This window comes from Delphinus delphis, chromosome 6, assembly GCF_949987515.2.
Source record: "Delphinus delphis chromosome 6, mDelDel1.2, whole genome shotgun sequence".
Taxonomy (NCBI): domain Eukaryota; kingdom Metazoa; phylum Chordata; class Mammalia; order Artiodactyla; family Delphinidae; genus Delphinus; species Delphinus delphis.
Genome location: NC_082688.1, coordinates 71061590 through 71133678, shown reverse-complemented (window position 1 = coordinate 71133678; position 72089 = coordinate 71061590). Strand labels below are relative to the sequence as shown.

The window sequence follows — 72089 nt, the reverse complement described above, 5'->3', positions numbered from 1 at the left end:
GAATTCATAGAATTAAGCTGAGTTTTAGAAGACGAATATAGATAGATAGATAGATAGGTAGATAGATAGATAGATAGATAGACAGACAGATATTCTTAGAGAAAAAGGAGGACATTTTGAATGTAAGAAACAGAATGAAGAAAGACATCAGAGTACTTACTGAAAAATAATTTGGAAATGGATTTGGAAGCCCTAAATTATGGAGCTGGAAGTGAAACAAAATGAGTAAATCAAAGATGTAATTGGGACTTCCCTGGCGGTCCAGTGGTTAAGACTTCACGCTTTCACTGCAGGGGGCATGGGTTCGATCCCTGGTCTGGGAACTAAGATCCTGCATGCCACACGACGCGGCCAAAAAAAAAAACAAAGATGTAATTAATAGGAAAAAATACAATAGAACTTAGGAAAAGATTTGATAAATAAGGTGAAGACAAGATACAAAAACGGCTTGGAATATTCTCACTTGGAACATGAGAAGAAATTTCATGTACCAGAGACAAAAGTAGAGAAACTGAAAAACACTTCTGCTGTGGATGATATTTTCAGTTTGAAGCTTATAGTATTTGAGAAGCTGCTGGAATAATTTCTCGCTCATTCTGAAGATGGTTGTAAAACAAAGAACAACAGCATAAGTGATAGCCAAGACCTAGAAAAAATTTAATAATATGCATGTAATGATAATTAAAGAGATAATATAGTTTTCGTCACTTTGCAAGAAGATTGAATAATCTTGGGCGAATATAGTTGGTTGGTAGAGATATTAAAATAAAAGCAGTCAAAATCCAAGGTAAGCAAATTGCAGGCAGAAAGGAGGAAGATGACAAGAAAAGTATAGTTTTACACAAGCCAAAGAAATGCTACTAGGGTATCAAGGATGATTTAAATAGAGCTTTATCAAGACATTTCTCTTGTAATATCTGTACTCCCCATTTATTAATCTGAAAACAGATACTTAGAATAACTTCATACAGTTTGAATACAAGGGTTCAGGTTTCATAATTTATTGATAGTGTTTCTGTACTGTCTTCTGCAACCTTGATTAAACCTAGGTCTCTGCTATATGAACAAATTTTATTCCTTCATTTGGAGATCAAGGAAAATCATACAGTCCTCAAAAAAGTCGCAGCAAGCTACCCAGAAGATAGTAGGTGTTCAACAAGTTGTAGTAATATTCATCTCTTCTTTTATTTAAACAAAAATAAGAGCTGATTGGGATAGTTATTCTGGAAACAGGTACAAATGAGATATACATATCTGTTTCAGCCTAAAAGATTTTCAATTTTCTATGTCTAAATTTGGGCTGGTGAAGTCTCAGCAGATATTTTATATACCAAAAACAATCCCCATTGCAACGTTAAGGACATTTATATGTCACTGAATACATGAAGTGCTACAACATTATCTCATATTTATCCTTTATCGTCCATATGCAGAATTAGTTGTAATGCCCTTTCAATGTTTATGCCCTCAAATGTCCTCCTCATTCTTTAAGATTAATCTTTAACATTCCTGAGAAGACACTGTAGCCAAGGTGGAGGTTCAATTATTTTGTCCGTGAGAGCTTCTCACCCAAGCTAAGCAGTCTCTTGCCCTCTGCTTTGGTATTGCTTAGTATAGACAGCAATTTTAGCCCTGACCTTATGTTTAACATACAGTTAATTCACAATGTACATAACAACAACATATATATGTTTGTGTGCATGTGTGTGTAACAAGTTTCATAGAACAATACATTCCCATAAACTTTATTTTCCGTAAAAATGCTGAATTTACAAGAAGATATTGTGAGGATAAAGAGAATGTCCCTGTGAGGTACAAATTTCCCCCAAACTCTTCTCTATCACATATCTGCTTCAACTAGGCAAATAATAATTTTCTGTATCACAAAAGGGTTTTGAGAAGTATACTTATCCAAGTCCTCTAAAGATCAGAGTGCATCAGAACTATTTTCATCTGAGTATCTTTATTGTTCATGCAATGTACTTGGGTTTCTGGTCAAACAGAATACTTGAGCTTTTCTCCTTAGAATATGTACTGAATTCTAAAACTGTGCTCCTCTTTACACCAATGATGATCTGACTACTTTTAATTATGAAAAAAAGGATGCTTTTGTGTGTGACCATAATTTACTTAACTTAGCTAGCAGCCTTATAATGACCAATTATAGAATCATCAACTTTCACAAGACCATTTAGCAACAAAATCAATACCCTCTATATAAATGATTTTTTTCATTTCTTCTGTTTTTTTTAAATTCCCGAAGAATAAACTTCAAAAATTTGTGTTTATTCCCTTTGACACTTACGTTCAAGTTAACAGATATGGCCTGAGGCCAATTAAGGCCAACTAGAAGCATTAACATTTGGACATGTATGGTAGAACTTAGCATAAACCCCTACATGCACTACGTGCTCAGAAAATCTTTGAGAGAAGTAAAAGAAAGGGGTTTGTTTTTTATATATATAAAGTAATGTACAATAATGATTCTAGAAATGAATCCTTTTAGAAGATTGGTTTAAGTTTTGGTTTTTTGTTATGTTTTCTTCATACAATGTGCTAGTACCAGGATGTTAAATAGAACAGGTTTTACAGAAAAATTCACTTGATTTATCTATACATGTTCCCTCTCCCAAACAGAAGAGATAGAATATATGTATTTTGATTTCTGGGACTATTTTATTTTAAGACCAGCTAAAAGAGAAATCACATAAAATTCTAATTATTACTAAGGTTGAATCTAATTATTACTAAGGTTTGTAGATGCAGATTTTCTCAGCGTTGAAGAATTGAGTTCAGGTGCGTATCTGCACTTTCAAAGCCCCAGAGAGAATCAGTTTACCAAAAAAACCCTCAAGATAACATTCTCTCCTAGTTCTTAGGGCTAGAAATTATAAGTATGTATATATTTGATTTTATCAAAATTTCTTAAAATTTAGAAGAGCTCTGATTCTTGTTCTATTTCAAATGTCTCTTTAACCCCTTCCTCTCCCATCCACATGCTAAGAAATGATAAAATTCTAGATTTTCTCTAGAAAGGGAAGTATTTTGTCACCAAAAAAAAAAAAAAAAAAAAGGTAATCAAATCTTGGAAAAGTAATAAATTCTTGGATACAAAAATGTTTAAAATTAAGAAGTAATGCAAAAAATTTAGCATAATGCGTGATATGTAGTTGACTCAATATTTTCCTTCTCTTCTCATGAGTCTTTTAAAGATATTCTACAGTAATAAATGGAGCTAGAATTTTGTATCTGTGTGTTAACAGATAATTTTTAAAGAAATCAACAAATGTTAAAATCTCCCAAGGATGCCTTAGAAAATGTAAATCATATTTTTTGCACAACTCAAAAAAAGCATTTGGTAGAATCACTCTTTAACCTCTTAATGCCAAAAGAGCATCATCATAGAATCATTGTACTGGGAATAAAGAGGATGCATGAATGGGAAAAGATATCACTAATGGCACAACTGAGTACAAATGTATAAACAGTGATTGCCATAATGAACATTTGCCTAAGACAATCAGATAAACACCCACAACCTACAAAATGTGCTCTTCTATCTCCAAACTGTTGGATGCAGGCTTTCAAATTTCCTATTATCTTTAAAATCAGATATATACTATGCAATCTTCTCTGCATAGCATTTGACAGGTATCCACCTAACTCCCTCAAGCCAGAGAACATTGCCTGACAACACAGAATTCTGAAACACTAGTGAGTATTTAGAAAATAAATGCTTAACCCACCAGTATGGAAACCAAAACTATGGAAACAACTTACTCTATTGTACATTCCCACAAGTTTGTAGATTTGACTTTATATCACATGGCAACAAAATTCACTCTGTTCTTCCCAAAATAAATACAGTTAGAATTCTTAATCAGCATTTTTGAAAGCCTAAAACTAGCTTACATATTTAAAGATGCAGACATCCTAAAGTTACCATAAGCTAAACTGGGTAAGTCTTGTCCAGGGACTCTAGCTTTTGCTACATGCAGAACCAATAAGGATCTGCTAATGCTGTTATCAAATGCAGTCCTATCAGCACTAAACACTTGGCTTGGCATTTTGATAGTAACGTCTTAAAGGAAGTAGACAAGATGGGATTTTCCTTTATATAGTAATGAATAATAAAGAAGAAGCTTCTCTTATTGGGTTAGCAACTAAGAGAACTACATGAAGTTTGTGACCTAAGAAACATAAGAGATGGCATCCATGATAAATTCTCACACTGGGAAATAAACACACTAAATAGCTGTTTCTGAATTTGTGCTGTAATTCCAGCTGAAGGGCTGTTCATTCCTGTGACTATTTCACAAGTGATATTTACAGGCCCTGCAATGCTAATACAGAAAGACTCACCAGCAGTGTATTCTACTTAAACTCTAGGTTATTCCAAAAAGGAAATTGTAAGCAAAGCCTAATTCACAACTCACAGAATAAAATAGTAAAACTTCCCTCCCTCCCTCAGACAAGGAGCACTATGCAGATATGGTGGTAGAAATGGGACTAAAGGAAGAAGAAAACTGTGGCTATCTCTTGGCCACAGCAAACCTGTCTTCTTTCACCAGCCTGCTTTTCTGCATTTTGCTTAGCCTTTTACTGTGCCTTTCTAACGTATGGCTTTTCTTGCTTCTTGCTAAAATTTAAAAAGGAGGAAAAAGTGTTGTCTGCTGATTTTTAAATCTTTCTCTCACTGATATGTTTAAAAAAAGAAAAAAAGCTGATCACTCATCAAGAGTTGGCAGAAATTTTTCTGCTTTTACAACTACTGTATCTTCCAGCAGTTTAGTGAGTAGGTGTCCCTATAAGCATCATAACAGATAAGAAAACAAGTCCAGAGAGGCTAAAAGATTTGTCCAAGACACATGACGAGTGTGTGCAAAGGCATGTTTCCATTCATATTTTCTGAAATCATACCTCATATTCCTTCCACACCACTACCCTCTCCTCTCAAAAGAATGGTATTACACAAACAAGAGCAGTCAGTGTGGTTTTTCTAGTGACCAAAACTCCTAAAGAAACCAAACTTTGCAAAGCTACCCCTGCTTACTTTATCTAAAGTACCTCCCTCCCATCCCCACTGTTCTCAGTCTCAAAGCTTTACTTCCTTCTTGCCACTTACCACAATGTATAATCCTTTTTCTGGTCATTTGCTTGTCTATCTTATACATTAGATCATAATCTCTCTGAGGGTGGGACAAGGTCTTGTTCATTGCACTCATTGTGTTTAGTTTCTAGCGCAATGCCCAGTGGAGTTGTAATGTAGTGGAGTTGTAATAAATGTTTGTTAAATGTGTGAATAGTTAAAATTTCTTCCTAATTTACACAGAAAAATCAAGCAGGGTTCTTTATGATATTATTTAGAATCAAATCCTCCAAGTGCAAGAATTATTCAGTATGAATAAAAATCATGGATTTTAGAACCATAAAGAGCTTGAGAAGACCCTTAATTTAACCACTTTGTGTAAGTGATGAAGCACTAAATCCCAAAGAGGTTACTCAGCTTACCCAGTCACACCCTTAGCCACAGATCTGGGACTAGAACTGAGAGTTTATCACCTTTATTCATTTACATGTACCTTGCATTACTGAAGAAAGGGTCTAGGGAAATTGACTAATAATGTCCAAAAAAGGCAGAAATTAGTACTGAAACAAAGTTCAATAGCAATTTTTCTTGTCGCTGGAAACATTTGATTCGGCTTCCAAATAATAGTAATTTACATAAGAAAATACGGTACATTGCTGATGAAAACATGCATTTTGCCTCATAACTTACTATACTGTGTTTCAGGATAAAAGACATATTTTAACATGATTTAGTCCCTTCCTCACACACACACAAAAAAATCCAGCATTTCTGAAATAAAATCATTTGGAAAAGTAGAAGAGTATATCAAATAAAGCCACAGATAGGGTCTTTATACAACTTTCCAATTGCTGCATCAACTCAGAGAAAATACCCTCTAAAATAAATGAAAATAAATAAATAAATACATAAATTTTTAGAAGTGTCTTCTGACTAACCTATTAAATACCATCTTGGGTACTTACAAATAACATTTTCATCTTGCGATGCAAGCTGCTTATAAATATATACCAAGGATTATTAATATTATTTTAATTTTATATTACTGTGTAACAAAAGGAAAGAAAAAATGTCCGTACTGAAATCATCTGTAATTCACACGACAGCAAGTAGTTATTACAGCCCATATGGAGTGAAGATCACCCACTGCTGAAAGTTCCATGAGAATGTGACAAGGTGACATACTGGAGTTAAGTGTTGTATGCTGGGTGGCAGCTGATTTCATAGAGGCGCAGAACTCACTATATGAAAAGGATGTACAGAAGCCACCATGCCGACAGGGGTGAAAACTGAGGAATCAAACAAATGTTTCTGATTCAAAGTTGTTCTCCTACAATAACAACCAGCACCAAATGAGTTGCCATGGTGGAGAGCAAGCTGTGCTCTGAGACTAATTGCTGTACTTGTTAGAGTGTGCAAGAAGGTGTTTATTTGTTTTAAATGTGTTTGGTGCCAAGACATCCCCAGGATCTGGAGCTGAAGTGGAAACAGAATGACAGTGTTTAGAAAACTAAACACAAAAACAAAAGAGAAAGAGAATTTTTTTTCTGAAAGTGACTTGAGCGTTGTATCCTGTGTGATTAATTCTTAAGTCTCCTTCACATCAACCCATGGGAGCCCACGCTGGAATGGAGTGTATTAAGTCTGGGATGCTTTGAGGTTGTTATTTTATTTAGATGGTGAATTATTCAAAGAAGGGAAGATCAGTCTAAGAGCTACCAAATAAAAGGGAATGAACTCAGGAAAAGGAAGGAAGTGAAGTACAAAATGTGGGTGTTCAAACAGTTCCACCTGAACGACAAAGTTTAGAATATGTAATATGGGGAATTTGCCACACTGTATCTTTCCAGCTTCAGAAATAATAACTAGATTTTGACTGACATTTTTAAAGGTTTAACGATGGAAATACTTCTACTGAACAACCTTGTTTTTCTTCTCTCATACTTCATAGGCCTCCAGAGTCCTCCTTTGGACAGAAATTTGCTACTCCAAATCTAAGCCCAAAATATTTATGGAATATGATTTAAAAGTATGTTAATGCCTCCAACCAGTGAACATGGTAAATATTAAAACCAGTTATTGTTACTCATTAGTTTTCTTTTGATATAAAGATATTTGAGCACTAATAAACTCATCAAGGACAAATTTAATACGCTTATATTTTTCATGTTATGTGGATTGTCATTTAAAATTGAGGAATATGAATATTCATTGTGCATCATACATAATTTTTGAAATACCTGTTTTACATAAACTGTATTACCAAATATATATATATATATATCAAGCTAATTCAATTTTTTTAAGTTCTCTTTATATAACCTCAAAAATGTATACAAAAAAATTTTTGCTTGGTTCAATTCTATTTCTCTGTGTATCTCTCTTTCTTCCTCTTTCCTTCTCAGGTATTTGAAAATTTCTCAAAAAGGAGGAAGTGGTAACTTTCATTTCCCACCACAAGTACAATAATGCAAATCTATACCCACCATAGATAAAAAAATTCATTTTACTGTCATTTACTTTCTATATTTTACTGCTTCCTGCCACATATAATGTGACTGGTTCATTAATGTGTAGTGGACAACGTATGTCAAATTGAGAGTCATGCAAATCATCAATCCTACACAAAAAGCAAATTTCATATCCATGAAAATCTTACAACTTCTCCAAGATTAAATTTATATTTAACTTTGAAACTATATTCATTTGATCTTTGAAAAATATAGTCTTTATTCTCTCTAAAAGCATTAATTTCATGTTTTTATCTGGTCTTCTGTACAAATAAGAGAATACGTTTACAAAAACAGCCTCATGGCAAAGAAACGCCAGTTTACTTAACTGAGGCAATGAGCATTCGTCTCCGGTTTAATGCAAAATACACTAAGTAAGTCAGTCACATATTATTAGCCCAACTATTACGATTACATGGGAGATATTCTGCCTTACCAAAGTTCCTGAAACAAAGGAAAACTAGAAAAACCAACAAATGAACCAGTCTGTGTAGAGATCTGTGTGTATGCGTATACTTACAATGTTTACCCTGATATTTATAATTCTAATCCAATAACACAGGGTTCACCCCTTGCTTTCTATATTCTCTGTTTTTATCTCTATGCTGTCTTCACCCCCTCCACCAAGCACTCAACTGCAAGAGCAGTGGTGTCACTCAAAGGAATGCTGGTCACTGTCCCCACTGACAGCTCCAGAGTTCTGACTCAGAGATTTTGCCTGTGGGAAGAACAGACTGTAAAACAGATGGCTCCTAATCTCTCCTAAAGGAACTGGCTACATTTGCAACTGAACATGAAGTTTTAACCTGAGGGTGCTCTCAAGAATAGCGGAGATTGGAATGGGAGAATATATTCGCAAATCATATATCCAATAAAAGGTTAATATCCAAAATATATAATATATATATAAAAATATCCAAAATATATAATATCCAAAATATATAAAGAACTCATACAATTCAACAAAAAAGCAAACAACCTGATTAAAAAATGAGCAGAGGATCTGAATAGACGTTTTTCCAAAGAAGACAAAGAGCTGGCAATCAGGCACATGAAAAGATGCTCGACATAGCAAATTATTAGGGAAATGCAAATGAAAACCACAATGAAGTATCACCCCACATATTTTAGAATGGCTATTATCAGAAAGGCAAGAAATAACGAATGTTGGAGAGGATGTGGGAAAAAGGGAAACTTCATATACTGTTGGTGGTAGTGTAAAATGAAACAGCCACTATGGAAAACAGTATAAAGACCCCTCGAAAAGTAAAAAATAGAATTACCATATGATCCAGCTATACCACTCCTGGGAATTTATCCAAAGATTATAAAAATATTAATTTGAAAAGATATATGCACCCTTATGTTCGTTGTAGCATTATTTATAATGGCCAAGATATGGAAAAAACCCATGTATCGACAACAGATGAATAGATAAAGATGTGATGTATAGATATATATAATGGAATACTACTCAGCTGTAAAAATAGATGAAGTCTTGCCACTTGCAACAACACTGATGAACTTTGAGTGTATCTAAGTGAAGTAAGTCAGATAGCGAAAGACAAATACTGTATGATATGACTCATATGTGGAATATAAATAAATAACTTACACAAGACAAAACAAACAAAAACAAACACATAGATACAGAGATCAAAACCGTGGTTACCAGATGGAAAGAAGGGTAGGAGGAGGGCAAAATGGGTAAAGGGGATCAACTGTATACTGATGGATGGAAACTAAACTTTTGGTGATGAGCACAGTGTAGTATTTACAGAAGTCAACATATAATATTGTATATATGAAATTTACATAGTGCTATAATCCAATGTTACTCCAATAAATTTAACTGAAAAAAGAATGGTGGAGGTTGTGGTGAAAGGAGATTCAAGGGTGAGGAGATTCATGGATCTAATGAAGATACAGCCTAGACTATAGACTGGCTTGATCACAGGAGATAACTGAGCAATAAGACAGTTAGGAAGAATCCTCCTGGGGTCAGAACAAATATCAAACACTGACTTCAGAAACTATTCCATCCACTGAAGGAGACATAATTGGATTTGATTAGTCTATAGAAGAATATATGCCTAGGTTATTGTTGAAAATGAAGCAATCAACTGGAAATCAGTCAGGTTTAATAGCTAGGTGTGGTTAGGAAAAGAATGAAAAGAGTTCTACCCATATCATCGTTATCCCAGGGTGACTGTGGTCATATCCAAACCTGCACCTCCCTGAATAGCAACCCTGGAGAGTTAAAACTGGGAGGCTGGGGGGAAAAGATATCACTAAAATAATCCCACCAATTACTAAACAAACAAATGAACAATAACAAGCCAGCCTACAAAGTGGGGAGGAGAAAACCCATACTTGCTACAATGTATTATAAAATATATTACTATTATATATTTATATAATATAAATTATATACATACTTATATATATATAATACAGTAATATATAAAATATATTACTACTTGTTATTCAGTACAATATATTATAAAATATCAAGTTTCCTAAAACAAATTAGGAGGCATGCAAAGAAACAAGAAAATATGACCCGTACACTGTGGGTGGTGGGGGGGGAGTCAGGCAACAGAAGCTACCTGTGAGAGTAACCAGATGTTAGATTTAAAAGAAAAAGATTCCAAAATAGCCATTATAAATATGCTCACAGAATTACACTCAGAATCAAAAGAAAACATGATTAAAGAAATAGAAGAAGGTAAGATGACAATGTTGCATCAAATAAAGAATATCAATACAGATACTGAAATTATAAAAAATGAAAGAACCCAATGGAAATGACAGAGTTATAAAGTACAATACTAAAATTGTAAACATTCACTAGAGGGGCTCTATAATACATTTGCAATGGTAAAAGAAAGAATTAAAAACTTTAAAATATATTGATAGACATTATGCAAGGCTAAATAGAGAGAAAAAGAATAAACATAAATGGAGACTCAGAGAAATGTGAGACAACATTGAGCGTCAAGGTACATATAATGAGAATACCAACAGAGAAGAAAAAGACATGAGAAGAAAAAATATTCAAGAAGGTGTGGCCAAGATGGCAGAGTAGGAAGACCCCAGGCTCACCTCATTTGAAAGGCGTATCAAAATTACAACTACTCACAGAGCAACTATCTATGAGAGTGACCTGAAGACTAGCAAAAATGATTTACCACAACTAAAGATACACAGAACAAAGTATAATGAGATGGGTGGGAGGAGAAAGATGTGATACAATCAAGACCCACACCCTGAGAAGGTGACCCACACATAGGAGGATAATCACAATTGCAGAGGATCCTCCCAAGGAGCAAGGGGTCCAAGCCCCACATTAGGCTCCCTAGAAGAAGACAAGGCCACAGAATGTCTGGCTTTGAAGGCCAGCAGGGCTTCATACAGGAAAGCCAGAGGGCTGTTAAAGGGGTGAACAAAATCTCACATGCTCCAAATCCAGCACAGAGGCACTAATTTGAAAGGATCCTGGGTCAGCCCATTTGCTTAACTTGAAAAGCCTCCCAGAGAGGAAGGAGGCAACTAGGAAACCCCCTGGGGACACAGATGCTGGTGGCAGCCATTTATGGGAGATCATTCATCCAAAAGGACACTGGTGCTGGCAAATATTATTTTGGAGTCATCTCTCTAGCCTATTAGCGACAGGGGTTTACCACCCACCAGCAGGCCGGCACCAGTCCTGGGAACCCCCAGGCCGAGTAGCCAGCTGCAGGGGAAACCAGCCCTGCCCACCATCAAGCCAGAACCAGCCCAGGTCCTCCTGGGCCCTGCAGCAAGCCACACCAGCCAGGCCCTGCCCACCAGCAGACGGACACCATCCCCAGGAACCCCAGGCATGCAGGACCCCCCAGCTAGCCACCCTGGGACCAAACCCTACCAACCAGTGGGCCAGTAGCCACAGCCAGAGGCAGGGTCTGACAGCTAATTGGTCCAGGGCCAGCCCCACCTACTAATGTGCCCACAGTTGACAGCCCCACCAAAACAGAAGGGTCCTTACAGCCCATATGGGGGCACCTCTAGAGCATATAGCTCTGGTGACCAGAGGGGAGTGTGCTGCTGGGCCCCATAGGATGTCTCCCACATAATGTCACTTCTCCAGATCGGGACATGTAACCAACCTAATACATAGAAATAAACACAGAGAATTCAGCAAAATGAGGAAACTGAGAAATATGTTCCAAAGGAAGAAACAAAACAAAACCCAGAAGAACTAAGCCAAGTGGAGATAAGCAATCTACCTAATAGAAACATCAAGATAAATTATAAAAATGCTCAATGAAGTTGGGAGAAAAATAAATGAACACAATGAGAAGTTTAACGAAGAGTTAGAATATATAAAGAAGAATCAAAGGGAGCTGAAGAATAAAATAACTGACATTTTTTAAATGCACTAGAAGGACTGTAGTTTAGATGACTCAGAGGAAAGCATCAGCGACTAGGAAGAAAAATAACTGAAAATCACCCAAACTGAGCAGAAAAAAGGTAAAAAGAATTTTTTTTAATGAGAATATAGTTTAAGAAACCTCTGAGACAACATCAAGTATACTAACATTCACACTACAGGAGTCCAAGACGGAGAAGAGAGAGAGAAAGGAGAAAGAACTTATTTGAATAAATAATAGCTGAAAACTTCCGAACCTGAGAAAGGAAATAGACATTCAGGTCCAGGAAGCACAGAGTTCCAAACAAGATGAACCTAAAGATGTCCACACCAAGATACATTATAATTAAAATGGCAAAATTATTTAAAGATAAAGAGAGAATCTTAAGAGCAACAAGAGGAAAGCAACTGGTTATGTACAAGAAAACTCCCATAAGAAAATAAGCTATATTTTCAGCAGAATTTTGCAGGCCAGATGGAGTGGCACAATATATTTAAAATGATAAAAGGAAAAAACTTAAAACCAAGAACACAATACCCAGCAAGCTATCATTCAGATTTGAAGAGAGATAAAGAGTTCTACAGACAAGCAAAAGCTAAAAATGTTCAGCACCAGTAAACCAGCTTTACAAGAAATATTAACAGGGCTTGTTTAATTGGAAAAGAAAAACTGCAACTATTTATAAATCTAGTAGGAAGGCTAAATAACAAAAGTAGTAAAATCATCTATATCCACAATAAGTAGTTAAGGAATACATAAAACAAAAAGATGTAAAATAAGATGTTAAAAACATTAAAAGTGGGTGTTGGTTAACAAGGTAGGGTTTTTAGAATGCATTAGAAGGAAAGAGATCATCAACTTAAATAATCATGTATATGCATAAGTTATTATAAATGAACCTCATGGTAACCACAAACCAAAAACCCATAATAGATATCCCCTCCCAAAAAAAGAAAAAGGAATCCAAATAGAACACAAAAGATACTCATCAAATCACAAGGGAAAAGAGCAAAATAAAGACAACAAAAAAGAACTACAGAAACAACCTTAAAACAATTAACAAAATGGAAAAAAAGTGCATAATTATCAGTAATTACCTTAAATGTAAAAGAAATAAATGCTTTAATCAAAAGACCTAGAGTGGCTGAATGGATTAAAAAAAAGGACCCACATATCAATATATGCTACCTACAAGAGACTCACTTCAGAGCTAAAGACATAAACAGACTGAAAGTGAGAGATTAAATGATATTCCATGCAAATGGAAACAAAAAGAAACCTGGCATAGCAATATTCATATTAGACAAAATAGACTTCAAAATAAAGACTGTAATAAGAAACAAAGAATGACATTAAATAATGATAAATGGATCAATGCAACAAGAAGATATAAAAATTATAACTATATAAACACTCAATAAAGAAGTACCTAAATATAAAAAGCAAATATTAACAAATAAAAAGGGAGAAACTGACAGTAACACAATAATAAAGTTAGGGACTTTAACACCCCTAACATCAATGGACAGAGCATCCAGACAGAAAATCAATAAGGAAACACTTGCCTTAAACTACATATAAGATCAGATGAACTTAATGGATACCTTATAAGGAACACTTCATCCAAAAGCTGCAGAATACACATTCTTTTCAAGTGCACATGGAACATTCTCCATAGTAGATCACATACTAGGTCACAAAACCAGTCGCAATAAATTTAAGCTTGAAATCTTATCAAGCTTCTTCTCTGACCACAATAGCATGAGGCAAGAAATCAGCTACAGAAAAAAAATCTTCAAAAAACACAAACACCCAGAGGCTAAACATCATGCTACCAAACAACCAATTGGTCACTGAAGAAATCCAAGAGGAAATCAAAAAATAGCTAAAGACAAATGAAAATGGAAACACAATGATCCAAAATCTATGGGGCACAGAAAAAAGCAGTTCTAAGAGGGAAGTTTACAAAAATGCAAGACTACCCAGGAAACAAGAAAAATCTCAAACAATCTAACCCTACATCAAAGGAACTAGAAAAAGATGACCAAAGTCCAAGTTAATAAAAGGAAGAAAAAAATAAAGATCAGAGGAGAAACAAGTGAAATAAAGACTAAAAAAACAATAGAAATGATCAATGAAACTAAGAGCTAGATCTTTGAAAAGATAAGCAAAATTGATAAACCTTGGGCTTCCCTGGTGGTGCAGTGGTTGAGAGTCCACCTGCCAATGCAGGGGACATGGGTTCATGCGCTGCTCCGGGAAGATCCCACATGCCGCGGAGCGGCTAGGCCCGTGAGCCATGGCCACTGAGCCTGCACGTCCGGAGCCTCTGCTCCGCAATGGGAGAGGCCACAACAGTGAGAGGCCCGCGTACCGCAAAAAAAAAAAAAAAAAACAAAACTGATAAACCTTTAGATAGACTCATCAAGAAAAAGAGAGGGTGCAAATAAATAAAATTTAAAAATGAAAGAGAAGTTACAGTCAACAAAACAGAAATGCAAGGGATCATAAGAGATTACTATGAACAATTATACACCAATAAAGCGGACAACATAGAATAAATAGATAAATTCTGAGAAACATAAAATCACCCAAGACTGAATCAAGAAGAAGTAGAAAATACGAGCAGACCAATTACCAGTAATGAAACTGAATTAGTATTTTAAAAACTCCCAACAAACAAATGTCCAGGACCAAGTGGCATCACAGATAAATCCTACCAAACATTTAAAAAACACTTAACACCTATCTTTCTCAAACTATTTCAAAAATTGAAGAGAAAGGAACACATTCAAACTCATTCTACGAGACCAACATCACCCTGATACCAAAACCAAAGACACCACAAAAAAAAAAAAAAGAAAGAAAATTACAGGCCAATATCACTGATGAACATAGATGGGAAAATCTTCAACAAAATATTAGCAAAACAAATTCAACAGTACATTAAAAGGATCATACACCATGATCAAAAGAGATTTATCCCAGGCATGCAAGAATGGTTCAATATCCACAAATCAATCAACATAATACACCATATTAACAAATTAAAGAAAAAAAGTCATACTATCATCTCCCCAGATACAGAAAAAGCTTTTGACAAAATTTAACATCCATTTATGATAAAAACTCAACAAAGTGGATATAGAGGGACTATACCACAATGCAATAAAGACCATATATGACAAACCCACAGGGAATATCATACTCAATGGTGGAAAGATAAAAGCTCTTCCTCTAAGATCAGGAACAAGACATGGATACCCACTGTCACCACGTTTATTCAGCATAGTTTTGGAAGCCTTAGCCAAAGCAATCAGACAAGAAAAATAAATAAAAGGCATCCAGGTTGGAAGAAAATAACTAAAATTGTCACTGTTGACAGATGACAAAATACTATAGATGGAAAATCCTAAAGACACCACCAGAAAACTACTAGAACTCATCAATGAATTTGGTTAAGTTGAAGGATACAAAAATAATATACAGAAATTTGTTGCATTTCTATACACTAACAATGAACTAGCAGAAAGAGGTATTAAGAAAATAATCCCATTTACCATTGCAACAAAAAGATAAAATACCTAAGAATAAATCTAATCAAGGAGGTAAGAGGCTTGTACTTGAAAAATATAAGACATTGATGAAAGAAATTGAAGAATACACAAACAAATGAAAAGATATACTGTGCACATCAATTGGAAGAATTTGTATTGTTAAAATTACCATATTTCCCAAGTAACTGACAGATAGAAAGCAATCCCTATCAAAGTTATTTTTCACCGAACTAGAAAAAATAATCCTAAAATTTGTATGAAAACACAAAAGAAACTGAAGAGCCAAAACAAACTTCAGAAAGAACAAGAATGCTGGAGATATCATGAGCCCTGATTTCAAACTATACTACAAAGCTACAGTTATCAAGCAGAATAAAGAGCCAAGAAAGAAACTCACGGTTATATGCCCAATTAATCTACAACAAAGGAGGCAAAAACATACAATAGGGAAAAGACAGCCTCTTCAATAAATAGTGTTGGGAACACTAGACAGCTACAGGTAAAGGACTCAAGCTGAAGTACTTTGTCACACCATATACAAAAATAAACTCAAAATGGATTACAGAACTAAATGTAAAACCTAAAATCCTAAAATGTTAGAAGAAAACATAAGCAGTACACTATCTGACATTAATCTTAGCAATATTTTTATTTTGGATATGTCTCCTCAGGCAAGGGAAAAGAAGCAAAAATAAACAGGACTATATCAAACTAAAAAGCTTTTTTACAGTGAAGAAAACTATCAACAAAGCTAAAAGGCAACCTACTGAATGAGAGAAGATATTTGCAAATGATATGTCAGATAAGGGGTTAATATCTAAAATATACAAAGAACTCATACAACTCAAAATCAAAAAAAATACAAACAACCCAAATAAAAAATGGGCAGAGGGCCTGAATAGACATTTTTCAAAGAATACATACAGATGGCCAACAGACACATGAAAAGATGCTCAACATCACTAATCATCAGTGAAATGCAAAACAAAACCACAATGAGATATCACCTCAAAACTGTCAGAATGGTTTTTATCAAAAAGACAAATGACAAGTCTCGGCAAGGATATGGAGAAAAGGGGACCCAAGTACACTCTTGGTGGGATATAAATTGGCAGAGCCACTATGGAAAACAGTATGGAGGTTCCTCAAAAAAATAAAAGTAGGGCTTCCCTGGTGGCACAGTGGTTGAGAGTCTGCCTGCCAATGCAGGGGACGCGGGTTCGTGCCCCAGTTCGGGAGGATCCCACATGCCGTGGAGTGGCTGGGCCCGTGAGCCATGGCCGCTGAGCCTGCGTGTCCAGAGCCTGTGCTCCGCAACGGGAGAGGTCACAGCAGTGAGAGGCCCGTGTACCGCAAAAAAAATAATAATAAAATAAAATAAAATAAAAATAAAACTACCAAGTGATCCAGCAATTCCACTTCTGGGTATTTTCCTGAAGAAAACATAAACACAAATTTGAAGAGGTATATACACCCCATGTTCACCGCAGTATTATTTACAATAGCCAAGATATTGAAGCAACCTAAGCATCCATCAACAGATGAATAGATAAAGATATTGTGTATGCATATGTGTGTGTGTGTGTGTAATGTAATATTACTCATCGATTAAAAAAAAAATCTTGTCATTTGTGACAACATGGTTGGACCTAGAGGGTATTGTGCTAAGTGAAATAAGTCAGACAAAGAAAGACAAATACTGTATGATTTGACTTACATGTGGAATCTAAAAACCAAAACAAACAAACATAACAAAACAAAAACAGACTCATGGATACAGAGAACAAACTGGTTGTCGCCAGAGGCAAGGAAGATGGGGAGCTGAGTGAAATAAGTGAGGGAAATTAAGAGGTACAAACTTCTAGTTCTGAACAGAAATCTAATGTACAGCGTAGGGAATATAGTCAATAATATTGTAATAACTTTGTATGGTGATAGATGGTAACTAGTCTTATGGTGATCATTTTGAAATGTATAAAAATAATAAATCACTACGTTGTACACCTGAAACTAATGGAATACTGTAAGTCCATTATACTTCAATAGAAAAAAAGAACCTAATCAGAAAGATAAGATCAAGGTATCTCCTGCTGTCATAGAACAGGAATTGTAAACATTTACTAAAAAGGGTCATATAGTAAATATTTTCAGCTTGTAGGCCATACTGCCTTTGTCACAACCACTGAACACTGCCATGTATTGCAAAAACAGTTACAGAAAATACTAAAAGAAAAGATATAGGTAGCTGTGTTCTGATAAAATTTTACTTACCAAAAATAGGTGGGTTGGATTTGGTCCAAGGCCATATGGACTGTATAGTCCCCTGTATAGACTATGCAAATGTTATAATCTTGAAATTGTATTAAACATATTTAAATTGTTTTTAATTTTTAAAAAAGTATAGCAGATAAAATTAATTAAGCTAAAAAATAAATGTAAAACATAAAATAAAATGCAGAACACATGGTAAGTTATCTCTAATCTTTCTGACAGGCTTTAAAAAAATGTTACTAGAGATAAAGAGAGATATTTTATAATGATAAAAGGGTCAATCCATCAGGAATATATAAAAAATTATCAATGTATATGCACCTATTAACAGAGCACCAAAATATAAAAGGCAAAAACTGACAGAACGGAGAAACAGATGATTCAACAATAATAGCTGAAGATTCCAATATCCCATTTTCAATAATAGATAAAAACAATTAGAGAGGAAACAGAAGCTATGAACAACACTATAAGCCAACTAGGTCTAACAAACGTCTATAGAATACTCTATCCAACAACAGAATGTAAATCAGAAAATAGATGACTGAAAATAAAGTCACAACATATGAAAACATATTGGATTCAGTTAAAACAATATTTAGAGGAAAATTTATAATTTCAAATGTCAATATTTTAAAAAATAAATATCAAATATCTCAAATCAATAATCTTAACTTCTACCTTAAAATTTTGGAAAAGAAGAGCAAAGCAAGCAAAAATAAACTTAAATACTGGAGCAAAAATTAGTGAAATAGAGAACAGAAAATTAGGTTCTTCAAAAAAATCAACAAAATTACCTAATCTTTACCTGGTTTTACCAAGAGAAAAAGAGAAAAGAATCAAATTACAAGAATCAGAAATGAAAGAGTAAACATTACTACCAAACTTACATAAATAAAAAGATTATGAAGAAATATTGTAAACAGTTTCACATCAACAAATTACGTGACAGAAGAAATAGAAAAATTCTTAGAAAGTCACAAACTACTAAAATTGACTCAAGAAGAAATAGACAATCTGAATAAACGTTTAAAAAGTGAAGAGATTCAATCTATAATTTTAAACACTAGTCACAAAGAAGCCCAGGCCAATATGGCTTCACTGCTGACCTCTACCAAATATTCAAAGAGGAATTAATACCAATTCTTCAAACTCTTTCAAAAAAATAGGAGAGCACACTTCCCAACTCATTTTATGAGGTCAGTATTACCCAGATTCTAAATCCAGCAATGAAAACTGGAAAAAAAAAAAAAAAAACCTACACAAGAAAATAAAACTACAGTCCAATATTTCTTATGAATACTGATGCAAAAATCCTCAACAAAATACTAGCAAACCGAATCCAATGACATATGAAAAGAATGACACAGTATAGTCAAATGCGATTTACCCCATCATACTAAATTGGTGTCAACATCTGAAAATCAATTAATGTAATGCATAATATTAATAAAATTGTAAAAATCACAAAATCATCTCAATAAACACAGATAAAGCATCTGACAAAAACCAACACCCTACAATGATAAAAAACATTTCACAAACTAGGAATAGAAGGGAACTTCCTCAACCTGATAAAACACATCTAGAAAAAACTCCATAGTTAACATCATACTTAATGGTGAAAGACTGAAGCTTACCCCCAATATCAGGCACAAGACAAGGTAGCCACTCTCATCACTTATATTTAACCTCATACTGGAAGTCCTCACCAGATCAATTTGGCAAGAAAAAGAAATAAAAGGCAAAGGAAGAAGTAAAGGCAGGAAGCAAAGGAAGAAGTAAAACAATATCTATTCAAAGATGTCATGATCTTACACAGAGAAAATCCTTAAAAATCCACTAAAAAATTATCAGAATAAATGAGTTCAGCAAGTTTGCAGGATACAACATCAATATGCAAAAATCAATTATATTTCTATGTTTGCAATAAACAATCTGAAAATAAAAATAATAAAATTCCATCTGTAATAAGATCAAAAGGAATAAAACTGTAATAAAATTAACAAAAGAAGTGCAAAACTTATTCTCTGAAAAGTAAAAAACATTGTTGAAAGAAATGAATGAAGATCTAAATAAATGCAAAAGCATTCCACGATCATGGATCAGAAGACTTAACATTGTTCAGAAGGCAATATATCCCAAACTGATCTACAGAGTCAGTGCAATCCCTATGAAAATCCCAGCTGTTATTTTTTTTTTAGAAATTAACAAGCTGATTCTAAAGTTCATATGGAATTCCAAGGAGTCCAGAGTAACCAAAACAATCCTACTAAAAAAAAAAAAAAAGCATAAAGGAGGATTCATACTTCCCAGATAGTGTGGTACTGGCATAAGGATAGATATATAGATCAATCCAATAGAATTAAAAGTTATGATGGGGCTTCCCTGGTGGCGCAGTGGTTGAGAGTCCGCCTGCCGATGCAGGGGACACGGGTTCGTGCCCCGGTCCGGGAAGATCCCACATGCCGCAGAGCAGCTGAGCCCGTGAGCCATGGCCACCGAGCCTGCGTGTCCGGAGCCTGTGCTCCGCAACAGGAGAGGCCACAACAGTGAGAGGCCCGTGTACCACAAAAAGAATAAATAAATAAATAAAATAAAATTTGCAAATCTTGTGTCAAAGGTGTAAATATATATATTTGATGTTTATTAATAGTTGCATATTAATGATTACATATTTTTAATTCATTTGTATTAATACTTTATCATTTCATTTTACTTTGTTTATATCTTTATTTTAATACCATTAATAATTTTACTTATTAATTATAATTAAAATATATAACAAACCACTAAAATAAAACTTGGAACAATTACTTTATTGTTTAAAAAGCAGTCATTGTAGGCAAGGCCCCTCTAACTTGTACTCAAAGTTCAGAAGCCATAGAAGAAAAGATTAATGTATTTTACTATGTAAAGATAATAATGAAAAAAAAACACTCTGCAGTACAAAAAAAATCACCCTAAGTCAAAAGTAAGAAGAAAAACATAAATCCCCAAAATAATATTCTAACCTCCCTAAAATAGAAAGAGTTCCTAAGAAAGTCTGTAAGAAAAAGAATAGCAATCCAATAGAAAAATGAATACACCAAAAGTAGACAGTTCATAGTTCACAGAAAAATAAATAAGAAAATATGAATGTCCCCTAAGCATCTGAAGAGATGTTTATCATTAAAAAAATTCAGATTAAAACTATATCGATATTTTTATCCAAAAAACCCAAACGTTTTTAATCTGTTAAAGTCCAAAATACTTTTGAGACATTCTATTAATGATATTCATAAATTGCTGCTAAGACCACAAAATAGCTTAAACTATTGAGAGCAATTTGGCAAAACCTTTCAAATTATAAATTAACCTAGTTTCAATTTTATGTAATTTATCCTACAGATACCATTGTACACAAGCAAACAACAAATACTCAGTCATCCAATGCAACACTGTTTGCAAACACATAAAATTATCAATCACACAGATGGCCTTCAATAGGAGTCCACTTAACTTGTTACCCATCCATAGACTGGAATACTATGCAGTTATTTTTTAAAGTTGCTGGGGAAAAAAGCAATCTCTTTGAGTTTGATATGAAAATATCTCCTGTATACATTTTTTTCTTAACATCTTTATTGGAGTATAATTGTTTTACAATGGTATCTTAGTTTCTGCTCTATAACAATATGAATCAGCTATACATATACATATATCCCTATATCTCTTCCCTCTTGCATCTCCCTCCCTCCCACTCTCCCTATCCCACCCCTCTAGGTGATCTCAAAGCACCGAGCTTATCTCCTTGTGCTACGTGGCTGCTTCCCACTAGCTACCTATTTTACATTTCATAGGGTATATATGACCATGCCACTCTCTCACTTTGTCCTAGCTTACCCTTCCCGCCCCCACCATGTCCTCAAGTCCATTCTCTAGTAGGTCTGCGTCTTTATTCCCATCTTGCCTCTAGGTTCTTCATGACTTTTTTTTTTTTTTAAGATTCCATATATATGTGTTAGCATACAGTATTTGTTTTTCTCTTTCCGAGTTACTTCGCTCTGTATGACAGACTCTAGGTCCATCCACCTCACAACAAATAACCCTATTTTGTTTCTTTTTATGGCTGAGTAATATTCCAGTGTATATATGAGCCACATCTTCTTTATCCATTCATCTGTCGATGGACACTTAGGTTGCTTCCATGTCCTGGCTATTGTAAATACAGCTGCAGTGAACATTGTGGTACATGACTCTTTTTGAATTATGGTTTTCTCAGGGTATATGCCCAGTAGTGGGATTGCTGGGTCATATGGTAGTTCTATTTTTAGTTTTTTAAGGAACCTCCATACAGTTCTCCACAGTGGCTGGATCAATGTACATTCCCACCAACAGTGCAAGAGGGTTCCCTTTCCTCCACACCCTCTCCAGCATTTATTGTTTGTAGATTTTGTGATGATAGTCATTCTGACTGGTGTGAGATGATATCTCATTGTAGTTTTGATTTGCATTTCTCCAATGATTAATGATGTTGAGCATTCTTTCATGTGTTTGTTGGCAATCTGTATATCTTCTTTGGAGAAATGTCTGTTTAGGTCTTCTACCCATTTTTGGACTAGGTTGTTTGTGTTTTTGATATTGAGCTGTATTAGCTGCTTGTAAATTTTGGAGATTAATCCTTTGTCAGTTGCTTCATTTGCAACTTTTTCTCCCATTCTGAGGGTTGTCTTTTCGTCTTGTTTATAGTTTCCTTTGCTGTGATTAAAAATCTTCCAACAAACAAAAGCCCAGGACCAGATGGCTTCACAGGTGAATTCTACCAAACATTTAGAGAAGAGCTAACACCTATCCTTCTCAAACTCTTCCAAAATATAGCAGAGGGAGGAACACTCCCAAACTCATTCTACAAGGCCACCATCACCCTGATACCAAAACCAGACAAATATGTCACAAAGAAAGAAAACTACAGGCCAATATCACTGATGAACATAGATGCAAAAATCCTCAACAAAATACTAGCAAACAGAATCCAACAGCACATTAAAAGGATCATACACCATGATCAAGTGGGGTTTATCCCAGGAATGCAAAGATTCTTCAATATATGTCAATCAATCAGTGTGATATACTATATTAACAAATTGAAGAATAAAAACCATATGATCATCTCAACAGATGCAGAAGAAGCTTCTGACAACATTCAACACCCATTTATGATAAAAACCCTCCAGAAAGTAGGCACAGAGGGAACTTACCTCAACATAATAAAGGCCATATATGACAAACCCATAGCCAACATCGTTCTCAATGGTGAAAAACTGAAACCATTTCCACTAAGATCAGGAATAAGACAAGGTTTCCCACTCTCACCACTATTACTCAACACAGTTTTGGAAGTTTTAGCCACAGCAATCAGAGAAGGAAAAAAAATAAAAGGAATCCAAATTGGAAAAAAAGAAGTAAAGCTGTCACTGTTTACAGATGACATGATACTATACATAGAGAATCCGAAAGATGCTACCAGAAAACTACTAGAGCTAATCAATGAATTTGGTAAAGTAGCAGGGTACAAAATTAATGCTCCGAAATCTCTTGCATTTCTATACACTAATGACGAAAAATCTGAAAGTGAGATTAAGAAAACACTCCCATTTACCACACCAACAAAAAGAATAAAATACCTAGGAATAAAGCTACTTAAGGAGACAAAAGACCTGTATGCAGAAAACTAGAAGACACTGATGAAAGAAATTAAAGATGATACAAATAGATGGAGAGATATACCATGTTCTTGGATTGGAAGAATTGACATTGTGAAAATGACTATACTACCCAAAGCAATCTACAGATTCAATGCAATCGTTATCAAACTACCACTGGCATTTTTCACAGAACTAGAACAAAAAATTTCACAATTTTTATGGAAACACAAAAGTCCCCGAATAGCCAAAGCAATCTTGAGAAAGAAAAACGGAGCTGGAGGAATCATGCTCCCTGACTTCAGACTATACTACAAAGCTACAGTAATCAAGACAGTGTGGTACTGGCACAAAAACAGAAATATAGATCAATGGAACAGGATAGAAAGCCCAGAGATAAACCCACGCACATATGGTCACCTTATCTTTGATAAAGGAGGCAAGAATATAAAATGGAGAAAAGACAGCCTCCTCAAGTGGTGCTGGGAAAACTGGACAGCTACATGTAAAAGAATGAAATTAGAACACTCCCTAACACCAGACACACACAAAAAAACTCCAGTATACATTGTTATATGAAAGAAGCAAGGAGCTATCTTTTGAATCATATAAAAGAAGTGTGGGGATAAGAATAAAATTTCATGCCTATTTCCTTATATTTGCATATAGAAACTGTGTAAGTATACCAAAGAAACTAATAAAGGGGACTAAGGAAGCAGTTCTGTTTTATTGTATGTCTTTTTATATTGTTTGACTTTTTAAAACAAGTACATTTTAATATGGGAAAAGCACTCAACTGGCTAGTTATATACTTCACTGAGCTAAAATGGCTGTCATTGCCAAAGAGCCTTTACACTCCAAGCAATTTTTTTTTACATGTATATCTTTTCTTTTACCCTCTGCTTGCAATTTTCATAGAACTATACAACTCTGTGGGAAGTAAACATCATAATTTTTCCTTTTGGTCTCCAGATTTTGAAAAGCAACATTTCTATCTCAGAGCCCCAGAAGTGATCAATGCTATCAACCCTACATGTCCTTTGAAGTACATCCAGGTCTCAGCCAGGAAGGTAATCTTAAATGGCTCTATATTTGTAGAAGGGACAGGCAAAGCATTTCAAAAAAGTCCAGGATGTGGTTTCATGTTTTTGACATCAGCCCACCAGGTTTTCCTGTCAGGCGTAATGTGTGTGAAAATGTTTTATCCATATCTGACATTTCTCAAAGTGACTTCATCAGTAGTGCGCCTGGAGAGCCAAATGAAAGCTTGTTCAGCTAGAACTTGAGGCAAAGACAGTAGCAAGCCTCAGGCAATTCCTGCTCTTGGAACATTAAAGGTCAGTGTTAAAATTTATAACATATTGTTATCTAACATTAACACTTCTGCTGATGTATTCTCAAAAAACTTCCACTTTGATGTGTCTGAATCAAAGTTTATTTCATGATCTGGGTTCTTAAATGTGTCCCTTCATAGCAAGCAAGACATCCACAGGTTGTGAATTAGTTGGTCCTTTGGTTCTGAGCATAGGTGACATGCCAGACTTTGAAGAAAAGATTATTTTTGCTACGACTCTAATTGTCGCTAATTTGGTGCTCTTTGCCCTACTTGATCATACATGGCATTTTACAAAGAAATGTGTCATGTGAAGGGAGCACAATCTCACATAGCATTAGCACGGTTCAGTAAGATGTTTTTTATTTTTTTTTTAACTTAAACCAAAGGAGTAGCAGAGCACACACAAACTCTCAAACTCTTGCTTGTATCACAGAGGTAGCTGTGCTTAGGCCAGGCACAGCTATATTGTACACAACATGGAAAAGCTCCAGAGAAGGAATCTGACTCCACAACCCTTTATATAGAGAAAAAGGAAATAAAACAGTATTACAAGGAATGCACAGGCTCCCAAAAAACCAACATGGCTTCCTGGTGAGGGGCGTGGCCCTATTAGAAATGATTGGAATGGGGAAGGGGTTCAGCCTCTAGTATCATCCTGTTGTTCTCTAGAACAACTCAGACCTGCTGAACCAGCTTCTTGATGAACTACCAAAAGATGGGAAGAAATGTGTTTCCATGGCTATCCAGGACCATTTTCTCTCCTTGAAATGCCTGGAGCATGTTAGCTATATTTTATGTAACAAAGCACTGTGCAGGCAAAGTTTTGAGAAATATGGACATCTAGATCAGGGCCTAGTCTTTCTGTGCTGTCCACCTCCGTCATTCCCACATCCCTCCCTCTCAGACTAGGAAGACCTTCTGTCCTTCCCCCATGAAGCTCTACTTTCAAAAAGGGTGGGAAACATGCTTTACTCCTGCTCAGCACAATACCCCAGACACAAGAGGCATGCAATAAATGCTTCTTATTGATTATGAAGGTAGTGCTCACTTGTACAAAGCTTCAGTGATAATTATTTCAATGCTTTTTTTTTCAGTCACCATTCTGTTAATGAGATTGCTCAAGTTTGAAAATTTTGAAGAAAGAGCATTCAATCTGGATAGCATTAAAGAAAAGGAGACATGGCAAACATCAACTGGGTTACCTGGAGGAATTTTTATATATTTGCATAGAAATGAAATAATAATGCATACTATCCCTTTTGCTTTTACTTATATTTTGAAAGAGTAACTTTATGTAAATTAGTAGCTTAGTCTGCTCAGGGGATTGATTTCTTATAAATACAAATAATAATATAGTCTTTACCTAATTCAATCTTATAAGAAATGGGGAAAAAACCTCACATATTAAATGGGCCAGGGTGCTTTCCACTTAGTTAAAACAGCTCTAGGTAAAAATATGTTTTGTTTCTAGACAGTAATTTGGTGTTTTATTCTGGCTTGCCAACCTAATAAAACAGGTGGGCATGCTGGCTCTGCTTTAGCACATTTATTGCATTATTCAGCAAGAAAACAGAACTTCCTCTGCAGGCAAACAGTTGTATCTGTGTATTTTCTTCATCAACATATTTAATTTGGATCTGTTTTAAAATATACTATAGGGCTTCCCTGGTGGCGCAGTGGTTGAGAGTCCGCCTGCCGATGCAGGGGACACGGGTTTATGCCCCAGTCCGGGAAGATCCCACATGCCGCAGAGCGGCTGGGCCCGTGAGCCATGGCCACTGAGCCTGCACGTCCGGAGCCTGTGCTCCGCAACGGGAGAGGCCACAACAGTGACAGGCCCGCGTACCGCAAAAAAAAAAAAAATTAATAATAATAATAAAATATAATATAAATGTAATTTTTAAAATATAGTCCAAATATAACATATATATATTTGTCCATTAATTGTAAAATTACATTTATATTCTGTACATATACACATATACTTATTGATACATACACACATATATACACTCACATATATATATATAAAATGTAACATATATATACTTTAGAAAGACAAACAACATGGAAGAATGTAAACTACTTTTGTATTTACACTAATCTAGGCTGAAGTTTGAGTTTTATACCACACACCAGTTAAGACAACTTGGGAGTATTACTTAAGCTTTTTCAGGTTGTTTGCTCATGTATAAAATTGGTGTTAAGTATTCTTCTCAAGATATTTGAGAAGATTAATGCAACGTAATGAAATGTCTAATATAAAGTGCTCAGCATAGGTCAAGATGGCATCTGCCTGGGGTACCAATCAATAAGGAGAGCTGCCACGTCACTGGAATACATTGGAAACATGGTACAATTTAAATCAAGTTCTGGAAAAAGGTTCCTTGTGTAACTGGACATTTGTGGTATTTCAATTCCCACAGAAGTAGGCATTGCCCTCAAATGGAAGCTTTAAAAATCACTCCTTACAGAGCTGACCCATTCTGAGGAATGTGTAAATGGCACAGTGCAAGTATTGATATGAGAACACCACAGGCTGGAGAGTAAATAGCTGACCTCACCTAAGGACATCATATCTTCAAGTCTGAAGCACAGGGTTGTATGGTATAGTGCTATTTTCCAAGAACAAATGAGTTGTTTTATCATCTAAATTGTAAATCTTTAAAAACTTCATAGGTTTCATTTGTAGAAGCTTAATGCTACTCATTGTTGAAGCGATGTAGTTGTGTTCTCTCCTATTTTTTAATCTACCTCCCTCCTCACCCAACAATCCTCTGAGCTAGGTATCATTATTATCGTCCCAATTGCCAGATGAGGAGATTGGGACATTTTACAGTCAGCTATGTTGCCCAAGATAGGTCAAACAGGAAGGAGTAAAATCGAGAGTTAACATCAGGACCTTGCTCTTAGCTTTGATGTCACCCAATAAATTCTGCGGTTCAGAAAATCAGAAAAGGAAACTAAAGAAAGAACAAAAGTCCCCAAAGAATAGGAAACATTTTGCTAACAGAACAGACAGTAAAAAGAAAGTTCAAATATAATCTAAACAAAATTTGAAGCTCCCATGCCTTTGTCCACGCGAGGTGCCTCTTTCCTTAGAGCACACAAGAGCTGTTTAGTAAATATTAATTTCCTGCCACCTAATTTTTTTCCTTTAAGGTTATTTCTGTATTTATCCATATAGCCCAGAATATTGTTTTGCGCATGTTGCTTACTGAATTAAAAATTCAATTAACACCTTTGCATAAATTAAGAACCCCTTTCGGGCTGCTCAGTTCCAGAACTCCTGGGAATAGTTTTAATACTGAAGGCTTTTGCTTGCTATGGGAGAGAAAAACTGGAGAGAAACATTTCTTGCTTGTTCAGATCCATTACCAGAGAAAGAGTGGAACTGGAATAAACACCAGAGTAATTCCTTAACTTCAGCCATTAACTTGGTCTACAGAAATTAAATTAGCATAATCTAATGATGATCTTAATCACTCTCATATATCTGAAAGAATATTTTTGTATTAGATGATGTGTTTTCTTCGTTATTTTAAAAATGTTTTAAAGCCCAGAAAATAAAATAGGATAATGAAATGTATTTACACTCCTTGAATTGGATTAAAGATGTTTTTAAGACACAAAACATTAGAGATTATTTTCAAGCACCGATGTTACACTCCCCACTCCCATTTCCCTCCATTCCTACTTAGAAGGAATGGAGGAACATGATTTCTTTATAGCCAATCCATATGCTTGTACTTTTATTACATATCTACCCATAAGCAATTTGTAGCATGTTCTGTATTTTTAATTTTCATAAATAGAATTAATTTTTCATAAATGCTATTATCATAAATGGTATACATAATTATTTCATGAGTTCTTTAACTCAGTACTTTGTCCTGAGTACTGGACAAAGTTGGTAAGTACTGGAAAGTAAAGTAAAGAAATATTTCCATACCCCTTAGATATAAAGATAATTTCATATTATCCTCTAATAATTCCAAAGTTTTGTTCTTCACATATGGGCCTTTATTCTATCTGGAATTTATTTTTGCAGTGAGGCTGTACTAGATATGTCCCTTTATACTTCCAGATCAGATATGTTTCTCCATTCTATTCTGTGACCCAAGCTGTTGATGTGTGTGAGGGTGACGTGTATGAACACAACAACTAGCCTCCTTTGCCTCTGGCTTCCAACTGGGTTTACTCGGTGAGGAGTCCCAGAAGGAGATCAGAGGGAAGGAGGAGAGTAAGGTCATGACTCTATGCAATGAGTGGAACATCTGAAGAAAAATGACTCAAAGTGTGTATCTCACCTCATGGTTTGGAAGTTAACAATTTTATTATTATTCTTTGGTAATAATTTTTAGGTTTTTCAGTATGCATGCATAAGAAAACATTTTTTTCTAATAAGCCCTAAAATCATTCAACATCTGTTTTTCTCTCAAAAAGACAAGAATCTTAACAGCAGGTTTTAACTACCTACAAATACCTATTCCTCCACTAATAATTTCCAGTTTGTTGTTGCCTAGACCTATACTCCCACAATGTTTTTTAATTTTTAAAAAAGTAGACATACAGTAACCAATAATATTTACTGACATATTTTAACTTTTTAAATTATTTTCTTTCTTCTGACTACTGCACAGCTGAAAATATTTTAGCTATTATTGCTTCTATACAATTTCCTTAAATCTCTACTCCTAGAACTCCCATAGGACATATGTTGGAGCCTCTCAATCTACTTCCCATCAGCATCTTAAATACCCATTTATCTTTTTCATCTCTTTATCTCTTGGTGCTAGATTCCAGATGAATTTTTAGTATAATTTTCCAACTAACTCTCTTCTCTGTACTTTTTATTCCCAAGATTTTTAATTGGTTTTTGCCACATCTGTTTTGTAGAAACACATATCAGTCTGAATTTGCTTCATAAATTAATTTCCTTTTAACTAATTTTCCTACTTTTATATCTTTGAGGCTCTTAAATATATCTATTTTAAAGTCATCTACAAATCATTCTATTATTTGAATTTCATAGACATATACTTGTATCTCAATTGTTCCTTGAAATGGCTGTCTTGGAAGTAGATTTCCTCATGTGCATTAGAATTTTAATTTGCATGCCTATCTTTAGGGGTAGTTCATTTTTCTTCCTTTCTTATTCTCAGTGTTAATTCTTCCCTGTCTAGCAGTCTTGTACTTGCCTACATCGCACCATCGAGGTCTCCAGACCAGAACCATGCATTATCCTGGCACCTCAAGGATCCTGTTTCACATTCATATTGGAGTGATATCAAAGGCCATAACAGAGCATGATCCAGATCTTTGTTACATGACTGTTTTCACTTTTCTATCATCCCAACCAAGGTACAACTCTAGGCAATCGTGGCAGCCTTTTTCAACCTGCTTTCCTTGGCAAGGACTATGTCACATTTCCCAAGTTTCATTCATCAATTTTTTTCTCCCACTACCCATGAACAGAAGGCAATGCTGGTTGATATTAGTCCAAAGCATTCGAATTCCCATTGCCTTTGACAATTTGGGTTCCTAAAGACCAAGATACATGTACCTTTAGCCCTCTGTTTACTATTGTCAGATCCTATTCTATTTCTTATCTATGGAGATATTTATCTTGTTTTGGGGCAAGGCTATGCCTTTTTAATTTTTAAATAAATGTATTTTAAATCTATCATTGTTATGTGTATTCAACAAGGGTAAAATGGTTTAAGCTGTGAATTCATAGCTGCTTTTTGATAAGATCTTAAGACACACCATTTTTAAATCAAAGTAATCTTAATGCAATAAGACACCCCCCCCACCCCGTGTGTTCCACCCATGGAAATAATCATAGCTTTCCACATTTGTCTATAAAGACTAAAAGGACTAAAAATTATAAGACTTAATTTATCTTTATATTTTTAGAAAGTATTAAGAGTATGTTAGAAAATGAAAATTTTCAAATCAAAGAATCAATAATTTATAAATTTTGGAATATGAAATATGAACCAAAGTATCTGCTTTAGTTTTGAAAACCTGAAAGTAAATGACAAAAACTCAGAATTTCATCAGTCACCAAATTATACTATTCCTGATTATTTAATGTACTAATAGTAATATTTTCTACATGGAGGTCAAGTTATATGCATGGTGTGAGTGTGCATGTTTTGCTAAAACAGTGGGGAAAAAAACAATTGGCAATTTTAATACCCCACTCTCAGTAATTCATATAACTACTAGACAAAAAATCAGGAAGGGATAAAGAACTAGACAACACAACCAACCAACAATATCTAAATGACATATATAGAACACTCCACTAAACAAAAAGAATACACATTTTTTCAGGCATCCATGGATTGGCATGAATATTATTTTAAAAACAAAAACACTGAGCTGAAGTAATAGCTAGAATTACTTGACCTGCAGAGATCTTGGCATTGACTACTCAATCATTGTATTTCTAGGACTGAAATAGGTGGGAACTCTGATAAAGTCACACTTTATTTGTAAGTGGGAAAGTCCTAAGTCTGATGAAACTAAGTCTTTTCTTGAATCAATAATAGAGAGTCATGGCTCCTCAACAAATTTCTAGTCTTGAACCTGTCATAGAAACTGAGGATGGAACCCCTTGAGTAGTGACCCTGCTGTACTTCTAATAACTTAACTGTAAATCTTTCTCCTAACTTTCTCCAAAAGGACCTGAGCCAATTTACCAGCTGACGGTACATTGGGAAAAGAGAAATAATATTTTTCAGTGTTTATTGGATAATGGCTATTCCCTTGGAATCCAAACTGCCACTATGATCCACCAGGCTGGATAAGGTTTAAAAAGAGGAATGAGGTCTAATCACTAATGACATTTTGGCTCAAGTCAGTTTCATAGTGAGTCCAATATGTACCCCAAATTACCCAATGTTTATTTCCTCAACTCTGGAAAGCACAGTTGGTCAAGACATACTCAGCAACTGGGAGAATCCCCAAATTGGATCCCTGACCTGTGACAATTAGGTTTCCTATGTATTGAGAATGATTAAATAGAAAATGTCAAATGGAGATCTTTAGAACTTACACTCCCTACTGAGGAGTGAAACAAATGTAATAGCACATCATGGAGAGACTGCCAAGGTTTCTGTCCCCATTAGAAGCCTAAAGATTCCTACCACATCCCCATTCAATTCACCTATTTGGCCTGTGGACAAGGCATATAGATCTTCAGGACTGACAATCTACTATTATAAAATTAGGTAGTAACTACAACTGCAGCTGTATTTCCAGATGTGTTTGCTTTGTTGGAGAAAATAGACACTGCCCCTTTTCTCCAGTTCGAGCTATTGATCTCAAACATACTTTTACTCTGTACTTGTTAGTAAAGCCATCAGAAACAGTAATGCACTTTAGTGTCCCTCCTTAGGGCTCTACCAACTCTCTTCTGTAGTTTAGCCCACTGGGAACTTGTTTGTTTCTCTACTCTACAGGACATCAAGCAAGCCCACAACATAAATGATATCATGCTGATTGGACCTGGTGAGCAAAGAGTAGTATATACACTAAATATCTTGTTAAGATATATGCATGCCGTGGACATATATACACTAACAAATGTAAGGTAGATAGCTAGTGGGAAGCAGCCACATGGCACAGGGATATCGGCTCGGTGCTTTGTGGCCGCCTGGAGGTGTGGGATAGGGAGGGTGGGACGGAGGGAGACGCAAGAGGGAAGAGATATGGGAACATACGTATATGTATAATTGATTCACTTTGTTATAAAGCAGAAACTAACACACCATTGTAAAGCAATTATACCCCAATAAAGATGTTAAAAAAAAAAGAAAAAAAAGAAAAAAAAAGATATATGCATGCCAGAGAATGGGAGAATAAACACCATAGAAAATCAGAGAGATGTCATATATGTGAAATTTCTAGGCACCAATGGTCTAAGATTCTGCCTAAGGTTCTCACCATCAGTGGTGCATGTCAAAATTTCTCTTATCAAATGGTGAATGTGTTTCTGCATCTGATACCTGCTACCTCTTAGAGGTGGACCTCTAAATTTTGGTTGCAGAAGATAAATGATTTGGGCATTTGACTTCAACCTATTTACCAAATTACCCAGTAAGCTGTCAGTTTGGAGTCCAGATCAAAAGAAGGTTCTGCAACAGAACCAGGCTTCCATTCAACCAGTCTTGCCACTTGGTTCACAGGACTCAGCATATCCAATAGTGCTTGAAGTGTCTATAGCAGTTGGGGATCCTAAAGGAAACTTAGGCAGATCCTTACAGATAAATCACAGTATACCTCTTTCAGATTTTGGAGAAAAGTTATACTTTCTCTGCAAATAATTATTCTCAACTGAGAAACAGCTTCTGCCTCCTTACTGGGTCCTACCTGAGTGCTAACACTTACTACTGGTCATTAAATAATGACGTTTCCTGAAATACGCCTATGAACAGGGTGTCGTCTGCCCCAAAATCCCTCAGTGTTCAGTCAAGTGGAAGTAATAGATAGGTTTTTCTCCACAGGTTTTGAAGTCACAAATAAGTTGCACGAAAAGTGGCTCAAACTTCCATGGCCTGAATACTCCTGTCGCACTGCCACCTCTTTTTTCCTCTAATGTGAAGTTGTCTATGACAGCAGAATGAGAAAGAACAATTTGGTCTTTGTTCACAGACAATTCCCCACACTATTCTGGCACTAGCTGAAGTGGACAGCTGCAGCACTACAGGTATGGCCCTGAAAGATCGTGGTGAAAAAAATCTTTTCAATGGGAAAAACTTCAAGCTTTCATTTTGCCTGGAAGTAGAGATGGATACAAGTACATACCTAGAATGAGTCATGAGCAGTGGCTAACAGTTTGGCTGCATGGCCAGCAACTTGGAAGAAACAGGATTGGAAGAAACATGAAGAAGTATGATCTAGAGAAGATGTATGTGGAAAGGCTTCTCCAAATGGGTACAAATATGAGAATACTTTTGTCCCACACAAATGTTCACCAAACAGCAACCTTAGAGGAGGAGATCTTAATAAATATATGCATAAGGTAACCCATTCTTTTCCCATTATTTTATTCCCAATTGGCTCAGGAAGACAATGACCATGTAAGGAGATATGGATCTTATGTATGGGCTTAGCAATATGGATTTCCACTCATCAAGGCCAATTTGGCTAGAGCCATTGCTGAGTTCCCAACCTGCCAAGAGCAAATATCAACACCGAGCCCCTAAAGAGGCACCATTCCCTGAGGGAACTAGCCAGCCACCTGGTATCAGTTCATTATACTGAATCACTTCCATCATTGAAGGAGCAGCTTTTTGTTCTCACTGGAAAAGACATATATATGCTGGATATGGTTTTGCCTTTCCTACTCTCAATGTTTCTGCTAAAACCACCATCTGTGGGCTTACAGAATGCCATATTCACCCTCACAGTATTCCATACGACATTGCTTCTGACAAAAAAAAAACCATTTTATAGCAAATGAAGTGCAACATTGGTCTCATGCTCATGGACTTCTCTGGTATCATTATGTTCCCCTCATCCTGAAACAGCTGGCCTAATAAAATTATGGAATGGCCTTCGAAAGACTGTTACGGCACCAGCTGGTGACAGCACTTTATGGGGCTGAAATAATGTCATCCTGGATGTAAGATATGCTTTGATTAAGCTATAAATATGTAGTGATGTTTTTCCTATACCCAGAATTCAGTTTAGGAATCACAGGACAGATATGGAAACAGCTCCTCTCATATTAACGATAATGATGCAATAGCAACAGTTTTGTTTCCTTTCCCTACAGCTTTTTTGGGTTTAGAAGTCTTACTTCGCAAAGGAGAAATGATTCCACCAAAGAATACAACATTGTATTGGAACCTGAGACTACCATTGGCTACTTTGAGCAGCTCATACCTCTGAAACAAGAAGAAAGGGTGAGGAAAATATTTCCAGCATGCACGAGATCCTCCAGAGTGTCACTTAGTCTTCCCATACTTTGTGGTAAAAGTTAATGGAAAGCTAGAACAACCCAATAAAGGCAAGACTGTAATAACACAGACTCTTCAAGAAAGAAGATTTGGGTCATCCACCAAGTAAGGAACCACAATTGACTTAATAGACTTGCAAAGAGCACAGGGAATATGAAATGGAGAGTGGGAAAAGTTATAAATACCATCTTAGATTCCATGACCAGTTGCAAACATGAGGGCACTGATAGGAGCATTTATTTCTTCCTTGCTTCTGGGTGGGTGGGTGGGTGTGTGTGTGTGTGTGTGTGTACCAATTTTCCTTCTCTCCCATTTCCTTACTCTAATGTAAGAGTTACTAATAGTGGTTATAATAGTACCTTGGGATTAAAATTATAGGATATTCAATGGGGGATCTGACTCAGCCAGAAGAGGAATGAGCATCCCTCAAACATGGGTAAGTCACTTTTTATCTTCTTTTAGGGAGAGAACTAGCATGTTATTGTACAAAGAATCCATTTTAGGTGAAATAATGAATTTGCTTTTGCCTTTATTTGGAAGTAAATATGGCTGCTATGAGTGAGTATGAATGCCATGTTGGCAAGGGGTGCACTGGACTGCTGACCTTGCTGATCAACAGTGGCAGCAGGCCCACCACCTGGTACCTGCTTGCAGACCCACAGCGTTAGAAACTATGCAGAGGCACTAACTTCCTTTATACCCCTTCACAGCACCTTCCCTTGGGACCATTTGAGTGACTTGACATGCTGGACCTCACAGATTTCCTGCAAGTTTCTACTTTTCCCCACTTGTCTACACATACCAGTGCTTTAGGCAGATTCGTTAGTGACTCTTTGATCTGCCTGTTTCCCTCTTCCAAACTTTGTCTTCCCAGCTCCTTCTGTTTGTGTTCAGTCTAATTCCTAAAATAAGTCCCTCATTTCCATATATACTTAAAGGGACTCTGTTTTCCTGGCTGAATCTTGACTGATAAATGTAGCATGAACACAAAGCTGCTCATTTACTCCACATACCCCTCAAAAGAATCCAAAAAAACTGCAATGAATTATGAAAGAATGGCTCACCTATGAAATGAAAAACCAAACAGCAACAAACAAACTGGATCTAAGACTGTACGTTTCTCTGGTGATGTCTGCCTTTGGGGTTCCAAGTCCGTGTATTAAATGCAATTACAGTACCCTTCTTTATGTTCCTCTAAATTATCTATGTAACTTTTGCCTCCTATGCCCCTTACAGTCATTTCTGTCATATGCTAGCTCTTTAAACGTTTTCATTTCTCCTTTTAAAAATCTTTCTCCTAGAACCCTACCACCACCACCACCACAATCATTTAGCATCTGATGCCTCTTTGCTTATATCCCAAGTTTTAGAATCACTCCTGGTATCTGGCACTCAGAACTGATCACACTACTTTAGCTAATATCTGATGAACTGATATTTCAGAGTACATGGTACTATCACCTCTCTCCTTTTACATATGTTTTCCTATTAATGTAACCTAAATTTCAATTGACTTTTAGAACAGCCATGTTACATGGTAATCTCATAGTGGATTTACCAATAAATACTACTACTTTTTTCTCAAAAAGTTGTTATAAATCCAGGTCTCTCTTCCTTCTTATTTATGTGTGCAGTTGATTTTTTTTAATCCTAAGATCTTGAATGTTATATCAGCTCACTGGAATGGAAGTTAGAGTGTAAGAATCAATCATTTAAAATTTGATTCTGTCAATCAAAAGATTAGCTGCCATTCACAGATGTGTGCTGTCCATGAATAAGATAATAATGAATTGTATATCTTTATTCCTTCATCTAACTGATGGACAGAAGTTTTATAAAAGATCAAGGACAGGAATCTAAAACACCTGCTGCTTGACTTGGATTTTTCTAGTCAACATTCTTTGGCACACTTGCTCAACTTTCTATATATTTCCTCCTAACTGTATCAACATCCAGTCCACTTTTTTAATTGAACTTGTCTCTAGGATGGATTTTAATAAACATTTGATATTTTAAAGAACCTTTTTGACATAGATGTTTTGATAAGGCCACATCTGTGTACCTATTTTAAAATTATGTACATCCTCATAGGACTACATAATGAGGTCATTTTGACTTGAGGATACTCTGACACAGTCTTAAAAACATTAAAATGTCATTTTTTAAAATTACCAGTTAGACAAAACTGAGAAACAGACATCTTCATAGTTGTCACATTTGTCATCTTGTTTTTCCCTAAACCCCCATCATTAGCATGGAGTTCAGAAAGGGGAAATGCCAATGAATTTCTCTCATTTGAAAATGAGAGAAGCAAAAACAAAAAACCAAAGCAAAAACCAAGAAAAGGTATTTTAACGTTTGGCACAGCTGCTCTGAAGTGCTACATCAAAATAACTTCAATTTTAGAGGAGATGGTGCCAAATAATTAAGGGTCTAGCTTTGCAACGCAGGCATTAATAACGAGATTATGTGGAGATACACGGGGGTGGGAGGAATGGATCTGAGCAAGAACTTTTCCCACTAGCCTTGACCTAAAGGATGAGCATCTATGCTTAAGAATCAGGCTGCCCTGAGGAAAGCTTTGCCTTTATGAAGTTGATGATGCACTTCATCTCACCTTGTGCTTGGGAGAATGATTCTCTTTACAGTGGTATAAAACAAGGTGCTTTATTCCAAGCTTCTCTTGTATTCTGCAGGCTTTTCACTTTCAAAGACAAACAAATGTCTAAGGAAAATGCATTTTTAAAAAGAGTTGAATGCATAGGCCACTTCATTAGTAGTTTTCTTAGTTCCACGTTCACAGCTAGGAATGTCTAGAGGGGAAGGTCTTAAAATCCCCAGAATCTTTTTGTTTCAGCCGAAGTTGAAGAGAAAAATAGTATATTTGACTCACATGTTCCTCAATTGTCCCCCCAGCCCTAACCCATTTTCACAGAATAGCTAGGTGAGAGCTTACACCATGAGATCTATGCACTGAATCAGAGGAATTCCAAAAGACCAACCCCAGGAAGACTGGACAATAACTCTGATCTAGAGGCCATGAAGAAACTAGAGTGATTTCCACACAAGACTCCATTCAAGCAAACAAAACTTCCTCTTTGCCCGCTTCTTTCACCATAGACCTGGAAGTTGCTTACCTCTTGGACAAACAGAATGGACTTGCCTAAACATACAACATGGAAACAGATGTTCTCCTTCTTCCTTCCCACCCCTAATTGGTGGCTTAGGAGTTCAGACCTCAAGCAGCATGGATGAGCAAAAACTGCAAGATTACAGAGAACTCACTGAAGTACCAACATCGTCAAATAGTACCATCACTGGCTGGTTGGTTATTTTTGTACACATGGGCAACAGACTGTGAGCAGCTTGAGGGCAGGTCTTATATCTTATTCACCTCTTTATCCCCTGGTCTAGCACAATGCCTGGCACAAAGTAGGTGCTTAATAAATAGCTGAATAAATGAATTTCTAAGCTAATATTTTTTTTTATCTTTCATTAATTGAGTCAGTGGAAAACTATTACTTGAGCACCTATTTATGTACCAGATACTAGACAAAGCTGTGAGTGGACAAACAGGCATGAATCCTTCCTCAGGCCTTATAGTCTAATTGAAAATGGTGAAGTAACTTCCACTCCTGACGATTGACACCATTATTTTTACCTTAGGGATGTCGGACAACACTACTACCAAACCTCAATTTCCTCACATTCAATTTGGTGGTTGGACAACATAATCTGCAAGACTATTTAAGTTCTAAACTTATTGTAAAGGGTATGAAATGTATAAAGCATTATGTAAATTAAGTTTTAAAATTATAAAACATTTTTAAAAATTTGAATACTGCCCCAAATGGATGTTCTCCCCAATTCAAAAAGCAAATGGATACATGCACACCATTATATAAACCACATAAAGAATCCAGCAACTCTAGCACTGTTGTATTGTTATATCCGATCTCTACTGTATAATGTAACTTCTTTGAGGGCACATTTTACATTCAGTATCCTCTAATAGCATCTAGCACTTTTTAAAAAATAGGATTCGATAAACGAATTAATGCAATGGAAACACCTTAAGAATCACCAAGGATTCAACCTGATTCGCCAATGGCATTTAGGAGATTCAAGAACCCCAAGAAATTGTATTCAAAACTGTGTCTATAGGCCATTTTGCAGAGTTCTTCAGTTTTATCAGTCTCAAAGAGATCTACCATCCAAAATGATTCCTTCACTCAGTATATATTAATTGAATATCAACTACTTGACAAGCATTGTACCATGGTTTAGGCTTAGAATCTAAAACTTTTTTTTTTATAAATAATGAATATTGATTGTATCAAATCTTTACAAGATCTGCTTTCTCACATTCACACCATTAAAAATAATGCATATTCTGGGCTTCCCTGGCGGCACAGTGGTTGAGAATCTGCCTGCTAATGCAGGGGACACGGGTTCGAGCCCTGGTCTCGGAGGATCCCACAAGCCGCGGAGCAACTAGGCCCGTGAGCCACAACTACTGAGCCTGCGCGTCTGGAGCCTGTGCTCCACAACAAGAGAGGCCGCGATAGTGAGAGGCCCGCGCACCGCGATGAAGAGTGGCCCCCACTTGCCACAACTAGAGAAAGCCCTCGCACAGAAACAAAGACACAACACAGCAAAAATAAATTAATTAATTAATAAACTCCTACCCCCAACATCTTCTAAACAAAATAATAATAATAATGCATATTCTTTAAACATATTTACATCTTAAATCAGCATCAGATACTATGCAGTTATTTAATATGATATTTGCTGGTAAAATGTACTTTAGAAATATTGATGTATTTTTATCTGGCTCCATGGAAAAGCTTTCATGATGACAGAACCAATAGGGCTTACGTGTATAACAGATAGATAGAGAGGTATATAAACACACACACACATACACATAATTTAAGAAATCCATAGTAAATCATGCTGTTCAAATTGTTTAAACCATCTCTATTTCATCAATTATTTTATACCACAGCTGGGTTTCCATGTATTCCTGACAATAGAATAGAGCTACTGTCCTTTAAAAAATAAATGATGACATATAAAGAAAACTTCATAAAACTGTTTTGTTCTCAGGGACTTTACACTGACTGAAATAAATAGCTTTCAAATTCTCTAGATGGAGAACAAAAGTAATTTTAAAACCTCAAGAAAACCTCTAAAATTTAATGACAATTTTCCCCCTTTGGAAATATTTTATCTCTCCTCAATGCAGCAAGCATTATCTATCTAGAGTCAATCAATATTTATATGAGCAGCTATTTAAGTTTTCAGAATAAAATTATTTTTACCTTTGAGAATGGTTGCCATATTCCTGCCACAAACATTTGGAAAGGGATATTTCCCCAGATACAAGCATAACCATACTTAAAGATATAAATCCTCATCCACAGTAGATGTTCTCTCCGTAATATGAAAATTCAATATAGCGTGATCCAAGATGACCATTTCAAAAAATGGTTACCTTATACTATTAGGAAACCATTTGTTTCTAATTCCTATACTCTACCAGAACTTGGTTGCAATTAGTGATAGTGGCCAGGAGATGGAGCATTCTCATTTCCTAAGATTTACTTCATAGGCCTTTGTGTATCTCACAATGTTTACTTTAAAGAGAAATGTTTTATTAACGGCACTTATCACAAATGGCAGATATGAATGAAAAATAAGGCATTCAGAAAAAAATAAGGTATTAAATTTCTCAAAAATTTAACTTACAGCTAATTACTTATATGTGAATAAAATACTTTGAATAAGCTTTTTCTCTCCTGTGTACAAGAAACAGAAGGAGAAAAAAAGTTTAAAATAATAATTATTTAGAATTACCTCAGTTTTTCAATTATTCCTTCTGCTTCATTTTATATAACACTGGACTGCTTTATAATGTATGTTTTAATTATAAACTCCATTTTTTCAATGAAATAAAAACAAGTATAGTTTTAAAATAAGAATTTTATAACTGATATCTTAGGGAAAAAATTCATTACAGTAAACATATTCCCTGAAATGGCTTTATTCAAGGCACAAAGAATGTTTAAATGTTTCTTTCACTTAATAAATGCTAAAGAAGAGTCTTTAGATCTCAAATCTATTATACTGCTCATAAAAAAAAAAAATAGCATTTTTAAAGCCCAGTAATCCACTCCCATACATAGTGAACACATTAACAGATGTGGGTATGTGTGGGTGTGAGGGTTATATTGCATGCTTCTAGAAATATTCCAAAACGGGAGGTAGGCAGATGCATTACATGTTGTTCTGATTTGGCCTTGAATACAGTCTGCCACCAGTTGCTGAATCTTTGATGGGAAGGTAAGAAGAATCCCTAATCATCCCTGAAAAGGCATAATCCAAAGCTGGCCATGCTGGTGCCAACCCAGGAGTTAGGTAGGGAGACATGAAACCAGACAGCCCTCTTCCTGGAGAGGAATATGCCAGCCGTAATGGACTGATACCTAGTCTAGGATTTAAGCTGTAGATACTGGAATCACCTCCATAAGAAGCAGAAGTACTGTGAAGGGGAGAGAAAGCTGATTTATTTCCTAGAGTTCCAAAACCAATTCCAGCTAAACTTAAATTCGAAGCTCTCTGAAAAGCTGTATTTTCCAAGGCTCCTGAGCTTGCTAGGTCCCTGGTGTCTGGTTTGTGTTCTTTCCCATTTAGGACCTGTTCAATGGCTTGGACCACATCCCCTTTGCAGAACTGTAGAATGCCTTCTAGACGGCTGCGTCTGTAACTTGGGAAAATCTTGGTAAGGATATCAAGAGGGTCTCTTGGTCTAGAGGACACAGTGGGAAGGCTGACTGTAGTATCAGTGAAGTCTTTGGCCCACTCACTTTCATTTCCTGATTCCAAATCAGACGATGACAGGGACCTGGGACTCTCTTCACCTCCTGACTGCTCCCCAGGATGAGAAGACTGAATGCTATCATCCTTGTTTGGGTTTTCTGAAATAGATGACCTGACGTTTTGTTTTCCAGTGACATCATTAGACTTAGGAGATGATCTCAGGGTAAATTGATGGGATTTAGACACCAGTTCTTCTTGTCCACTCTGGCATGAGTCACATTTACTCTCTTTTCGTCCTGGGGAAGAGGAAAAAAAGGAATGAAATAAAGGGAAAACTTCCAAGAACACAGTACTGCCCACTCAAAATTAATGCTGGATAAAATAACTTGTTTACTCATAGTATATCAATAATACTTATTAATCAATGTTAAGAGATTTTAATGAACAAGAATTATAAAAGATCATTTGGAAATGCAGGTGTTGGAACAGTGGGAAAACGCTATTTATTATGTCATTTCAGGATTACAAAATTATATAATATACAAATGCTGTAGTTATTTGGGAATCAGAAGATGAGAGTCTATTGTTACCCCCAAACTGTTAACACCAATATTTCACACTATTTGCCCATTTGGTGATTCAAGATTTTCCTAAATGTTACCCAAGTTTTGTTGTTATCCACGGGAGGGTTTTTTTCCCACAATGACACTATGCAAAAAGAACTAAATAGAACAATTGTTTAGATAAGAAATCAGAAGAAGGAACAATCTTAGTACGAAAATGAATATTCTATTTAGTCACTAATGCTAAATTTCAACAACTATTTTTTTAATGCTCACATTTCAGGTTCCAATTAAGTTACCTGAATAATGTGAGAAAATAACAAAATTGTTGATTTCATTTCAAATCTAAACCAATATTGCCAACTGCTGTACCAATCTCAAATCATACCAGAGCTTGCATGTTTCATTTTATGTGAGAGACAATACAAAGTTGGTGTTTTTTCATAATCCTCTGTGAAATATGGACTTTCTTTTTAAATCTCTAGGAAATATCAATAAAAGAGTTTACAATCAAATTGTTTCTAAAATAAAATTATTAACTGCACTATTTTCACTATTGCAATCTGTGTATATTTTCAAAGTGTCTTGTAAAAAACCATTTTGGTTGTATGCTTTAAATCGCAACTCCCTTCCAATATTAAGGGCAATTTTCCAAAAATGTTTTTACACAAAAACGGGATTTTCTACCTCAACATGTTGAGTATATGAATATTAATGAAACAATACTATCTTTAAAAACCTTTTGCAAGGCTAATGCCAGGAAAATAATAACAAGTAACTTTTATTTTGGTTTACATTTCCTATAGATATATTTTACCTCTATTTCCGTTACAAAGAGTAAAATGTCAATGGGGTACTCAGAGTTTTACTGTCAAACTTTCTTTTTGTACAATGTTTATGAATGTAACAAAACATACATTGCCTGAAGCAGTGATTTGCAAACATGATTTGCAATACTATGTTTTCTCAAGGAGTGGTCCTACATTCTAAACAAATATCTACAGTTTATTTTAAAATTAAAGTGTGTACAATTTAACACTTTGAGGGTTAAAATGCTGTCATTACATCAAACATATTGCAAAAGGTGCTGCTCCTGCAAAATCACAAAGACTAGTATTTTCACCTTAAATAAAACAAGAAAACCTATCTAATGAAGTAAAGATAGATTAGCCTTGGTCTGCCATTCCATTTTATTTATATATGATTCACCACATATGACCCCCTGAACAGGTAAGGTATCAAAATTTCACCTCTACAGTAATTTATGCATAAAATAATTTTTGTTATTACATTGTATTTATGGAATACAATATAATGTAATGAAATACTGATTGCATAAGACTATCTAGAAAATAAGCTGTCTTTAAAATACTGTGATATCATTTACATCACCTGTGTTCCCTCAACTCCTATAGCTGGTTTTACTTTACTTTTATCATTGTATGCTATGTCTTGTAAGGTAATTTTGGGACACACATAGTTTTTCTTCTTTCGAATATAATATTCTTTTGTGTAGGAAAATCTTATTCGCCTCTGCATCACTGTAAGTCTTGGTCTAGTGAATAAATAGACTACTACAGTTCATGGACATTGTATAAGAGGAGACAGTTGAGAAACAGCTTTTCAAAGAAGGTCAACTGAGGCAAACAAAATAAAATAATTGACCCCATAAAACAGCACCCACCCCCAAAAAATCACATAAATCAATCAATGCCTAGCAGAGAGCTGTCAGTCAAATCTCACTGTCAATTTAGTTTGCAGAATTTTAATTTTTACTTCTTTTTATAGCAGTTTTGCTTAACAGCTTCGTTCTCCAGCCTTCTTTCATTTTTCATGAGAAATGTTTAAAGTCCATTTTGTCCACTGACATAAACTAGAACATGGACAAAAAGGTAACACAGGTGAAAACAAAATCATATATGCCTTATTTAAGTAGAGAGAGACTCTTTTCAAAAGCACAAAAGTACATGCTGTGATCTGTTAAGAGCTGCAATTTTCACAATTCAAGGAATGTTCTAATTAATAACTTACTATATCATTACCTTATAATTTCATATGACACAACCAGTCTCAGATTTATACAAAAATACCAAAATGACATTTTCAGTGACCTACTTGTAGGGCTATGAAATTCACTAAAATACAGTGAGATTTATATTAGCATGAAAAGTTAAGTTGGGATAACCCTAGTCAAAAAGAAAATCTTTTCTACCTAACACAGGGGGTGAAGACAATTTGCAGTCAATAAATAAGAGAAAAAAAGAACTTCTTGGATAAGAAATCGCTAAGGATAAGATCCCCAAGGATAAGAAATTCTTGGACTTTGAAATTCATACCAACGTTTTTACAAACCTGATTTTAGAAAATCTAAATTTCTTTCCTATGAGAAAAGGTGAAACTGCAAATGTTAAGAGTTTTCTACACTTTTGGAGGCTGAAAAGCAGTTGAAGAAAAGGGACAGAATGCTTAAAAAATTTAAGGGAAGTGAGTAAAAATGCTTTGGTAGATTTCAGTCTCTTCCCCACTTCTAGTTGGTTAGTGCCAAAGGTAAAGAAATGTACTCCCAACCATAAGTGAGTTTTCCATGTAAGATCAGATGACCTCTGGTTTTACAACTGAAAATAGTACAGAGCAAGTTCAAAATGTAGCTCCTCTCATTAAGCTTTTCACTCAATGCCCGCTCTCTGCTCTCAAAGAGAAAGTCATAGCAACTTGGGCACAAACTCCATTCCTAGAATGAGTTCCTCAACTGATCACTTGCACTTCACTTTTTCATTTCTTTATCCTATCACCTAAGCTTTAGGTCCTAAGGGAACAGAAAGCCCTTCTGAAGTAAATGTGTCAGGTCCCTAACACCCTTACTAACATTCATATTGCAGAGCAGTTTCCCAGAACTTAAATGCTTCTTTTAAACAACTTTTCTTGCCCTCCTCCATGCCACGGCTGCTTATTTCAAAGATTTTTTTCTTCAAAACAACCATTTTTCTTTTGCAAAGAACAAACGTAAGATCTACTCACCTTGTTTTTCCTCTGTATAATCTGACTGGAAAATCTCGAAAGCAGGAGTCGCCAGACCACTAGCCTGTCTCGAGGCACTCAGTCCCAGTGCACTCACCGTCGCAGGGCCACTTGCTGTGGTCTGGGGATTCTCCGTTCTGCTGCTGCCTCCAGATGATCGACCCCCGGGCCCTGAGGGTCCAGGGTATAGAAGCCTCTGCAGCGCCCGGGCTTCGCTCTCCTCCTGGGCCTGCTGCCTGCGCAGCGCCACCTGTGCGGCCATGACGCGCTGGCGCTCGGCGATCAGGGTGCACTTGGCACACGCGCAGTCCCGCCAGCGGCAGAAGCGCTTGTGGCCCTTGAGGGCTGACACGACTCCGTGGTTGCGACAACGGGCGCACTTGGGTGTCCGTGGGTAGCCGCAGGCCACGGCGCCCACCCCCCTTTCCACTCCGGCAGGCGGCGGGCAGCCTCCGCTTCCCGCGGTGGCGGCTGCGGCTGCCCGTAGAAAGAGGCTGGACGGGCGCAGGAAAGTTGGAGGAACAGGTATCCCCGGGGGTACCGGTAACGCTGGAGACTGGGGCGGAGGGGCCGCTGCCACCAGCCCCGGGGCCAGGTGGGGTGGGCCGCTGCCGCTTTGGTCTCTACTGCCACACTGTGACTGCTCCATTTCCGAGAAGCGTCTGGTGAGGGCTCACCACGGGAGAGTGCGCTGTTCTCAGCTAACCCTGCTGGGATGCGAGGGCCGAGAGGACCAGCCTTGGTCCCGCTGCTTCCCACCCACACACCGACAGAGTCTGGCACAATTCCCGTGAAGAACTGGGGACAACCGATCCCCACAGCTGGAAGCTCTAAGAGGCGCAGATGCCACTGAGCCTCCTAGAGTCCTGGGGCGCTAAATTAATGCCCGGTGCTCCGCGCGCGCCTTCGCCTTCGGAGCAGGAGAAAGCAAGACTGCAGAGGCTACCCCGCCCACCGGGTCTACTGGCCAAGGGCTGAAAACCTGGGGAAGGAGGGCCAGGGGCGGAGAGTGGGGACCTGACCGTCTGGGAGGAGGGGCAGTGGGAGACAAAAGAAACTGTCCCTTCACACACAGACACACACACACACACACACACACACACACACACACACACACACACACACGCCTCTTTCTCCCATCTGCTTCCCCATGAATTCCTCAATGTATATTTTTTGTAAGATAACCTTCACTCCCTGCCCCCATGCCTCTTACTACCCTTCTTAAATTAAGCAAGATTTGAAGTTCTTTCCCCAGTTCCTCGCTCCTCTTACTAAAGTTAGAAGATTTGGACATGAAGTTCTCCTTTTCTTTCCTTTTCCCAGATGAAGTCTTTAGGATGGTAGCATGGCCAATATTAATGAGAAAGCACAGCTTAACAAGCTGCAAATATTACCCACACCTGAAAGGTGCCTTACTTTAAACGGGTCTTAGAGCTGCGTCTGAACAGTGGATAAGTATTTAAGGGGCCTGATTCACATTCAGAATCTTCTCATGCATTATGTTTATTTAGAGGTGCAAATTTGGATTCTATATATCGTTATATTTTGAAATGTTATTGCCCAAAGAAGTCTTTATGAATTTCTTATCTAGAACTATTTATACATAGCAACTGTGTTAAAACTATTTCAAAAATACTTCACGTTTCTATTGTACAGTATTGGGGAAGGTCATGTACACCATTCTTTAAACATGCTATCATTAAATGCAGTCTTGAAATATGCATTTAATGCCTTTAATTGTAAGAAAAGATCATATTGCTTTTAAACCAAAAGACCATTTGAGGCAAAAAATTCATGAGTGTCTGTTCCTTAATGGATAGAAGAGTCAGGGCTCTATCAGTTTTTCAAGATAATATTCAACTTCCTTGACAGGCAATTGATATTCTAGCACTAAGATAGCAAGTAATAATGACATTTTTACCATTCCACCTATTTGACGTCCAGGGCAGACACTGCTAATCAATCTGGGCTTTCTCCTACCTGCCCACTTCACACCAACACCACCATCACCATCCTCCCATATGGGCATCCCGACATTCAATCACAGAAGTTTCCCACCCTTCCTAAGCATTGCAACTACCTAGGGAACTTTTAAAAGATATAAATTCTTCAAACAAAGTAAACTGATTCTTTTGGCTGTGAGTCTTTTAAACTCTCAAACTGAAGATTATATACAACCAAGGTTTAGAACTGCCACTCTAGGAATTCCTAACCTCTGCAGATTCTGTAATACCCAAAGTTTCTCACACCTCTATATCTTTGCTCAAGCCACACTTACCTAAAATCCAGTTATTCCCTTACTGTGGAACTCACATCCAATGTATGAGTAATGAGTTTTCAGTGCTATATGGATCATTAAAGTACAGTGAATTACCTAGTGAGAAAAGAATTCCTTTTTTCTATTATTTTTAAAGACGTGGTTACATAAAGGAAAATGCTCAGCTTGGTGTAAATATGACATAATTTGTTAAGCCTTATCAATTATGCTTTTTAACAAAAAAAATTAAAAGAACCTCAGCAAGTAACATTGTTTACCTGGAATTTAACACTATTTTTCTATTTTTATTTGATTTTCAAAGTTATCTTCCAATTATGGCAAGTGATATTGGTTTTTATTCAAAAAAGTGAAAATAATTCTTAAATGTATTTAAATAAAACGGGTGTCTACTGACAGGGAAAATGACAAAATGTGTGAAAGACTGAAAACAAACTTTTCTGATAAAGATAAAGGAAATCAAAATAAATTGAGAGATAGACCATTTCCATGGGTCAGAAGACTCAACATTCTTAATAAGACAGTCCTACCTAAATTGATCTATAGATCAATTCAACCTCAATCAAAATTCCAGTAGACTTTAGTAGAAATTGTCAAACCCTCTCCAAAACTCATTTGGAAATGCAAAGGAAAGACGTGGCATAGCCAAAACATCTTCGGAAAAAAAGGATAAATAAAGTTGCAAGGCTAACATCTTATTTCAAGAATTATTATGGGGCTTCCCTTGGTGGCACAGTGGTTGAGAATCCACCTGCCGATGCAGGGGACACGGGTTTTTGCCCCGGTCCGGGAAGACATGCCGCGGAGCAGCTAGGCCCGTGAGCCATGGCCACTGAGCCTGTGCGTCCAGAGCCTGTGCTCCGCAACGGGAGAGGTCACAGCAGTGAGAGGCCCACGTGCCGCAAAAAAACAAACAAACACACAAAAGAGACTAGTCTGATAAATGCGAAACGTAGAGCATATCAGAAGGAAGGGAAGCTAACAGAATTTCTCCCAAGCTCAAAAAACATGTATGCATCTCCTTTTTTAATTATTATTCATTTTTATTCCAATTCCTTGTTCATTTTAAACTCTTATAGTCAACTGCCATTTCTCGTTGGTTCACCACACCAACCACTCAGCACAGAGATGTGGAAGTGTGAATCAGCAACTGAAAAATAGGCCTGGCTCTTAGCTTTATACTAAGCTATAAAGATCTTAGGCAAGACACTTATTCTCTCAGCTTCACTTTTCCCACTGGCAACTGAAAACATTAAGTCATATACAAGGATATTTCCAAGTCTGTGAGTCATTTCATTTGCCAAGTCTAGTCTGAAGTTATTTTTTATTAATGTTCTTGATCTCTAAAGAACATCATTACTACCCCCACTAAGGCCTCAGTCAAAGCATCTCTCCTCCTCGTAGAATATCTTGTGCTAACGTGTGGTAAAGGAAAGTTAAGGAGGACATGCTTATTAGCTTGTCCTGGCAAGAAGACTGGGGATTTGGAAGGAAAGGCTCTAAATTGCTTATTCTTTTGTACATAAACATACGCAGTTCACTTCACGGCTTCAGAATATATGAGCACACCTTATATAGCCCATCTGCTCCAAGGCTTCCCAGAACCATGCTGGTATGCTAATATTTTTTGTCAGTTTTGAGGGGAAGTTTGAACTGAACTTCTCTTTCTCCAGGGCTCTTCAAAAGGCAATTGAGTGTTATCATGACTGAGAGGCCACAGCCTGCAGAGTGACAAATTTCAGCCCTTGGACTATGGCCCATCAAATGGGTAGGCATCCCAGATCTGGGAAAAAATAGGCCTCCTCTGGGACACAGTCTTTCCTGGAGTATTGGAGGAACGATGAACGTATTTGGTGATATAAGTAATTGGCCAAGAAATGTCACTCCCCCCAAAACCAATATCTACCAGTAAATGCTCCCTTCTGAGAATACCCTACAGCTGGGGAGAGATATAATTCATTGCCCCAGAGCTGTAACTCCCCACAGCACTGTACATCTTAGGAAACAGGACTTCCTTGGAGGACATCATCTCTAATCCCTTGGTCTAAGATAGCAAAAAGCCAGCTGGAGATCATACACATTGTTCCCCCACTATCAAGGGGACAAGGACTATAAAAGTGAGTAGAATTGTTTTCTTTTATTGCTTTATGACCCTTTTCATACCAGTTGAGGATGCTTACCCGTAATGAAGAACTGAAGAAACTAACAAAGACAGGAAACAGAGAAGTACCTTTTTTTTTCTATATCCATTTCTATATGCCCAGCATAGTAAACACTCAATATGTCTTTGAAAATAAATAAATGGATGCCACAAGACTTACTTGTCGGTTGGCTGAAAAGGCACTAATATCACATTATTTTTCCTTTGTATTCTGAAATTTTTGAAAACTATTTCCAGTGCACTAAAAAGTAATCTTTTCCAGTTTTAGCTCCATGGTGTTTATATAAGCTGGAGTGTAATTTCTTTTGAAGTATGGTTTATTGTTTCCTTTGTTTTCTGTACTTTTGCTTAATATTAAATAAGGTATTTTGACTTTTTTTCTTAAAGAAAAAGTCTAACGAAACTCTACAGTTATACTTTCATGCCACTGTAAATGTATTCCAATGTTTTTCAAAATGTTTAGATCTAAGAACACATAATTGCTTATGAATGTGATGAATTAACGTGTCAGTGCATTTGCTTGTAATCTTTTTTCTTCATACAAAAAGGTTATAATATTGTATACATAACTTTTAATTTAATATTGTGATACAAACATTTTCCATCTTAAATAGCTTTTGCAAACATCATCTCTAATAGCCACATAATTTTCCATTATTTAGTCATACAATAATTATTTAATTCTTCTAATAAAGGATATTTATAATGTGTCATTTCTTCCCTGTTTTAAGTAAGAAAGGGATGAATATGTGAGCTTGAAAATGTTTTCTAAATTACTAATTATCTCTTTAGAATAAACTTCTATAAATAAAAGTACATAATTAAAGGTTATGGATATTTTTTAAACTTTTGACTTACGCTACTAACTTTTTTCCTGAAGAGTTCATATGAATTTGAATTCTAATATGCAGTTCATTTCATCATTATACCATGTATTTTTTTCTTTTAATGGTAGTGGTTTTTTTAACTAGGAAATTGATGCCACTTTCTCCTGAAATAACAGTGATAACCCAGAGTTCCATTAGGAAAATAATTCTACAAGATTTCAGTTCATAGAAAGATAATTACCATTTTGCAAATCTCTGGTTGAGTATGATTGGGGGGAACTGAAGCAAAACATGGCAAAAGTTCCAATCATTGTAACATACCCTGATGGTTCTTTGAGTAAATTACATGGCCTTTTGTGAACTTGCTGATTTAAACAATTCTTTATAAAGGAGTGCTACTGACTTAAAAAGACTGTAACAAGAAACGCTGGTGCCATTGTGGTTAATTGAATAAGCACATGTTCAAAAGCTATGCTCTTTATTTAGTTTACTCTAATAGATCTAAGTCTACTGTGTAAATAGGGCTCAGAACTTATGAAACTCTTGTTTTTTAACTCACAGGATATTTAAAGGAAATTCATGCTCAGGCACTGAGATAAGCTTTGTGACTTGTCTTACACTGAATAAAATCCACCTTCATAAATTAATGTATCTGGAAACATTTCCTCAGAATTCAGTCTTTAAATAGACAGCAATACAGTTTCACTCTGAAAGTATGTGAGAGCCCTTTACGTGGCTGTTAAAGATCATAAAAGAATGAATAGCACATATTAAATGGTAAAGCATTTTAGTAAGAAATTGAATTAAAAATTGCATCCTTGTTAATAAGTTAATTAAAACAAGTCATTAATCAATAAGTCTTCATAAAATTCTACCACCTTAAAGGATCTTGTTATATGAAGAACATCTCTCTTTCTCATTATTACAGCTACCCTTTAAGAGCTGGTTATTGTGTGTTATGCACTATGCTCAGGCCCTATATATATTATGTCATTTAATTCTCATAATCAGCTTATTGAGGCCAATTATATTATCCTGGTTTTACAAATGAGAAAATTATAGTTTTAAAAAGAATAAGTCCTCAAAATACTCTAATAGTCAGACTCCTTTACACTCATGCTTCTCCCCAGAAGTTAGGCTAGCTTCCACTGTAATAGAGACTCACAAAACCACCTGTTAGGTAGAGTTGTTCGTAATACAGTTACTCAGAAGAGGCGCTTACTGGCTAAGTCATAAGCAATCTTGAAAATGTAACTATTCTTTCAGTTAACAACAGTTCCATTTAAAAAAACAAAAGATAGGACATTAAAAAGAGAAATTCAAAATTCCATAGTTTTCATATCTTCTTTTAGTAAAGTTTAATGATGGAATTTTTATTGTTTTCCCCTTTCTTTCTCACATCCTACCATGTAAATAATAAGACAGACATCAAGGCAAAAATTTTTGCTATTATTTATTTATACCATTAGAAATTTGAAACATGTTTTCCTTTTATTTTCAAGCACCACTAAAGTCAGATTAGATACTAACTTCTACTCCTGTCAAAACCTAACATTCTATTCAAAGGTGATCTTTCCCTCTCAAGGTAACTATTGTGAGACCTTGCCATTCAGCATTAGAAAAAAAATAGTTAAAAGTTTCATAAAATAAAAATTGACAAAAGAGAAGTTCATAGGTACCCTTTTTGGAAAGCAAAATAGTTAACAAAAAAAGATACATTTTAATGAGTTAGTTCCTACTGTATTCCAATGACTGAACACAAACAAGATACGTAAGTCAATTCCTCAAATAACCTCAAATCCCTGTTTATTCATAAGGAATTGCCGCAGGATCTAGAAAATAGTTTTTTGTTCATTATTGTTATAAAATATGATGAAATTAACTTTGAAAGATGTTATACATGTCTGCTTTTTTCTCTTCTATCTTTTCCTGTGCCACAGTCTGTCTTCTGGAGCTTTCATTAGAAGTGTTCCAATTAAAAAGCAGTGTGAGTTAAGAAAATGGCTTCCATTCACAACAAGGATTCTAAATAAGAGGTAAATTCGGTAAATCAGTTCCTCCCTGGCTCCTAGCCATTCACATCTTTTGGTTTTGAAATTCATGTCTTTGTGAGCATAAGGTGGTTGTTATGAGGTGTTGTCAGGCCTCTGACAGAGTTATTGTGCATGGTAGGAGGTGGCAGTTTTTGATCAATGTCTTCAAAGTCAAAGCTTGGAAAATAATAGCTGCACATCAAAACCCAGTGCCATATGCAGTTAACATTGGGCTCTTTCAGGTGGCCCCAGGGAATGACTTAATTCTCATGTGGAGCTTTACTTTAATTAGTCATCTATAATGGTGTATTAAGATTTACATGAAGACTTGTAACTTGAGATTCATTGTCAAATGAGGTTCAGGAAAATCATTATCAGAATAAAAATAAAGAAACCTATCTATTTATTCACGTTCTCCTCCCATTTTTCCTGAATCCCTGACTGATTGCATTTCTGTTCTTATGACATCTTTTATTGACCCAATACCTTTGTAAGAATGCCCATGTTTAATTTTTTAGGCCATTTATGCAATTATTTCATGATATCCTGCCTAGTTGATCAAGTTACTGATTTTAAACCTTTCTGTTGTACCTTTTTCTATATTTTTATTACTTTAAAAAAACGTCTGACAGGAATAAAGACGCAGACGTAGAGAATGGACTTGAGGACACAGGCAGGGGGAAGAGTAAGCTGGGACGAAGTGAGAGAGTGGCATGGACTTCTATATACTACCAAAAGTAAAATAGATAGCTAGGAGGAAGCAGCCACATAGCACAGGGAGATCAGCTTGGTGCTTTGTGACCACCTAGAGGGGTGGGATAGGGAGGATGGGAGGGAGATGCAAGAGGGAGGAGATATGGGGATATATGTATATGTATAGCTGATTCACTTTGTTATAAAGCAGAAACTAACACACCATTGTAAAGCAATTACACTCCAATAAAGATGTAAAAAAAAAAGTCTTAAAACATTCACAATTGCTTTAAAATGAGGGGTTTTATGTTGTTTTTAGTTTTCTTCTAGAACATACAGTTATTGGCAACATTTAAGAAGAAAAAGCTATTTCGTTCATATATCCATTTGAATAGCACAACTGGCATGTATTATAGAATCATATTATCATATATATATATATATATATATATATATATACACATATATATGTGATTTCTTAAAGAACCTATAGTGTCAGAGGTGGAAAATACACAATAAAAAGTCAGATAAATCCATAGTTAAGAGTTAAATGTGCCATATGTTTCTCTAATACTGAGGCACAATGGGGTGCACTAAGAAACTCATTAAGTCAACGGAAATAGCAGCTGGGCTCTATCGAGATGTCTATTCACTTCTGAAACAGAAAAACACAAAAAGAGTGGACACATTCCACTTCTCAGGTTTGAACTGATCATGTTAGCTTGGGGTTAGTGCAATGCAAAATGCTAACGTACCTTTCCTCTCAGCACCTAATTTGATAAACTTCATTTTAATAGCTGTTTCTTTATTTTTCCCAGTAAGGCAAAGATATCTATCTCCCCTTACTTTCTGAACTTTTCTCATTAAAAAAATTTAAAGCTCTGCCAAAGCACCCAAATAGTACAGTAAAGCGATGCAGCAGACACAATGAGCCTGATAAATGACTTTAACAGTAAAAAAAAAAAAAAAGTCTTAATATCTCTAGTTTGATTTTATGGACTTCAGAATGAAATGAACGCCATAATAATACAAACTGATCCCACTAAAATTTTGTGTGATTTGGGAAAAGGCCTTGGTTCCCAAGGCACTGGTTTCCTCCTCTATAAAATGTAGTTTTAGATGCTTTTTTTTTCATGTCAGTTACTTTAAGAATTGGATAAAGTCTATGAGATCGGAAACATATGCACATGTGAACAACACAATTTTACATAGCATTTCAACCCCCCAGTTAGACTGAGCACCATAAAGGATTACTAGCCTCTTACTAGCTTAAAATTCTATGGTTCTATGCTAATATCAATATAAAACCTCCTGATTCATAAAACAAATCTGCAAAACTGAGACCAAGCCTCTGAAGTGTCTGAAGTCTACTATGGTAGGAAATGAATGCAGAACTACAGAATCTTTAGAGTTTGTGACCTTGGTGTTGATTAGTTTTCTCTACTGATAGATTACAATTCATAATGTCTATATTCACTTTTTAACAAAAACAATGTTCTGAAACAAGATGAGAAAATAAGGCCAAAAAAAGTAACACCTCCAGCCATTTTGGTTCAATAATAATAATTCATATTCTTCAATTCATTTTCTTCTCATAGCATCTTCAGAATTCTCACTGAATTGAGAAATGTCTACTAACTAAGGGGACAAAACAAATATGTTTTCCCTAACTGGTAGTCACCACACTGCAAGTGTTAAACACCTCAGAGACCATTCAAGTCTTCATGAATCAATAATGAATTCAGAAGCATAAGGCTTATCAAGTCTAAAGGCAAAATCCATATTATTATCAGTAAGGGCTTCTATCATTTGAAATCCTAAAACAGGTGAAGTAAGGTTCTATAGTCTTCAAAATTCCAAGCTTCTCAGGGGTTCTCTCAATATTTCCTGTATCTGTAAAAATTTTTTAAAACTCAATTGAGTGGAATGAGTTTTAGATACTACCTACTCCAAAATTATTTAAGCTTGTGTATTTTAAAATATATGTCCAACTTTATTTTAGCTGAGGGAAGTTTCTGCCCTATTCAAGTATCTGCTCTCCTTGTCAGTGAAATGAAGTTTATCAAGCTTCACACACTATTCAGATGAAGAGACATGTCTCTGTGTCAGTAGTTTGAGACTGTCAGATTCTCAACTGAGATACGGATATTAGAAGTTTGATTTGGGATGGAAAGCAAGAGGAGAGATTCTGATTGGGGAAAAGCAGGTATCCCCTCTCTTCACACTATCTCTTTAGTCTCTTACTCCTGACTGATCTCATGCCATAAGCCACCAAAATACGTATCTGCTATCTTGCAAAGTCCCTTCTCAACCCTCTTAATACACCATTCCTTCTTACTCTCTCTTTCACAGCCAAATCTCAGAAACAGTCTGACATTTGTCTTCACTTCCTCATCTAGTATTAAGTCCCTAGTCACATCAAACAGGTCTTTATTCCCTCTGTCCACCAACAACATTTAGTAAGGTCACTAATGACTCCTATGCTGCCAGGTCAAGGACTCTTTCCATTATTCACCTGCTTGACCTCTCAGCAATATTCAACACAGTTACATGTACTAAAAATTCTCTTCTCTTGACTTCCATAACACCATAACTTCCTATTTTTTCTTCTACTTCTCTCAATCTTATTTGCTCATTCCTCTGCTCTTCGTTTTTCATATACAAGCCTGTTATAGTTCATCTGTGTGATTATAATTATTTAATGCCTATCTCCTCCCATAAGGATGGGAAATAGGGCAATTTTGTTTCCCACTGTTGTTCTCAGTGTCTTGATCACTGAATAGATAATCAATAAACATGTATTAAAGAAATGCAAAAGGCCTAGAAGGGATCATGGTATGGCAGGTCTCCCGGGCATATGGGGTCATTTTAGGGGACTATGAAAAACAGTTCATTTCACTACAGAGACCACGATGCAGGTATTTTTTACATTGCTCTTTAACTCTTCACCCTGCTTAAGATGGCTGCCTTAATTTTTATATAAATTTTCATTAATTTATTTAATGAACAAACATTCATCAAATATCTATTTTATGCCAATAACCATGCTAGGTAGTTTACTTATAGCATCTTATTTAATCCCCATAACATTCCTGTGAGATAGTTACCATGCCTGCTCTTTTGAAATAACAGATGTACAAAGTTGATATATAAATCCAGATTTGCCTTAAACGAAAGTTCATGCTCTTTCTACTATACCGCCTTACTTATTTAAGGTTATTGGCAAGGAAGGAAGGCAACTTAAGGGTTAAGGGTGAGTTCTTTCACAACTCGCGTCAGCTCACCTAACAGACGTCACTCGTCCTTATAACATGAGTCATTCAACCATCAGCAAGATTCTAAAGAACAAGGACAAGATCATAGAACATGTGAAGTCTGCTGTGCCAATGATGTAGACAATAATATCGAAGAAGCGTGGAAAAGTGATGGAGGTGATGGAGAAACTTCTCACTGTGCGGATGCAGGATCAGCATCAGCGTCAAGCTCCACTCAGCTTAATGTTGATTCAAGAGAAATCTAAAAGCCTTTAAGAAGACTTGAAGAAGAAACACAGGGAAGAATCAGTGGGCACATCTTTCAATGCCAGCCATGGCTGGTTTCATCAGTTCAAGGCTAGAGCCAACTTTCACAACATAAAAGTAAGTGGCGAGGCAGCAAGTGCAGGTACGGTAGCTACCCAGGAATTTCCTGAAATGCTTTGAGAAATTATTGATGAAGGTGCATATTTACCCAAGCAGGTTTTTAATGTGGATGAGACAGGACTGTACTGAAAGGGGGTGCCAGACTGAAGTTACATCAGTAAGGAGGAAAAGTTGATGCCAGGCTATAAAGCAACAAAGGATAGGTTAACTCTGTTGCTCGGTGGCAATGCTTATAGCAATACGAAGCTGAAGCTCTCTTAGTTTATCATTCATGGAACCCAAGAGCCCTTAAAAACATAGCCGAGGGCTCTCTTCCTGCTGTGTAGAAGAGTAACCCCAAAGCCTGGGCTACACAGTCCATTTTCCAGGACTCTTTTTGCCACCACTTTATCCCAGAGGTAGAGAAATATTGCTTGGAGAAGGACGTCCCATTTAACTTTTTTTTGCTGCGAGACAATGCTTCGGGCCACCCCCCATTCATGGATGACTTTCAACAACAGCAAAGTAGTACATCTGCCACCAAATAACTACATTGTTCATCCAACCTATGGATGGGATGTAACCAGGGAGTTACAGCAACTTTCAATAAATATTATCTACGTCACACTTTTCATCAGGCAGTAAAGGCAAGTGACGACTCAGGAACAACCTTGCGACAATTTTGGAAGGACTATAACAACTACAAGGCTATAAAAATACATTGACTGAAGATTACATTCTCTTTCCCACTTTTCATCTGAGCTCTTGTAACCTCCCCATACTAAAACTATCGTTAACTTATAATTTCTGAGCATCCACACGAGATATACAGAAGGGATATCAATCAACAATAAAAATATGGTAATTTATCCTTCAGTAATTAAAGAAAATAAATAGGGGCAGGGGAGGTAGATTAATTAGGGATCAGTGAGTGTAGAATAATATTGATAGTTGTGTCTCAAGGTGCATGGGCCATTAATATAATTTTAGAGAAATAATATTTACTACTTATTTTTAGTAGCCTTATAATTCCTCATTCTAATAATCATGACAAAATGTCAGAATTTTGTGACAATCTTCTTTTTCTTCTCATTATACTTAAGATTGTCAGGATAATCCTTTCACCTCTGGAAAGCCAAAGACAACTGTGACTATTTTAGCAAATGAAAAAGAAAGAGAGAGATTGGTTCAAGGTGGCTGAGTAGAAGGACATGCTCTCACTCCCTCTTTCCAGAACACAAGATCACAACTAACTGCTGAGCAATCATCATCAGGAAGACACTGGAACTCACCAAAAAAGATACCCCGCGTGCAAAGACAAAGAAGAAGCCACAATGAGATGGCAAAAGGGGGGCAATCACAATAAAATCAAATCCCATAACTGTTGGGTGGGTGACTCACAAACTGGAGAACACTTATACCACAGAAGTCCACCCACTGGAGTGAAGGTTCTGAGCCCCACGTCAGGCTTCTGAACCTGGGGGTCCGGCAATGGGAGGAGCAATTCCTAGAGAATCAGACTTGGAAGGCTAGCGGGATTTGATTGCAGGACTTCGAAAGGACTGGGGGAAACAGAGACTCCACTCTTGGAGGGCACACACCAAGTACTGTGCGCACTGGGACCCAAGGGAAGGGGCAGTGACCCCATAGGAGGCTGAACCAGACCTACCTGCCAGTGTTGGAGGGTCTCCTGCAGAGGCGGGAGGTGGCTGTGCCTCACCGTGAGGACAAGGACACTGGCAGCAGAAGTTCTGGGAAGTACTCCTTGGCGTGAGCCCTTCCAGAGTCTGTCATCAGACCCACCAAAGAGCCCAGGTAGGCTCCAGTATTGGGTTGCCTCAGGCCAAACAACCAACAGGGAGGGAACTCAGCCACACCCAAAGCAGAGAAGTAGATTAAAGTTTTACTGAGCTCTACCCACCAGAGCAACAGCCAGCTCAACCCACCACCAGTCCCTCCCATCAGGAAACTGACACAAGCCTCTTAGATAGCCTCATCCACCGGAGGGCAGACAGCAGAAGCAAGAAGAACTACAATCCTGCAGCCTGTGGAACAAAAACCACATTTGCAGAAAGACACACAAGATGAAAAGGCAGAAGGCTATGTACCAGATGAAGGAACAAGATAAAACCCTAGAAAAATAACTAAATGAAATGGAGATAGGCAATCTTCCAGAAAAAGAAATCAGAATAATGATAGTGAAGATGATCCAGAACCTCAGGAAAAAAATGGAGGCAAAGATAGAGAAGATGCAAGAAATGTTTAACAAAGATCTAGAAAAATTAAAAAAGAAACAGAGATGAACCATACAGTAACTGAAATGAAAAATACACTACAAGGAATCAATAGCAGAATAACTGAGGCAGAAGAACGGATAAGTGACCTGGAAAACAGAATGGTGGAATTCACTGCTGCGGAACAGAATAAAGAAAAAAGAATGAAAAGAAATGAAGATGAAGACAACATAAGAGACCTCTGGGACAACATTAAACACAACAACATTCGCATTATAGGGGTCCTAGAAGGAGAAGAGAGAGAGAAAGGACCTGAGAAAATATTTGAAGAGATTATAGTCATAAACTTCCCTAACATGGGAAAGGAAATCGCCACCCAAGGCCAGGAAGCACAGAGAGTCCCATACAGGATAAACCAAAGGAGAAACATGCCGAGAAACACAGTAATCAAATTGGCAAAAATTAAAAACAAAGAAAAATTATTGAAAGCAGCAAGGGAAAAACGACAAATAACATACAAAGGAACTCCCATAAGGTTGACAACTGATTTCTCAGCACAAACTCTACAAGCCAGAAGGGAGTGGCATGATATACTTAAAGTGCTGAAAGGGAAGAACCTACAACCAAGATTACTCTACCCAGCAAGAATCTCCTTTGGATTCCATGGAGAAATTAAAAGCTTTACAGACAAGCAAAAGCTAAGAGAGTTCAGCACCATCAAACCAGCTTTAAAAAAAATGCTAAAGGAACTTCTCTAAGTGGGAAACACAAGAGAAGAAAAAGACCTACAAAAACAAACCCAAAACAATTAAGAAAATGGTCATACGAACATACATATCAATAATTACCTTAAATGTGAATGGATTAAATGCTCCGACCAAAAGACACAGGCTTGCTAAATGGATACAAAACAAGACCCACATATATGCTGTCTATAAGAGACCCACTTCAGACCTAGGGACACATACAGACTGAAAGTGAGGGGATGGAAAAATATATTCCATGCAAATGGAAATCAAAAGAAAGCTGGAGTAGCAATACTCATATCAGATAAAATAGACTTTAAAATAAAGAATGTTACAAGAGACAAGGAAGGACACTACATAATGATCAAGGGATCAATCCAAGAAGAAGATATAACAATTATAAATATATATGCACCCAACATAGGACCACCTCAATACATAAGGCAACTGCTAACAGCTCTAAAAGAGGAAATCGACAGTAACACAATAATACCGGGAGACTTTAACACCTCACTTACACCAATGGACAGATCATCCAAACAGATAATTAATAAGGAAACACAAGCTTTAAATGGCACAACAGACCAGATAGATTTAATTGATATTTATAGGACATTCCATCCAAAAACAGCAGATTGCACTTTCTTCTCAAGTGCACACAGAACATTCTCCAGGACAGATCACATCTTGTGTTACAAATCAAGCCTCAGTAAAGTTAAGAAAATTGAAATCATATCAAGCATCTTTTCTGACCACAACGCTATGAGATTAGAAGTTGATTACAGGGAAAAAAACGTAAAAAACACAAACACATGGAGGCTAAACAATATGGTACTAAATAACCAAGAGATCACTGAAGAAATCAAAGAGGAAATCAAAAAATACCTAGAGACAAAGGACAATGAAAACATGATGATCTAAAACCTATGGGATGCACCAAAAGCAGTTCTAAGAGGGAAGATTATAGCTGCACAAGCCTACCTAAAGAAACAAGAAAAATCTCAAATAAACAATCTAACATTACACCTAAAGGAACTAGAGAAAGAAGAACAAACAAAACCCAAAGTTAGCAGAAGAAAAGAAACCATAAAGATCAGAGCAGAAATAAATGAAATAGAAACAAAACAATAACAAAGATCAATAAAACTAAAGGCTGGTTCTTTGAGAAGATAAACAGAATTGATAAACCATTAGCCAGACACATCAAGACAAAGAGGGACAGGACTCAAATCAATAAAATTAGAACTGAAAAAGGAGAAGTTACAACAGACACCACAGAAATACAAAGCATCCTAACAGACTACTACAAGCAACTCTATGGCAATAAAATGGACAACCTGGAAGAAATGGACAAACTCTTAGAAAGTTATAACCTTCCAAGACTGAACCAGGAAAAAATGGAAAGTATAAACAGACCAATCACAAGTAATGAAATTGAACCTGTGATTAACAATCTTCCAACAAACAAAAGTCCAGGACCAGATGGCTTCACAGGTGAATTCTATCAAACATTTAGAGAAGAGCTAACACCCATCCTTCTCAAACTCTTCCAAAAAATTACAGAGGAAGGAAAACTCCAAAATTCATTCTATGAGGCCACCATCACCCTGATACCAAAAGCAGACAAAGATACTGTAAAAAAAGAAAATTACAGACCAATATAACTGATGAACACAGATGCAAAAATCCTCAACAAAATACTAGCCAACAGAATCCAACAACACATTAAAAGGATCATACACCATGATCAAGTGGGATTTATCCCAGGGATGCAACGATTCTTCAGTATATGCAAATCAATCAATGTGATACACCATATTAACAAGTTGAAGAATAAAAACCATATGATGATGTCAATAGACGCAGAAAAAGCTTTTGACAAAATTCAACACTGATTTATGATAAAAACTCCCCAGAAAGCGGGCATAGAGGGAACCTACTTCAACATAATAAAGGCCATATACAACAAACCCACAGCAAACATCATTCTCAATGGTGAAAATCTCAAAGCACTTCCTCTAAGATCAGGAACAAGACAAGGATGTCCACTCTCACCACTATTATTCAACATAGTTTTGGAAGTCCAAGCCACAGCAATCAGAGAAGAAAAAGTAATAAAAGGAATCCAAGTTGGAAAAGAAGAAATAAAACTGTCACTGTTTACAGATGACATGATACTATATAGAGAGAATCCTAAAGATTCCACCAGAAAACTACTAGACCTAATCAATGAATCTGTTAAAGTTGCAGGCTACAAAATTAATGCACACAAATCTATTGCATTCCTATACACTAATGATGAAAAATCTGAAAGAGAAATTAAGGAAACACTCCCATTTACCTTTGCAACAAAAATAATAAAATACCTAGGAATAAACCTACCTAGAGAGACAAAAGACCTATAGGCCGAAAAGTATAAGACACTGATGAAACAAATTAAAGATGATACCAATGGATGGAGAGATATCCATGTTCTTGGACTGGAAGAGTCAATATTGTGAAAATGACTATACTACCCAAAGCAATCTACAGATTCAATGCAATCCCTATCAAATTACCAATGGCATTTTTTACAGAACTAGACAAAAAATCTTAAAATTTGTATGGAGACACAGAAGACCCCCGAATAGCCAAAGCAGTCTTGAGGGAAAAAAACGGAGCTGGAGGAATCAGACTTGCTGACTTCAGACTATACTACAAAGCTACAGTAATCAAGACAATATGGTACTGGCACAAAAACAGAAACATAGATCAATGGAACAAGATAGAAAGCCCCAAGATAAACCCACGCACCTATGGTCAACTAGTCTATGACAAATGAGGCAAAGATATACAATGGAGAAAAGACAGTCTCTTCAATGAGTGGTGCTGGGAAAACTGGACAGCTACATGTAAAAGAATGAAATTAGAACACTCCCTAACACCATACACAAAAATAAACTCAAAATGGATTCGAGACGAAAATCTAAGACCAGGCACTATAAAACTCTTAGAAGAAAACATAGGAAGAACACTCTTTGACATAAATCACAGCAAGATCTTTTTTGATCCAACTCCTACAGTAATGGAAATAAAAACAAAAATAAACAAATGGGACCTAATGAAACTTAAAAGCTTTTGCACAGCAAAGGAAACCATAAACAAGAAGAAAAGACAACCCTCAGAATGGCAGAAAATATTTGCAAACGAATCATCAGACAAAGGATTAATCTCCAAAATATATAAACAGCTCATGCAGTTCAATATTAAAAAAACAAAAAACCCAATCCAAAAATGGGCAGAAGACCTAAATAGACATTTCTCCAAAGAAAACATACAGATGGCCAAGAAGCACATGAAAAGCTGCTCAACATCACTAATTTTTAGAGAAATGCAAATCAAAACTACAATGAGGTATCACCTCACACCAGTGAGAATGGGCATCATCAGAAAATCTACAAACAACAAATGCTGGAGAGGGTGTGGAGAAAAGGAAACCCTCTTGCACTGTTGGTGGGAATGTAAATTGATACAGCCACTATGGAGAACAGTATGGAGGTTCCTTAAAAAACTAAGAACAGAATTACCACATGACCCAGCAATCCCACTACTGGGCATATACCCAGAGAAAACCATAATTCAAAAAGACACATGCACCCCAATGTTCATTGCAGCACCATTTACAATATCCAGGTCATGGAAGCAACCTAAATGCCCATCGACAGATGAATGGATAAAGAAGTTGTGGTACATATATACAATGGAATATTACTCAGCCATAAAAAGGAAAGAAACTGGGTCATTTGTAGAGTCGTGGATGCATCTAGAGACTGTCATACAGAGTAAGTCAGAAAGAGAAAAACAAATATCGTATATTAACGTATTTATGTGGAACCTAGAAAATGGTACAGATGAACCAGTTTGCAGAGCAGAAATTGAGACACAGAAGTAGAGAAAAAACGTATGGACACCAAGAGGGGAAACGGCAGTGGGTCGGGGTGGTGGTGTGATGAATTGGGCGATTGGGATTGACATGTATACACTGATGTGTATATAATGGATAACTAATAAGAAACTTCTGTATAAAACAATAAATAAAATTAAATTTAAAAAATCAGAAAAAAAGAAATACTCAGATGAGAAGAATGATTATCAATTGGGAATAACATAAGTCAGAAAGACCAAGTTCATACCTGACTCTGTCATCCACCAACAGCATAAGTTAACAGAAAACATTAGCATAACTTCCCTCAACCGATGTCCTTCTCATGTAAAAATGGGGAGTTACACAGAAATTAAATGAGATAATATATGTCAAAATACCTAGAGTCATGCCTGATACATATAGGCATTCAGAAAATATGAGTTGGCTTAATTATGCAGACAGTGCTAGTCATGCTATTCCCTCTGCATGGAACACAGGGAATTCTTTGCCATATTCTCTAAAATGCTAAAGTCTGGTAAAACTAGAAATATCAGCATCACAAAAGAGCATTAGATGTGAATAATCTATGTATAATTATATAAACTTTTGGAGACTTCTAGTTTTCATTCTGTCAGGTAAAGAGGTTGGAAGTCATTATTCCACCCTAACAAATAAAAATCTGAACAAACTGAAAAATCAGCAACTCTTCTTAGATCCATTAGAGAAGTGAGACCATAGGGCAAACTGCTTCCCCCAAAATTGGAGAGACAGACAGGCAGAAACAGAAAATCACAACTTACTAGAGCAGAAACCTATGAATAGAAACTTCCCTGGGAAGCAGTACAGAGTAGAAAAACCTGAACTGTAACTGACAAACTGCCAGTTGTTGTCTCAACATGGACAAGTCTGAGAGTTAAAAACTCCAGAAGGGCCTAACACTTTTGTGAGTTCTACCGCCAGGAGCTCTACCAAGTTCTCAGTGAATGTCAGAGAAAAATTCCCTTCTGCTTCCAGCAGGGGGAGGGGGAAAGTAACCATTTTGAAATACATCAGAGCATTCTATTCTTAACAAGGCCTGACCTCAAGAGAAACTATTTTAGCAGAACCTAAACTACTGGTGTAATATCAGGGCATAACCAACCTAGGAGAAGGGAAATATGCAACTCCAGACTCCTTTAGCCATCCTGTCCCACCTAAGGGGCGGCAGGCACGAAAAGCACTTGTGAAGATCACAACACAGAGGTACCGCTTACTAAAAGACTGAGACCTAATTATAGGACTATAAAACTTTCCCCCTCTTCCCACACCTTACCACCACATTACCAAAGGCCTATTTACCACAGTTCCTTTCATCTAATGCATTATATCCGGCTTTCAACAACAAAAAAAATTGCCAAGATACTAAAAGGCAAAAAACACAGTTTGAAGAAACAGAGTAAGCATCAGAACTAGATGCACGTAATGGCAGGGATGTTGGGATTATCACACCAGGAATTTAAGACAACTATAATTAATATGCTAAGGACTCTGAAAAAAGTAGACAACATGCAAGAACAGATAGGAAACGTAAGCAGAGAGATGGAAATTCTGAGAAAGAATAAAAAAGAAATGCTAGAGGTCAAAACCACTGTAACACAAATGAAGAATGCCTTTGATAAGCTCATTAGTAGACTAGACATGACTGAGGAAAGAATCTCTGAGCTTGAAGACATGTCAATAGAAACTGAAAAGCAAAGAGGAAAAAAAGGAACAGAATATCCAAAACTGTGGAATAACAACAAAAGACGTAACATGTGTAATGGGAATATCAGAAAGAGAAGAGAGAAAGAAGAAATATTTGAAACAATAATGACTGAGAATTTCCCTAAATTAACGTCAGAGACTAAACCACAGATCCCAGAGGCTTAGAAAACACCAAACAGGATTAACGCAAAAAAAGCAAAAGCAAAAACAAAAACAACCATACACTTACATATCATATTCAAACTGCAGAAAGTCAAAGATAAAAACATCTTGAAAGAAGCCAGAGGAAAAAGATACCTTACATATATAGAAGAGCAAAGATAAGTAAGGATTATATACAAATTCTCAGAAAGCATGCATGCAAGCAAAAAGAAAGTGGAGTGAAATATTTGTGTTGAAATTAAAATTAAAAACCTAGAATTCTGTATCCTGCAAAATTGTCCCTCAAAAGAGAAAGAGAACTAAAGACTTCCTCAAACAAATACTGAGGGAATTAGTTTCCAGTAGACCTGCCTTCACAGGAATGTGAAAAGAAGTTTTTCAAAGAAAAGAAAAATGATATAGATCAGAAAATCAAATCTACATAAAGAAAGGAAGAGCATTAGAGGAGGAATAAGTTAAATATTTTTTTAACTTTTATTTTTTCATACTTAGTTGATCTAACAGGTAATAATTTGTTCAATAGCAGCAATGTATCTATTATAGCTTATGTATAAGTGAAATGAATGACAGCCAATGATTCAAGGGATGAGAAGGAGGAATTAGGAATACTGTATTATTAGAAGGTACCTGAAATACCCTGAAGTGGTATACTGTTACTTGGAAGTGACCTGGATTAATTATAAATGTATATTGCAAACTCTATGGCAACCATCTTTAAAAGTTTTTTAAAAAGTTAAATGAATATGCTCAGAATGGAGAGAAAATGGAATCATAAAATGTTTTATTAAAACCAAAAAGGCAGAAACTAGTTTAAGACAAAACAGGAACCAAGAACAAGGGTAATACATAGAAAACAGTAACAAATATGGCAGATATTAATCCAACTATGTCAATAAATAACTTTAAATGTCAATGATCTAAATACTCCAAAAAAAAAAAAAGACACATTATCATACTGGATCAAAAAATAAGAGCCAATTATATGTTCTCTACAAGAAATCCACTTTAAATATAAAGACATATACATAAAAAGTGAAAGGATGGAGAAAGATACACAATGCTAACACCAATAAAAGAAAGCTGGAGTAGCTATAAAGTATAGTCACCCCTTGGTATCTGCAAGGGATTACTTCAGGATCCCTTGCAGATATCAAAATCCACAGATGCTCAAGTCCCTTATATGAAAGAGTGTAGTATTGATATAATGAATACAGTTGGCCCTCCATATCTACCTGTCTTCCATCTGGGGAATCAACCAATTCCAGACCCATCTCTGGTTGGCTGAATCCCTGGATGTCAAACCCACAGATGTGAAACCCATGAATACAGAGGGCCAACCGTACATTCATGCTGAACGTTTCTTCAACGACAATATAATTGTTTTTAGTACTTTAAAAGACTACTCAAACTTCTGCTTCCCTCCTTGCTGGAAAAACAAGGACCAGATTTACCCTACCTCTTGACATAAAGCAAAGATAAAGGAAACATTAGTTTTCAGACAATGGACAATAGGAAGAGGATCCAGAAGGTAATAAAATTAGGAGAATGAATGTTTATTAGAGTCTAGGAAAAACTATTTGAAAAAGGAGGGCATAGTCAAAAGTCTCAAAATTCAAAGAAGTTAAGTGAATTGACTAAGATGGCTTCACTGATTTTAGCAAAAAAAAAAAAAAAAAAGGAGGGGAGGCATTCTTGAAAAATCAGGGATGAATTAAGCAAAATACTATATCTACTTTTCACTCCTAGTTTTACCCTGACCATAAATGCTACTATCATTAGGTCGAAGAAAAGGAAGAGAGAAATAATGATTTGTTGGAAGGTTGTGGAAGCATCATACTAAGATATCGATAGATTAGGATCTCAGCATTGTGGTGACATCACATCTTCTTGAATGCACCCAGTTTCTATCAGAAACCCAGAAGCAGCTAAACAACTCTGATTCTGCAGTCACATAATTCCACAATGTTACATAGAAAAATATGTTCCCATTTACAGCCTATTTTCCTGTGATTGGGAGAAACTTTAAGCTCTTTCAAAGTTCTTCTCTATTTCATTTTTTTCTAACATCTTTATTGGAGTATAATTGCCTTACAATGGTGTGTTAGTTTCTGCTGGATAACAAAGTGAATCAGCTCTACATATACATACATCCCCATATGTCCTCCCTCTTGTGTCTCCCTCCCACCCTCCCTATCCCACCCCTCTAGGTGGACACAAAGCACCGAGCTGATCTCCCTGTGCTATGTGGCTGCTTCCCACTAGCTATCTATTTTACATTTGGTAGTGTTCTATTTCATTTTTAAATTATTTGTGGTGTCACACACAGGTCCTACTACATAGTATGTGGTCACTGAATGTCTGTTGAGTAAATATGTGAGTAAAAGAATAAATTAAGTAGACATCAGTAATATTAAAAATATTCACTACAGTGTTCAACAATGTTTTATTGCTTGGAGTTTTGCAGACGTATTATTTTCCTCATATTTAACTATATCTCAAAACATTCTTCTGAATCAGCAGTTAGGTTTCATAAAAAATACATCAGAAAAACGCCCATTTCCCTTGTAATATACCAATCATGAAAGGTAATAGTTTCTCCTTTTTTCTCTAATGGAGCAATATGACACTTCATTACCTTTTTATTTCATTATGTATATGACTCTGCTATTGTGATGCCAGTCTCTCCCTCAGACTTCAGAGTACATATCTCCCAGACCAAAATGAAAGGTTACAATGACCTCCCAAATTTATTGAAGCTTACCAGTACAAGTCTTCAAATGCATCTTACAAAAACAATGTTAGAACTGCTTAGAATTAAACAATACTATGTTGAAACACATGAAGGGAATTTAAAATAATATAGCATCCACTGTGGGAGGTGAGAATGATTTGTAAACACAGGCAGAAAGGCAAAGAATCATGAATGATTCTTGTTTTGGACATCTTAGTGCTAGTCAGTATTATTATTGCAGCAATAATACTTTATTCATTAGCAAGTATAATATTTAGTAATGGCATTATCATTATTAATCATCAACAGAGCTATACTATATCCCCTAGCTACTTATGTAGTTTGAGATTTTACAGTCCCTTCTTTGTCAATAGCATAATGAATCAGTTGAGTTTGATTCCTGGCTTTATGATTTATGGTCATACTTCTGTCAAGTAGCCTAATCTACCTAATTATCAATTTCCTCATCATTAAAGTTGAGATGAAAGCGTATTTTTATCATTGGGTGCTTGTGAAGATTAAATAATATATGTAAAACAGGTTTAAATGTAATATATGTTCTCTAATTCTATCTCAATGCAAATTTCTTTTTTTAATTTTCAAGTTTCTACACTCAGTGCTGAATTCTTAAAGAGATATTTCCCCCAAAATCATAATGTAGGAATTACTGCTTTTGATTCTTCAAAGTAAAGAACTGGCACACAGTTTGTCTTGCAGGAACTTCTGTGAGTCAGCCTTTATTCCATCAGTCCTCCAACTATTTTATGCCTAATGTTACAGATTTCTTTGTCAACTCCCACAAAACTCTCTATAGTCCTTTTCAGCCAGCTAGCTATCTTTTTATTCTATTTTCTCTGATATAACTCATCTTTATCAGTTTCTCTCAGTACCTGAAAACTGATTATAATTCAATTTAGAAAATTTAGAAACCAAAGAGGAACCAAACAGGAAGAGAGCTTGAAAAAACAAAAGCTACATGGGAACAGTAGGGAATATTTCAAGTTGATATTTTACAACCTGTTTTACTGCTATTCACTTGCTGGTGATGGTAACTCAAAGGATAAATAGATCCAGTTGAAACAGACCACCTGTCCACTAAATATCAGATATCCAAAATCTTTTAAGATCAGTCAGTTTTCTTTATCTTATTTTATTTGATACCACAGTACAGAAATTCTTAACTTTCTTATGACCAGGAAACTTTCTGAAAATAGAAACTATGAAAATTCAGCCCAGGAAAATGCACACAAACAATTTCAGTGTTCATGGGTTCCAAGGACCCTCTCAAGCCCATCTATGGATTCTCTAGGGCTGTACTGTAAGATTTTGAAGCCTTGATTTTGAATATAGCAATATACCTGAAAGTTGTCCTATTATTCTAAGATTTATATTTTCCCATAAGCAGGTAAGTAGTTTGCATGGAACAGATGCCTGCACAAAGCCAGATGTAGCCCCCTCCCCATGGACATCCATCAACTTACAAAACATTTATGTGTGCACCCACGTGAGTCTGTATGTTAACTCCTCCCAGAGCATCCCTCTGGTAAAATGGACTGTGAGGCAGTCTAGCACATTGCTTAGATATCCCTAAAGCAGACACTCCAGTTGTTCCGTAGTTACAGTCTTTTCTTCCAAACACATTGGGTTGAGTCCATTTTCAGGTTTTTAGGTATTCCTATTAAATTGTCATGAAGAGTTCTCTCTTTGGAGTCCCACACTAACCACAAAGTAGGTCATCCCAACAACAATCTCAACAACTACCAAGAGAAAACACCATCAAAACTAATGATGGCTCTATCTGTCATGCATTTTACACACATAATTTCTAGTTCTTCAAAGTATTACCGTCATCATTTTACAGCTGAGGAAATCAGACCTCAGAGAGACCGAATGATATGTCCAGTACCAAACATAAAACACATACTTTCCATTACATCACAGCCAAACAAATAAACAAAAATAGCTCCTTAGGAAAAGTATTGTCTCAATATGCACCACAAAAACTTATATATCCTGGCCAAATGCTCCTAGTGCTCACAAAAATAAGGTATGTGAAAGACAGGGAGTGTAAAATATGTTGTCTCTCTCAGTCATGGTTCACTAGCACTGACCCAGTCTTTCTCTCTGGATATCTTTCAAAATCAGCAAATGGCAGCTACTGTTTCAGACTTGCAACAGTGTCTTGGGCTGCCACCTTATTTTAAGCTATTGCCTCTATTGCTCACACACTCAAGTCCAGCAGGATTCTTTGCTTCCTCTCCCTCATCTGTCCCTCCTACCCCCTCCTCCGGTACACCTCCACCTCTTCACTACATGACAGACTGACAGACATAGCTATGTGTACCTTGTTTAAACATCTGCTTTATTACAATTGAGTGACTGCCCTAATGGGTAGGCAGGGTTTTTTCTTATCTTTCACTAAGGAATTCAGATGGTCCGATTAGATAGCTGAACTGCTTGGAGGATCCTGTCAGATGCCTCTTACTTTCTTTTAAGACCACCATGAATGCTTAGGCATTCCACTCAGACAATTTTCAGTAGTGGAACAACTGTCTATTCAGGTACCTGGCTATGTCAAACATGCATTTAGCTGAGGAATCCCACTTCCACACCCAAGGATTAGTTTTTTCTGAGAAATCATTGGATAAAGAACCATTTATTCTGTAAATGTTATGAGTATGTTAAGGGTCACTTACTATAATTGTATAATAGAATGCTGAGAAGAATAACTATTGGTAGAATGCAAATAAAATCCAGAAAAACCTACAGACACAAAAAAGAAAAAAAGCCAAAAACACTAAGTATATGAAACAGAAAATACAAAGAGCAAAAGTTTCATAAAATAGCCTATACATTTTTTTAATGTGTAACTATTTTAAAGGTTCCTTGTGAAAAACAATTTAAAACAGAGAATATTTTGTATTCAAATATCAGAGATAATTTTGGATTCAGTGATACAGATGAATATAAGTAAAGGCTTCCAAAAAAAGACTTCAAAAAATACACACTTTTGTACTCCAGTTAGAATCTTTCAGAAAAGAAAAATATTACTCACTGCGAATTCACGTGAAGTTGTTATATTCTGAAAAAAAAAGAAAAAGTTGTATCAGAGCATTCTAGAATATTACGTGAAGAAACTAAGGCTCAGAAGAAAGAGTAGCTGGAAGTATTGACAGGAAATGAGTAAGGATGAAGTAAAGAAGGGGACAAAAAAGAGAGTCAGTGGTGATACTACCAATTATTTTATGGGGTGTCATTTATCTTTTTCCCTCAGCTAAATGCTCTCTAGTCATCCTTGGTTTTTTCTATCCTTCTATTGTATTAAAGCTCATGAGTTTTGATAGAGTCTGTTTTCTCCACCAGTGACACTCTTCCTCTAGATCTTCCCACATGTGTTTCCCCCATATGTAGTTGTTTCCTCACACTAAGATGCATCTTAAGCAGCTAATGTCATTTTTCAAAGAGAACTTTTCTATCTATGCAATTTAAAGAGCTCCCCGGCCACTCTCTATCACATAGCTCCCTTTTATTTTCAATATTTTACATTTTCTTCACTTTTTCCTTTTTTAAGCCATTTTAGAAAACCTGTCTCATTCACCACTGTATTTTCACCACTTAGCACATAGCAGATGCTCAATAGAAGTTTACTAAATAAATCAAATAAAGATAAAAGTAACAAAAAATCAAATAAAGATTAACATACTTATTTTATTAATGGTGG

General features: G+C 36.2%; 1 protein-coding gene across 1 annotated transcript; it reads right to left on the bottom strand.

Moving 5' to 3' along the window:
• Positions 1–41115: 41115 nt before the first annotated feature.
• Positions 41116–45888, bottom strand: DMRTA1 (DMRT like family A1). The gene is made up of 2 exons (XM_060013481.1): positions 45240–45888; positions 41116–41954 (listed from the first exon to the last, which is right to left on the bottom strand). Exons 1-2 carry the CDS (start codon positions 45886–45888, stop codon positions 41116–41118), a joined length of 1488 nt encoding a protein of 495 aa, XP_059869464.1.
• Positions 45889–72089: the final 26201 nt, after the last annotated feature.

Bases quoted from the DNA above. Each gene is read 5' to 3' on its own strand.
- DMRTA1 (XM_060013481.1), bottom strand. From the start codon at position 45,888: ATGGAGCAGTCACAGTGTGGCAGTAGAGACCAAAGCGGCAGCGGCCCA. The intron at 41,955-45,239 runs GTGAGTAGATCT...CCTCTTCCCCAG, and splicing joins TTATACAGAGGAAAAACAAG to GACGAAAAGAGAGTAAATGT.